This window comes from Amblyomma americanum, chromosome 11 (assembly GCF_052857255.1).
Source record: "Amblyomma americanum isolate KBUSLIRL-KWMA chromosome 11, ASM5285725v1, whole genome shotgun sequence".
Taxonomy (NCBI): Eukaryota; Metazoa; Arthropoda; class Arachnida; order Ixodida; family Ixodidae; genus Amblyomma; species Amblyomma americanum.
Window position 1 is genome coordinate 8,577,567 of NC_135507.1, and position 71,244 is coordinate 8,648,810.

The window sequence follows — 71,244 nt, forward strand, 5'->3', positions numbered from 1 at the left end:
CCACAAGCCACCTAGCCATGGCTTATGAAATTTTACTCTTGTCTTGATTTTAGCCACCAATCAGATAACCTTCGCTTGGTTACTTCTACCCGCTTAAAATCTGCTTTCCCTTTACTGTCCTTAAACCCCAATGTCTTGGATAAATCAGTCCCACTGCTGTCCACTGAAGGGTGAAGCCCTTTACAGAAAAGTATCAAGTGTTCAGCCGTTTCCTCCTCCTCTCCGCACGCAATGCACAACGTGTCTATCTCGTGGTACCTGACTCTATATGTCTTAGTCCGCAAAACTCCCGTCCTGGCCTCAAACAACAAAGAGCTTCCCCTACAATTATCATAGATATTTTCTTTGGAAATTTTCTGCTTAAAAATCCTGTACGTTTCCCGTGCTGATTTCGTCAGCATCCGTTTTCCACAGAGGTCTCTGTTTCTTTAACCTTTTTTTTAACCGATATTTGCTGATTTGGCCCCCTACTGCTGTCCAGATATTTGTTTGTCAATTTTCTAGTTCGCTTTCTCCATTTCGGGTCAACATTCCTTATATACAGGTATCTGAAAACTCCTAGCCCACTGCTTTTCTCCCATTTTTCTCAATCGCTATGACTGCCGCCAGCTCCGCGAAACGACAGTCATCGGGGAAGAGATAATGCTGTCGGTACGTATGCGGCTGCTCACGAGAGCTGGTGCGCTGCTCGCTCTGACTGCTTTTTACCTATGCCCGGTCGCCTCGCAGCCAGCGCGCTCGTTACGGGGGCGTTTCTCTGCGTTTTGCTCTCCGATGCGGCCTCGCACGCCGAAGCAACACGTTGCAGTTTTCTTATCACGGGAACCCGAAATTGCGGGCTAATGACAGCTCGCGCGCCTTGCGCGTTTGGTCCCAAGCAGCGTGGTGCGCTGCATGAAGTTTCGGCATATACGGGTGAACTTGGAAACGCACTGCACTGCTCAAAACCTTTATTTTGTTAGATCGGCAGCCTTAGGGGCGAGCTGAGGCAGCTTAGTACGCAGTTTCGGGTTCCCGTGATAAGAAAACTGCAACGCGTTGCCCGGGCGTGCGAGGCCGCAACGGAGAGCAAAACGCGGAGAAACGCCCACGTAACCAGCGCGCTGTCTACGCGGCGACCATGCACGGGAGAAAAAGCAGTCAGAGCGAGCTGTGCACCAGCTATCGTTAGCCGCCGTTAACATACCGAGAGCATTATCTCGCATCCGATGACTATCGCTTCGCGGCGCTGGCAGCAGTCCGAGCCACGCTTTCCGTCATTCGTACGAAGTCTCTGGGTGCCTGTACTGTCGAGAGCAAAATTTAGAGACCACTGTCGCGCAGCGCTTGCTTCTTTGCGTTGGTCAGCCCACCGACGTTCAGCACAGCCAAGTCGGGCAGGTGCGGTAATTTTTTTCTTTTCTTTTTTTTTTTTTGGGGGGGGGGGACGCATGGGGCAGCGACGGAAGAACGAGCCAATGATTGAGTGAAAGAAAAAGAATAACCACAAAACTCAAGCCGAGAATTACTGCTTTGTTGTCATTGAGCTGAGCTTTTACCTGTGTTCCAGGTTCAAATCTAGCGCTAAAATAGGCCGCTTAGCGAAGAGTCAGCTCGTGGTGTCTTGAAGTAGGGCACTAGATCGGCAAACGGTGCGGGCCAACGTACTTGCATAGCAGCCATTGTTTTTCTACTTATATATCGTACCCAGTGACCCAAAGTATAAGGACCTGTATAAAGGACCTTCTACACATAACGGAATTAACGCATTACGCTATCGAAGCCGCCGTGGTGGCTGAGTGGTTATGGCGCCCGGCTGCCGGCCCTAAAGACGCGGGTTCGATCCCTGCCGCGGCGGTCGAATTTCGATGGAGGCGACATTCTAGAGCGCCGTGTACTGTGCGATGGCAGTGCATGTTAAAGAACCCCAGGTGGTCTAAATCTCCTGAGCCCTTCACTACGGCGTCCCTCATGGCCTGAGTCGCTTTGGGACGTTAAACCCCCATAAACCAAGCATACGCTATCGCGTCATACCTTTAAGGCGGAGCATAAGTGTCCCGTAATGCAGACGAATTTCTTGCTGGGCGAGTTGGTGCGTAGCTTTCTTGGGATGGCGTTGCGCACACGACCAGACGTACACAGGAAAGAGCAGATGACAGGTAGAGCGTAAATGTGTCCCCTCCAATTTTTTTCTGTTAAGTGTCCGCTTCAATTTTTTTTTCAAGTTGCTGTGGTTACGATCAGAAACGGAAGACTCATCGTCGTCTTGCTAAGGAGCTTGCAGGACATTCGTTCACATTGTAAGCCCGCTAAAGATCTCGCTCTGTTCCGCATGCGGGTCAGTGGGGTCATCAACGCCGGCAGCGTGAAAGGCATCAGCTCACGTATTCATTTCGCTTACAGGTGCAACGCTACAACAGTTGGTTCTCAAGAGGTGCCTGCACCCCGGCCGGACAAAGCGCTAGGTAAGACCCGGCCGTAGGGGCCGCCTTTCGATGGAGACGAAACGCAGAAAGATACCCGTGTGCTGTGCTACGTATGTGCGGCTTAAACAACCCAAGGTGGCCGAAATTTACCCGCAGTTCTCCGCTGCACCGTTTCTTTCTCTCTTTCTTCTTTCATTTCTTCCTTCCTCGCTTCTCTCAAGGCTCAGATTGGGGTGTACACCGAAAGCTTGATGTTGACAGTCACAACTAAACTACGCATGTGCAGGGAACTTTCTCCATAGGATCCAGCAACCTAAAATAGAGACTGTGAGCCTTAACATAATAAAAAAGGGGTTAACGGGGCAGAGTATTGGATCATCGCTGATGTGCACCTCATTATCACCTCTGTGTTGACATCGTAGACCTTGCATGTGTGTAGATGATTACACTAGGGAACATGAGGCGTTCTTCGAACGGAGCAGCACTCATACTTATTGTGCATTGACAGCGCCGAAAAAGCGTTTGCACGTGTCCGTCGAAGTTTTCTCAAAGCGTCAAAAACCAGAGTGGGTTGCAAAGAGGCAGAAAAACAATGAAGAAACAATAAGAGAAAGAGAAATATCAAGCTCCGGAGAAAACAAGGAAGCATGGCTGTGAGTTTCTAAATCCACCTTTATTCTGCAGGTATACAGGCACAGTCTGCAACAGGTGTATTAGTTCGCGATGCGCTAGTCTGGCTGAAAAAAAAACAACCTTTTTTTCACTAGATTGCTGACGATAGTCGCACCAGATCTATAGAATCACGTTGGGTATTTCATTTTATAAAAGTTGATTGTGGAAAAACAATGCTGTGTAGTCCGCACAGTATACATAGTCCGGGAAGCACAAAATTTGAACTCTTAAACATATGCCCCGCGGATTGTATACCTGAATTTTTTGGCAGCTTTTTTCTCTCTCATTACGTTTGTCCTACAAAAAGTGCTTTCAGAATTTCTTTGAACTGTACCGAATACGTCTTGCTTTCATATGTTCAGGCAGGAACATCAATATTGACAGGTCTATCTATTAATGCAATGAATGCGGGGTAGTAATAAATTTATTAACTTCTTCAGCGTAGTACGTGACCGTTAATTGCCGGATCTCTTGCTCATTTATAGCACGCGTTAAAAGCGGGTTAAAATGGCAAGTGAGGCAAGTTCGTAAAAATTATCATCGACAGAACGCAGCTAACGCGACGACAAACGGAAAGGAGGAGGTAACGTAACTAGCACACGGTAGGGTCGTTCGAGTTAGCGGCAGAAAACGAACACAGAATGTACGCCAAACGTTCAGAGGTAATCTTGGCGGAGTGTCGCTTGCAAGATGCGCCGCTAGTAAAGCGCCATCTTGAGGCGCCACTGCTGCTTCTGCAACCGCGTTTGCGAAGAAAAATGCACGCCAACAGGGCGGAGATGGTGGATGCATGCATAGGCATTCAACACAAGAGAGAGAGAGAGAGAGAGTGGTATCGGGCAGTACGGGTAACGTAGGAGCAGCGTGACCATGGGGACTCTTTTCTCAGTGTATTAAATTTCTCCTTGGGAACACCTGAAAGCCGGACAAGAACTGACACAACGTCTCATCGCTCCTCGGATACTCCACAGACGTGTCGGTCTAAGCTCACTGTAGCACCTACCGATGGTTTGCTACCAGCGGGCGAGATGACAACCTTTCTCCGCGCCTCACAGTCGTCGGAAGAAAAAAAACATTTGTGGTCACAAATATTTTGTGCAGAACACATCGGCGCTCCAGCTTCTATTCGTGCACTCCGCGTTCCTCCCAATGGGCTGAGTAAACGGGAACTCATTTGTTGTTGTCGCCATACTTTTAAGCTGGAAGAATTCCACATGGTGTGGAAATGCTGGCGGTTTCAGATGAACGGTTGTCGACAAAAATTGGTCACACACTCGCCATTAGAACCACCGCTACCTCGGTAGTTCGGCAGGTGCGAGAAAAAACGGAAGCACAGGACAAATAACGAATACCTAATAACGGCTACAACCCTGCTGCGAATACGGTCTCTGTATGCAGCGTTCGACTTTCGGGTCTGGCCCAGCTAACGTACATGTCGTTAAGGCTACAGGAACGAAAACACAATATCTTTAGGAGTTTTTCAGACGACTCCGAGACATCAGCGGTTCTTCAAAATCACGGGCTCTCCTCTTGTTTTCTGTGTTTCATCCGTGCTCGCTGTGGCGTGCACACTAAAGTAAACGATGACGAACAGCAAAAAAGCCGCGGGAAAAACGATTCGCGCGACAAAGTCCATCCTTTCCGGCGTGGTTCTTGAACGTTGCGCCCAAGACCACAGGGCGTGGTGCCACGCCGATGTCTTGGACGATGCGGAGGTGTGTTTACTTGATTCCGTCTCAACCTAGTACAAATGAAAAGAAACACATGTAAGTTTCGTTTTGTTTTGTTTTCCGCCCAATTGTTTCTGACATTCGTGCTCGACAACTCTTGAAGGACTACCCCAGAGTACTGTTGGTGACACGGTTGATCATACCCGCATTGCATGCACTTATTGCCGGTTCAAGACAGGGGCTGCCGTGCGTGCAAGTAGCAAATGTTTAAGCTCTTCCGTCTAGGACATTGAGCATGACCTGTACATAATTACTTGTCAAATACAAGTGAACGGTGAACCTTTGTTTGCAACTGCCCGTGGCAAGAAAGTTTCAATTTGAGAATTTGCAAAAAATACGATTAGCAACCGCCTCACGTGCGCAAAGAAATAAGCGAGCACAACACTGCATTCATTACTTAACAGTGCAAAAGAATCACAAATAGAATATCTCCCGGGAAAACTGCCGCTCTGATTAACCAGGAACAGATTACCTACGTGCGCGAGTCCGGTTGTCTCCCTGATGGACTCAAAGGGGCTTTGAAGCACCTTCTGAGGAGTACATAAACTCGCTTAATCACTATATTGTGCTGTCATGAACATCTGAGCTAAATAACAGACTCCTACACGCCGCCGAGAACCCAAAACCGCGCGCAAAAGTTGGCAAGCCTTTTCTGGCGACTTTTTATACTCTCACCTTCCTCCGTTTCACGATCTTGCGTGTGTCAGTTAAGAGATAGCTATTAGTTAGATTCTTTCAGATGTCACGAAGCTGCTATGCATGGTCACGGCCAATCAACCGCGTCGCTTCGGATGGTTAGGAAGCTCTGCCGTCCGGGGAATTCCCGCGCGCGTCGGCAGCCGGCGGTGGTGCCGAGTGGATGGCGCCGGCGGAGTAGCGCCGACTTTTCATTGTGCAAAAACTGACGAGGCTAGAGCTAAAGGCGCGGAAACGCTGAAATTCAAACTTTGACTGCAAGATAACTCAGCCTCTAGCAAACGCATTAAAAAAAAATCTTGCTAGCGTGTATTCATGAAGCGGCGTCCTTTAACATCCCAGGCATTCGGCAACTGTATATTCAGGGCCTCTTTAAACTGATCTGGGCGCACCTGGGAAGAAACTGGGTTAGGCACCTTTTCGGCGCTCTGCGTGACGCGGAAGACGTAGTCGGTGACTGTAACGTAGAGCAGCAGGAGCAAGACGAAAATGAGGCACAGCGCTGTCCACGCGTCCGCAGCCTTGGCGTACGAGGTACGCGGGATGTCATCTTGATTCATCTTGCCCACCAGGTTGTCCATGACCAGAAGGACGACCGTGGGCACCAGGATGCGCACCTCCGTGCTCCTGGTGTTGATCCAGAGGGCAACCCAGGACAGCAGCACGAGCACAACGCACGGTAGGTATGCTCTGATCATGACCTCGTGGACATGGCGCTCGAACGTGAAGTCCACCTTGAGGCAGGAGTACTCGCCTGCGCAGAACACAGGAACATGCAGTGCGCAAGTGTCCAGCAAGGTGACTCTCTTCCTCTAGTGAATAAGGAAACAGACAGTGTCCAAAGAAGACGCATTGGTAACCCCAATGAGAACTGAATGCAATAGCGACAATGGTGATGGCGTGAGGCCGTTCTCTTTGTATCGGGCGGACGCGACGCACGCATCCCAGCCGGTTAGCAGGCTAACACATACGTGCACGCCGCACAAAATAACCGCTCGCCACCCTATCAGGGTAATTTTCACTCACCTGAAAAAAAAAACTGCAATCATAGTGCTTGACTCTTGAACCAATGCCTGAATTCGCGCATTAAAACAACAGCAGTACAGAGTTGTTGTTGCACAGAGCCCCAACTTTTGCACAGAGTCCCAATTTGCACAGAGTCCCAATTTTTGCCATCTTCAGTGCTAAGCTTCAAGCGAAGCAGAGGACGCCGATGAGCATGCTGGCGCTGACTAAATGACAAGAAGAAATGACTAAATGACAAAGATCAGCGGTATAAGCAGTGCAACGACTGAGACTTGGATTTTGAAATTCTGCTCATGGGATTCGTGAAAACTTCACTAAAGTTAAGAAAGCACGCTAGCAAACGACGCACCTGCTCGAGTAGGGCTCCATCGAACCAATATGGGAACTGGAAGCTACAGCCGCGTTGCTGCCAGACCTCTAAGCAGTTTTGCATAACGCCTAATGCTGTTAATTCCTCAGAGGCACTACGTAACGGTGGTGGAATGACGTGACGACAGTAGACCAGTGAGGAAATTTTATATTGACATCATCACTAGTGTACTTTGTGATCGTCGTAGGGTGTTTGAATTACCCACCCAGGTCATGTGGTTGTGGCGTCCTATCGTCAAGTACCAGTGGGAATTTCGTTCCAGCACCAACGGGGGTTGTCTCCGAACGTGCGCTATAACGCTATTGCGTTAAATGTTTGGAGACCACCGCGATCGTAGTCAGAACGGAAGCGCTGCTATCGATGGCACTCGCAGGTACCGGAGTGCTCCCGGCGAGTACCTGGTATTATGGTTTATGGCGGGTTTTAACGTCCCAAAGCGATTCAAGCTATGAGGGACGCCGTGGTGAAGGGCTCCGGAAATTTCGATCACCCGGGGTTTAACTTGCACTGATATCGCACAGTACACAGACTTCAGAATTTCGCCTCCATCGAAATTAAGCCGCCGCGGCCGGGATGGAACCCGCGTCTTTCGGGTCAGCAGCCGAGCGCCATAACCACTGAGCTACCGCAGCGGCCCTACGACATATTATGAGAGCGAGAAGCACATACCCCTGGCACTCCTTCGGTTTTTGGAAGTACGCCAATGACCGCGCTGGTCACGTTCATGGTGGGCTGCAATCTTTACAGAGACTACACTTGAATCTGCCGCAACATAGTTACAAAGACAGCGTTGCCTAGTTGGAGCTGAAGGGAACCACGTATAGACCTTTCCATCCCGGGAGGAGGATGCTGAAACGTCTCCTCTCTGGGCTGTTGCGAACCCGTTCCGCTGCCGCTTCCACTGTGCTAAGTCAGGTTGTTGAACACCACAGCCCTGCCAGCAATATGGCGACGCTCAGGCAGCCCTTATTGGAAAGGTGCGTAGTATCATGACCATCACCAATCTTGTCGCCCTCTTACCCGACGCAGAAGGATCCGGGTAAGATGGTCAGAACTGATAAGATAGTGCTTAGGAAAACGATGAAGGCATAGAAGTTGGTCGCAGTATCTCATCTCCACAAGGTTCGCTCAGTTTGTCAGAAATAGCTTACCTGTGGTGGTTTTAGTGGTGCAGTAACCGGTTAAAAACTTTGTCGCTGTGAATTGTTGTATGTGGATGTCCCTTGCCACTTGTACGTTGTCTCCTTGTCGCCAAACAAACACAATGTCTTCAGCCGTATGGCCATCTGGTAAAACAAACCGACCTTGCAGAAAGATGTTTCAAGAACTTCTGAATTTTTCTTTCAGAATATAAGGTGCTTTCGAGATACGTCGCGCAGAGTAAACACACCAGTCTGGAACAATGTAGAATCAGCTCCGTATTGATACGGTCAATCGAGATCAATCTGGTCGCGTCTTGTATCACAAACAAAACGCTACAGCCGCGTGCCGGCGGCTTTGCACGTGAACAGACAAACATTACGAAGATTCGCACAATATAAGGCACTGGAATAATTGCACACTGTTTAATAAGAATTATGTGGTGTAAGAAATCTGCAGAGTAATCGGCTGAAGAGCTCATTTCCCAAAAGAAAAGAATCTAGTATTGTGCTGTCCTTTGTGGTATTTGTGCTCAAAATCTAAAACACGCAAAACAATACCCACAGCTCTCTATCTTGAGTCCACAGGTCTGCCGATCGAACGGAAAGTCGCTAAAGTCCATGGGGCACGAGAGCCTCAGCGTCACTCTGCAGTAAAGCAACAGCGGCTGCTTAAAGCCTCAACACCGGGATACAATGAAATTCGTCGCTTTTCTTTCCATAACACTATAAGTAATTACTTGGAGAAGGGCATTTTCAATGATAGGGCTGTCATGGAAGGGAAGCTTGGCTGCCCCTACTTTGTTAAAAATAAGTGTCCATAAATATGCGGTTGTCTTAGCTGTGCTAAAAGCAGTTTTCGTGTTAGATGCCAGATAGCGATAAATACAGGCTTTTATTCAAAACCGGTTCATTCAGTGCTCCCGATCTGCGCACTATCTTCGAAACACAGCGTCTTCAGTGTCGCCATGGTCACGTCTTGATTGAGCATTCAGTGGAGTTCGTGAGACATGGTACGGTGGAAAACACTGGGTGCTAAATGAGAAAAAAGGACTAATTGACAGCTGAAGGATGACTATTCGCACGTGCAGTCATATCTCAAATGGCGAGACTGAACAGCGGTGCTGCGCATTTAGTGGTTCGAACGGAACAGAAGAATATATGTCAGTATTTCGTTGCCAAACACATAGGAACTATTGAGCAAACGGCACGATTTGAAATAGAGACGAAGGAAGACGAGAACGAGCGCTGACTTACAACTGAAGTTTATTGCTTGGACCCGGAAGTATATGGCGAGCTGAACCAACAAGAGAAAACTTATCAACGATCACCAGAGACGATTCGTACTACAGCTGTTGATGGGGACAGCAGCGGCGTCATTTAGTTGTTGCTGAAAACCTCAGTTCATTTTCTGTGATTGCCACAGATGGGCTGCTGACACATGCTTCCCTTACCCTTGCGATTTCTGCAGCTTCAAAAATTTCACGATTTAGCTGAATGTTGTGCCTGCTTATAATTTTCGTTGCTGTGAAGTATGGCAATCCTTGCAGTGTATCACCGCTTCGTGAAAATTATGGGTTTGTTCGGGTTTTACGTCCCAAAGCGACTAAGGCTATTAGAGACGCCGTAGTGGAGGGCTCCGTAAATTGCGACCACTTGGGGTTCCTTAAGGGGCACTGACATCACGCAGCACACGGGCCTCTAGAATTTCGCCTCCTTCGAAATTCAACCACCACAGCCGGGATCGAGCCCGCGACATTATTGTGATGCTCCTTAAGGCGTTCATTGAGGAATCTCTCAGTTTTGCCCTACATATAATTTACCGCACCATAGTGGGATCGAGTACACAACACCTTCCGGACATGGCACCAATCGTTTTTTGTCTTTCACGCAATATTTTTGTGCAACAATTTTCGAGCCGTTCACTTTTCTGCAAATCTTCCTCTGCTTATCGGGGGCCGAGGATTTCCTTGCGGAGCATTTGTTGCCGCGATTTTATGCGAGCAGGAAGTGCCCGCTTAAAAAAAGTGCCCACAAGCGTCTCCTGCCGAAATGCATGACGCATGGTGCAGGAGCGTATACCTGACGCTGTAGAGGACTGTGCCGTCAGGGTGTATGCGTGCCAGAGCGTTGGGTTTCAACAGCAGGTGGAAGCGCCCGCTGACTTCGTTTACGAAAAACGGGTCCGGCAGCCACAGCCTGGATGGGTCGCCAACGTTGATGCGCTTCAGCTGACCGGACATGTCGTTGAACTCCAGCCGCTCGTCTTTCCACCGCTGGCGGAGCGTCAGCTGAACGCTGTACTCCTGCGCACACACATGGCAAGGCTGTTTTAGGGCCTATCACGCGGTTGTTAACAAGTTTCGCTCGCTAATGTACTGTCATCTTACGTCTTTCTTTTTCAGCTTCAGTATCCATTAGTATTTTCCGGCAGCTTACGCGCGGCAAATACGCGCGAGCGGATTTCGTTCCTGTAGCCTTAACGACATGTACGTTAGCTGGGCCAGACCCGAAAGTCGAACGCTGGATACAGAGACCGTATTCGCAGCAGGGCTTGTAGCCGTTATTAGGTATTCGTTATTTGTTCTGTGCTTCCGTTTTTTCTCGCACCTGCCGAACTACCGAGGTAGCAGCGGTTCTAATGGCGAGTGTGTGACCAAAGGCAGCGAGCGGATCACTCGAACTGTTAGAATAAATCTGTCGTCAGAGTACAACAGGCTGCATCGCTTTATTTATTTATTTGCTTGTAAATACTGTGCTCTTGAAAACAAGATCATGGCAGGTAGACATACACAGTAACACTAAGTGAACTACTGTTCTATATAGGTGCCGAACAGTGCATGGCAGATCTCTGCTGCTGACACGAGGCAACAAACGCACGGCCAGTGAAAGATATTCTTGACTGTACTATCGGGGACAAGAATTACAGCGGACACTTAAGAAAACTTACGTGTTTTTAAAAAGAAAACAATAATTTTTAATTCATTTCTTTCCTTCCATTCTAACGACTCACCTACGTATTAGCATACAGTCGTGCTTATTAGCATACACATACCGTAGGTTCACATTTATTCGCCAAAAAGCTATGCGAATTTTTGGCCTACATAATAAGGGAAAAAAAGAGAATTTCAGGCCTATGGGGTATGTGCTCGCCTCGCAATCTAAGCATCCTTCATTCAATTCCCCGCAATTTCATAAGAAATTTTTTCTTTGCTGATGCCGCCATTGGGGGTATTCTTAACCGATTTTCCTGGACGCCGACAGAAATGCCGGGTTTGGTTGCAAATGGGCCGTATAAGGCTTTCGTCTTAAATGTACCCAGGACACGCCAAAAGCTGCCTAAGAGCATAGGCGTTATGTGCGCCACCGATTACCACGTTGCACCAGTGCCTCTCGAAACAGTGTCCAGCCACCAATCGGCATCAGCAAAGAAATCTCGCTCAGTTTCCGCCCAGGTGTCCGTGCTGGGCACTTTTGTGCCAGATAGTGCGGTTCCCAGTGCCGTGTTCTCTTCACAGGCTGGCTTGTGGCAAAATGAACTTCGCGCATTGCCTGGTACTTGCCATTTTCTTATCGTCGATGTCGCTTATGGAGCGGAAGTACACGTCGGTGGTGACTACCACAGGGCCTGGAACATGAAAGACGAGAGCCGAGCTTGTCAGATTTGGCGCAGGATTCAAGAGTCGCCGCATACATTGGTCACGCAGAAAAAAAAAACAACATTTATTTTTGTGTACGATCATTCGTAACCTGTGCAATTGTCCAGAAGATTTTGTAGCCTTAGTCTTTAGCTTTTCTTTAAAAAAAAATTGGCTGGCGGTTTAGCATTGCTAAGCTGCAAATATTCTGCGAAAGCAGTTTCTTACAGGTGGACGCTACCGCCACGTACCTGAAAGCACGAGTGAGGTGTCCACTGACCCAGGGAGAAAGATATACGCGTCTTCAACTTTTTCACCGTCAGTACCCAGTGTGTACCGGCGGCCTATATGCTCCAGTGCGGCGTTTCTGCAGCGATGCTGTTAACGCCATAGCGTGTTGCTCTAGTGCTGTGTTTCTGCCACAACACTGTCCACGCCAACGCACGCAGAGCACATATCTCTGTCACTACTGCCACACAGCTCAAAGCGCGAATAATAGTTTGATAATAATATTAGCGGATAAAAAAGATGATGTGCAATGCACAGCGCGAAAGCGTGTTGCAGTTTAACACGAGACGTGTTCGGCTGCGGCGGTAGGCTAGTGTTCCCCGCTGGCCAGCGAAGCTAATCTGTTCGCGGCGCCGCTGGTCCGAGTCGTGGGCATTTATCTGACTGAATTTTATTTATTTATTTCACTTGGCACAAACCCACAAATATAGCAGTATCTTGCTTGAGTGTTTACCCATCGGAATAGTGCTTTCGAACAAAAAAAAATATATTATACTGGCCGAAATGTAATCTTTCTGAGACCACTTTGCACACAGTTATCAACGTATATGCAAAAAAATTAACACTGTTTGTTTCTCCTTGCAAACCACATTAACTGGCTTCGTTGAATTCGAACAGACTGTTGGTGAGAATTTTTTTTCTTAGATATGGGAACCGGCGCGTGAAAAGGTTCAGTATTGGCCTTGCCCTATTATATCGCAAATGAAATACATTCTTTTTCGTCGAGTATTTTTTTTCTGCTAAGCCTCACCATAATTTTATTGCGTTGGTATCACCACCATCATGCAGTTGATCAAAATTAAAATTAAAAGTGCCAAAAAAAGACAGGGGTGCAGAAGTTAGGTACAAAAAAAAAAACGACGCAGACAGCGCGCGGCGTAGTCGCTTCTGTGTGTCTCGCCTGGGTTCTCGTCTGTTTTTTCGTCGTTTCGCGTTGATTCATCATGATCATTTTGCGAGGCCGAAGCGCGTGAGCCCACCTGTAGACTCGTTTGTCCCAGCTGGCCGTAGCCTTTTGTCGTACTTCTCAGGTTTGAGCAAATCATTCAACGTCCGGGCAGCGTAGCTTGCAGCATTGTTCCTGTTACGAGACAATGTCGTGGGTCAGCCACCTAGGCTCAAGCATGGTAGCTAAGGCATAAGGGGCAAACTCGTAAGCAAAGCGGGACGATAAGAAGGCAGCGTACTAACGTAGCAAGAGTTTTAAGTGATTAGCGTGCTGTTTTTTATTATATTGCAAATTAAAACGTTTGTGGCTGCTTTTCATGCAGAGCTGCCATTAAATAATCTGAATGACACCGCGTGGCTCGGTTCACAAGCATGCGCTTGTTGAGTAAGAGCATAAAAACAGGATGCTGTCATGATGCAGGCATTGCAACACCTTCGGATAGTTCAGAAAAAAAATATATGTGCGCACACGTCCTACACTTAAGTATCATGCAAAGAAAGAGCCATGTGGATTTTCAGAAGCCGGAAGCGAGACTTGTTTCATTGGAAAAGTCCTCACTGGGCGTGGCAGACTTCCCAGAAGACGAAACATGTGGCAATACAAATAACTCGCTTGAAAAGTGACTTGCTGTTTTGAGGGTTCATGATTACACGATGTAGCCTGAAAAAGGTGAAATAAAACTTAAGAAAATTGGCGATCGCTCTTTCCAAGAGAAGCGGCTCCGTTCAGCAAACCTTCAATCAGTTTCAGTGTTAAGTATTATGAAGGTAAGAGAACGCCCGCAGTTCTCACGTCACAGTGGGTTTCTTATTAGAAAAACAGAAATTAATTACACATGTACATGCACTGTTCACTATCACGTGCACTGGGCCTACCATCACCATCGGTGCGTGTCGACCTGCGGACAGATGATGGCACACCGAAGAGGCACTTCGTTCATCAGCTCTTTTGGCTTGTTCGCCGATTTCATCGCGTAAGACTCATTTTCCCCAGTTCCACGGATATTGAGCCGAGCACGCCGATGTCTTGACCTATTTTAATGTTTAATTCAGTGGAGCAGGGTTCATACAGTGGCAGCCGCATTCTTCAATCAGCTCGAGAATACTATACTGCACGCGAGAGCTGTAAAATGATCGCTCCTTGGAAAACAAGAACGGATAGAGCTCACCAGTTGCGTTGGCGGGTGACTCCAAGCCGTCAGCAAAGTGGACGCAGATGTGGTTCTCTTTGCGAGGCGGGGCCCGCCGCTTCACGGCCGCAACCCGTTCCCCTTTGCTTCTACCAGGGCTTCTTACATCCTGACAACGTGCTCCTCCTTCCATCTTTGCCTCTGCGCCAAGGCTTCCTCAGAGGCGAACGTTTCTTCATTGCGACATTTTATTAACATTTTTGTACTATTCTCTCTTTCTAACGGAGGGGGTGACAATCTTTGTTGCTCCCCTTGGAAGAAGGGTGATGCTCTTTTCCTTCTTTCGTAGGCAACTCTGAAAAGAGCGCAGCCGAGTTCAGGGCCTCTGCTGCCTTCCCTCAACGACTGCCTCCTCTTTGTGCTGCCTCCTTAGAGTCGATTGGGCCACCGCCGTGCTTTGACATATGACGACGTGTTTACTTCTCTCCCGTCGGAGCGATTCGACACGGTGACGCGCAAGATCGACCAGCAGCTTTAGTAGAAAATGGTCGGGGTAATTGCGCAGAAGCAGCTGCTCGCAAACTTGCTGCTATTCTGAGTGCCTGCCAGTAACGATAGAACTTACTCTTATGCCTGTAATGGCGTCTCGTTCTGTGTCAGCATGTATATCCATGAACAAGTAACAGCGATTACAAAAATCGACAACTGCTGCGTATAGTCTTGTGGAGCAAAGAAAAATGTCTTTGTGTTTATCTGCATGTCGAGAGCATTTTGGCGTGACCACATCAGTCCGAAAGTATGCAGCCGCCGATTCTAAGCATGAAACCTGGACGCACTTCGATGCTGAGCTCCCCAGCTGCATATTAAAGTAGACGGGCGCAGAAAATCGTGTTTAGAGGTTAACTGAGCACCATTAATTGAGTTCATTTTTTTTCGCTTTCACATAAATTAAGATATAGGAACCGGAGAAGGTAATTATTTTGGAAATTTTTTAAGGTGGTAGGAATATAAATTGAGCAAACGAAGATATGAAGGAGAGAGGACGTTTTTTTTCTCTTTACACCAGCCCAAAATAACTTGTCTCGGTTCAAGCCCAAAACGAATGCATCTGCGTCATTAGAGTTGGGTACTATTGCCTACGTCCGTCGGTGTAAGGTGTAAGGCAAGTTAGTTCTCACGCATTCACTGTATGCACGGTTTTAGCGGCAGAAGGTAAAAAAAAATTACATTACAGAGCACAAAATATTGTGCGAAAGCGCAGTTTTTTGCAGGGGGACGCCACCGCCACGTACCTCAAAGCGCGTTTGAAGTGTCCACCGACCCAGGAAGCCAGTTGTGCGCGTCTACAACTTTTTCATCGACAGTGTCAATTTACTCAACGCACGCCGGTGGCCTATGCTCCAGTGCCTCATTTCTTCAGTAATGTTGTCAACGCCAACGCGTATTGCTCTAGTGCAGTGTTCCTGCCACAGAGTTTTCTACGCCAGCGCATGCAGCGCACATCTCTGTCACTACCGCCACATAGCTCAAAGAGCGAGTATTAGTTTGACATTAGCATTAGTTGCTGAAGAAGACGATTTGCAATACACAGCGCGAGAGTGCGTTGCAGTTTAAGACGTATGTACGTCCTACGTAATAGCGTACGTAACGTGAGCGCTCGGTAAGGCACGATTTGAAATAGTGTTTTTCACACGTGCACTACGAAGCACGCTATTTTTTGAACATACGCTATTCTTTATGCCCATTTTATACTGGTACTACATTCTGCAGCGTCAGACCGTCGCTTCTGTACTCGTCGCAGCTTTAGCAGCGCTGTATGGAACTTGAAATGGAGTATAGTCGCCATACGGGCCTTGTATGCTCTTCTTAAACTGTAGAAATCTTAAAGCCCGTCACGAAATCGTCAGTAATATTTCGTAGTAAGAGGGTAGCTGTAAAGGGCTTCCGCTAGCCTTGAGGATACAAGCATGCATGTCATTTTGCCCCGTACGAAGCGTGCAGGTTTTCGCCAGCAACATGAAAATTATGATCGAGGATAACTGAAACGTGGCGGTGACCGCAGGAATATACGCGGGCAGTTTCATAGCAGGCGACATAGTGCACGAATTATCTATGACGAATGCACCTTCTGTCTGAGTTGGAAGCAGCAAAAAATAGTGTAAGCCTGTTAGAAGCAGCGGTGCAAAAAATAGTTGAACATGTAAACTAAATGACTGGTGAATACTTAATTTAGTGCGATGTAAATGACTACAATAATTTTGTAAATTATATATCGCGCTTCAAGCTGCTCGGAAATAGGACACGAGCGCCATTAACTCTGTGCCAGTGCCCCTGTCGGCAGTCAGCAGTTCCGGCTTCACGCCTCGGCACCCGCGTTTTGCACTACCTCTGAACTTCTGGTTCACTGTACTGTGACGGAGGCGTTACGCCCTTCTAGCCAGGAGAGATAAAGAGGAAGAAGGAAGGCAGGCATGTTAACCAGAAGGGTGTCCCGGTTGGCTACCCTGGACTGGGAAGGAGGGATGAGGGGCCATGACTCTCTCATTATTCCAGTTTGGTGGTGGCGATGGTGATAAATTTTAATCAAAGAGATTTGCGCCCCCTGAACTGAGAAGGCCTTTAGAACTGGCCTCCTACGGCCTTAGCTGTTTGCTGCGCCCGCTGAACCAGCTGTCTTTGGTCTTTTAGGCTTGACCTGGACAGCTAGCACGGCCTCCCACTGCTCAAGTTGACGGTTCGGGATTTTCGGCGCGGCCTCTCCGCTTCAAAAAGTGAGTAGTCCTACTAGCCGCTTTTCCGGTGCTGGCGGATGGCGGCGTCATCCGGAAGCCGCAAATGAAAGCTGTCGCCATATGTCGCCATTATCATATGAAAAATGTTTACATATTTGCTTCTTTTACCTCTTAATTTATCTGATATACTGTTAATTATGTCCATGGTTAATGCATTCGTTTCGTTGATTTTGTTGCCTGCAGGTTGTGCGTTCATCAACAATCTCGACGTTTGTAACTCAAACACAGCGTTATTGACACCGAGCGTCGCATCAGTTTTTTTTTTTTGACAACGGAGAATAGCTGCAGAGCTTCAGAGCTTGTAGACATAAAGACCTCTGGTCATACAACAGAAACAGAGAAGTAAAGTACGAGTTACGCGTAAAACGAGTTGTCGAATCCTGACGAATATACTGTGACGGGGACCGCCTGAGCAGTGGAGAGGAACGCATCACGCAATCATCAGTTTTTTTTTTCCTGTCACGTATAAACGACACCAGGAAGCCTTCGTTGCCCACAGAACGCGGTGTACATGTATTCAATTCGTGCGCAGTTGCACATGCACGCGGTGCACACGCCATGACAAAGCCCTTCTACAGTAGGTCTAGAAGTAGCGTGCAGTGTTTGAATGGTTATGAGTTTTAAAATGTACCTTAATGAGATTTCAAGAATGAAATTCTGTACATCTGTTTTATAGTGAGGTTTGCCTGTTTTCGCTGTTATGGGAATGACTAATGGGCCTTTTAACTCTGCACATCAAGTGGTACTATGCTTGTTGGCGTGTCGGTGTTTGTTTCACTGGGCCCATTGGTAGAATTAGCGTCACTGAGTCAGCGTCCCGAAGGAAGTCACGGACGCCTCGGTCTATAGTTCTTGCTGTTGGTAGCGGGGCCTAAGCGAGAGTACAGGCCTCCATATAACACCATTTTATATTAGTGGCATTACAGTAACATCCCCGTCAGTGCCATTTTCAACGAGTTACACTCGGTTTTAGTGTCATTCACGCAGTGTGACACGATGAACTTTATTGAGCACACAAGGGAAGGGAAAAGACGGGCTCGTTACGACATACATGACGGAAGCGAGCAGTCTCCGAAACCAAGAAGCATAGGGGATGTTAGTCTTTTAACTTGTGATATTGACGAATGGGAGATCAATAGTGTAATTACTTTATCTCAGTTCTGGCAGTCTTGATGCCATAGGTAGCATAAGAGGATTCTTGCACAGCTTCCGCCCTCACCGTTCGATAACGTTCCTACGTGGCACTAGCTGTAATACAGGACATGCTACGTCCGCCGCTATGGACGGGGGTGGCGCTGGTGAACACTCTCAAGGTTCAGTTACAATACACATAATTACCCCCGAAAGCAGAATATTGGACAGCCGCCGCCGTAGCTCAGTTGGTACAGCGTCGGACGCGAAATTCGGAGGTTGTGGATTCGGATCACAGCGGCTGCGTGAAGTTGTTATTTCTTCTACTTTCTAATCAGCTATCTTTAAGCGAGAAATAACTACACTATTAATCTCCACTACACTGATATCCCATTGATGGGCTCCAAAAATAATAACAAAATGAGTTACATTCCTTATGCTCCTTGGTTTCGCTGACTGCTGCCTTCTGTCATGTACGATGAACTTTAGTGACACTGACTGCAAAACACACTCGCCTGGGTGTGTGAACTGACTTCATTTGGCTTGAATGCGCTTCACACTGTACACGTGAGCACTCAGCTTGGTTTGGTTTGGTTTATGGGGGTTTAACGTCCCAAAGCAACTCAGGCTATGAGAGACGCCGTAGTGAAGGGCTCCGGAAATTTCGACCACCTGGGGTTCTTTAACGTGCACTGACATCGCACAGTACACGGGCCTCTAGAATTTCGCCTCCATCGAAATTCGCCCGCCGTGGCCGGGATCGAATCCGCGTCTTTCGGGCCGGCAGCCGAGAGCCGTAACCACTCAGCCACCGCGGCGGCTCCCGCACTCAGCTTCCTTGTGCGGGAAAAATTCATATTACAATGCCGACGTAACCCTATTTTGGGGTAATAGGCCGGTGCAGAATCGACGTCGCCTAGCCCGAGCAGATGTGCGCTCGCCGTCTTATAACGCTAGCGCTGCACTTAATCCGCTTAATACCGCCAGACCGCGCCTTCATTTTTGCGGCACATCACTAAGGAGGCTGCACCTGCGCATCTGCGTCGTTGGTTAGAGGGTGCTAGCCTAGCACCTAATACCCCGTCCCGAAGTTCATCATGTTGCCTAAACCCCTGTCGTGGACCAACAGGTGGAGCACCTTAGCGTTGCGAAAATAACGGAACTGAACGGAGACGCAAGAGCGACACCTCACTAGGCGCTAAAAATGACCGCCAGTCTTACACCCGTATAACATTGTTTTTAGGCACACGCAGGGCAGACACGTACAAAACAGATATACATATACGGCAACTTGGGGCAATTAACAACGCGTACTTCCATGACCCGTCTTCAAATGCCTAGATGGCGGCAAGATGAAATGTACGCGCTATGGAAAACTGCTACTTGCCGCCCCCGCACACGTTTTCCCATACGCACACTTCATACTGATTTCGAGTCGCCCGATTACTGAAGCTTAACACCTAAACTAGAACACATACACTTCAGGCAAAACAACCCAGATGAGCCATTTAAAGCCTCGCAGAGTGGTTGCTTCTTAGTAGAAGCGGACAGAGGGAATAGAAAGTTGATGACGTCAACAAGCACGTGCACTTCCTCGGGTTTGGGCCTTTGGGCAAGATGTGACATGATGCCGGCATTTGAAGAAGTAGCATGCCACTGTTGAAGGTACTGCGCAAAAAGGTCCAGGTTTTGCATTAGGTGGCTGTGGTTCTTGAAGACTAGACTTTTGCAATAGCTTTCTTCCGCGAAATTTTCGCTAGTGCTGATGTCTCGGTACGAACCGTAACCGACCTGAGTACCTTAAGGCCTTGCGCTCGTGCTGACTTTTCACTTTTATACCTTCACAGGCTTACAGACGGCAGAACATGATGCGGCCTTAATAGTTCACCATTAATGTCACCTCTTGCAGGACATGCTACATACTGCTACACAACAATGTCGTGGAGGATGCATGTATAGCGTGCTGTTGTGCGCGGGCTATAATCTCTATGACGAGCTATCGGCTGCTGACATTGCCCTGCGTCGCAGCATGACTTGTATCGGCGACTTGGGGCTAACCAGCACCGTCTGCACGATGAGTTCAATGGGATCTTCCATTCGCGAGCACGCAAGGACTTGGTACCTCCTGAGCAATCTGCACAGTGCAGCCTTTAGCTCCAGCAAGGCGAACCTGTTGCCGATGCACGATTTGGGCCCAATGCCAAACGGCATGTATGCCCCTGGGTGAATGTTTTTCGACTCTTCGGGAGCAAATCGTTCAGGTTTGAAGTGGAACGGGTCGGGCCACAATTGAGGGTCGTGATGAAGGTGCCAGACCGGTGCGAGCACTTCGCAGCCGGCCGGGATGGGCTGTCCAAGGATGGTGGTGTCGACACGACAGTGGCGCGACACCAGCAGCACCACGGGAGGGTAGAGACGCAGGGCTTCTTTGACGAACATGTCGAGACATTCGAGCTCTTGCAGCTGGCCGTAATCGAGGTCCTCGTCTTCCGGGTACCTCTTGATCAGCTCCTCGTAAACCTCCAGAGAAAAAAGGAAAAAGGCAAGAAAAGCATAAAACAGTAGAAAATGTAAGGTCATGCAAAAAAAGCGTTAGTAAAACGCCTTGCAACAGTACCCTTCTTCATGTCCTCGAATTGTACTAATAAGAATCCTAGAGCAAACTTGACCAGCCTTTACATTGTGCGCTTAAAATTCATGCACTAAATGAACGAACTAAAAACCCTCGGATCTGCTTTCCTCTTTTGAGAAGAGATCACATGCGAAGCGCCGCCTGCATTTTTTGCAGAGATATAATCCAACGCACAGAACATGTACCCTCCTTGACGGTGTAAATCTCAGAACTGGAACTAAGTGGCGACGAGAGGAGTATAGTAACCAGTTAATGTGTACGGGGCAAATTATTGATATCGGTTCTCATCTAGACGTAAACTATGACCTATAGGTCAAGCAGGAGAGCCTGCAGATGACGCACCTTGGCAGAAAAAATAGCGGCGTAGCGATCCTCTAGTTGATTATGCTCTATTTATGATAGTCCTTCATAATATTTAAATTGGTATATATTCGACTGCTATAGAAAAATTAACGAAGGCTAGCCAAAAGGGTTCAAGCTAAGTTGAGGACAACGTAGGGAGCTATGGAAAGAAAAATAGTAGGAGTAACGTTAAGAGACAGAAAAAGAGTGAAGTGGGTCAGGGAACAAACGTGGGTTAACGATGTCCTAATCATAATTGAAACCAAGTAGAAGAAATAAGCATGGGAAGTACATGTAAAGCGAGGCCGAGATAGCGAAGGTCATTGAGTGTGACGAACAGGATTCCACGAGAAGGCAAGCGAGGCAGTGCGGCAGAAAATTAATTTAAATTGGCGGATCAGATTAAGAACTCTGCAGAGATAATGTACAGGACAGCTGGCACAGGACAGTGCTAATCGGAGAGATATGGGCGAGGCGCTTCTCCTCCAACAAGCGTAGTCAGGCTAGTGATGACGATGGGCTTCCCTCCCTGCGTTACCTTATCCTGCTCCAGCTGGTGCTGCGCCATCAGGTGAAGGATGAAGGACAGCGTGCTCGCGGTGGTCTCAAAGCCAGCTAGCAGGAAGAGCAGGCTGTTGGCCAGCAGCGTGTCGTCATCGATGGGCGCCAACGCGGCTGCATTCGGCTCCGCGCTGGCCTCGTGGTCTTGCTCCTTTCGTCATGCAGTAAAAGGAAGGGTGGACATTCACGTTGCACTCTCCACAGATAAGGCTGGTAATGAACATTTTGTTTGGTTTCGAACTGTGCCTACAGCACAGAACATACAAAAAAAGAGAGGCTATGTAGGTCCGTATCGGGCATTGGCCGTCCGCGGAAACCAGCGTGCGTGCAGTAAAGACCCTTTCCTTTTTTTTGCGATCGAATTCGTCGTGCCGGAAGCCCTGTCATAGAATCAAATCACGTGATTCTCAGAAGAGCAAGCGCCGATGCAGCTCGCCTGCGGTCGCTTGAAGTGACGGCCTATTCAACGGGCGACGCCGAAGCGCCTCCTGTCTGGACTGCTGTAAACCGGTTCAGCTGCTGCCACGCCTTGCTAGCGCTGATAGCACAGCGATCACTGTGGCGATGCCCAAAGGGGTGCGCATATTGGAAAGGTCTATAAGAGCAATGATAAAGCAGCCGGGGATTTAAGCCGAGTACCGCTAACATACAAGAAATTTATTTCCTTTTGAACGCGAAATATGAAAAATAATCATGAAGCCAACACTGCAGAACAAATTTACAATTTTTCTCCACCTTCCCCTAAAGATTTGACCAACACTGTTCCCACTACGAGTTATCGACCAGTTCTCTCTCGCCCTACCATATGCTAGCCGTCCCGGTTAGCTCAGTTGGTAAAACAACTGCTCCGGCCGGTGAAGCAGTGGCCCCGGTTTCGAACCCCGGACCACGGTTGCTGTGGAAGCGACTCGCCATAATCCATAATTGACGCTTTGAGCTCCAATTGAGAATTGGCGAACTACCTGTGCGTCCAAGAGCAGCTGCAGGATGTCGACCCTGCGGCCACCGCCTCCAGTCCCCGTTGCGCTGGCAGCCTTCTGCGAGCGTCGGCGAGCCTGGACCACGCTACGGACATTGTCGATGATCTCCCAGGTGCGCCTGCGCGAACATAAGTACTTTGAAGGGACAATGCCGTAATTTTACCTGCCGGAACTTTGCGTACAAAAGGGTACGGTGTTGCGCTAATTTGGCGATCACGCTGTTACCAACTGGCACTCGTGAATGGTTAGGTAGCATATTGATAATTGCAATTTATAGATGGTGGCTTAAAAGATGCTACACCTGATATGGAATATTCGTAAACAGATGTAATTGGGTGTGATCGAATAGCAGCGAAATTGTGCATGCCCGTAAAGTTCATGTGTTTATCGCACCCGTTCGTTGAAAGGATGGTCTGAAGCTGAATTGATGCATGCTTTGCCGCCAGTTCTGGACAACTCAAGTGCTTTTAGAGGTTAATTTTGTCAGCAGTGTTCACAAGTAAAATGATGGTAACTCAGCGGCCTTCATACGCGATAGACAAGAAACGCTGATATAGCGCCGCTGTCAACGCCGGGAGAGCCGCAGTTGGCAACGACTGCCACACCCGCGTAGTACCACTTCTAGGATCGATTTCAGGCTGCAAAATTTTGTCCTTTTGAGATTATTGCAGATTTTAGACACTCGTGAGTTTGAAGACAAGAGCTTTCTCTGCGTAATACATACCGCGTTGTGAGCAACCTTGTTTCTGGACAGCAGCCTAGATAGAGAATCAAAATTGAAAAGCATAAAAAGTGATATACGCAAATGTAGGTACCGTAGGAGCATACAAGATGCCTGCTGCTGCAGATAGCAGTCCGAATATGGCGGGTGATGAACCGGCCATTGCAAAGAAAGTGACGCAAGCACACACACAGAAGTTGGAACAGAAGCTGCGACAGTTGTGAAATCTAATGCTATCGCATTCTGCTATGGCGTCTTCATTGTTTTAGTTTTCTTTGAGCGTGTGAAAATAACATTCACAAGCCTCACGTATGAACGTCTGCTCTTGTGCCCGGCCGTCGTGATACAGAACGACGTAGCAAAATCTCACCGGACACGTATCGTGTTTGGTGCCGGTGATGTCCGGCTAGATAGATTATCACATTCTCTCTTCGCTACATAAGCGACGGCCTAGCCTGACGAAGCAGGAGTTCTTCCCGAATTCGCTTGCCCACCGGCGCGCTCAACACAGCCGAAATGCGTTGAAACGCATGACAGGAAGGGAATTCTGCCACTCAAACGGCTCCTGAAATTACCTAAGCCCAGCTATGAGCTGCGCTAGACTGGGTCAACAGAGAGTAATGTTCCTGGACTCGTAACCAGAGACTTCCGGCCTCATAATGACGAATTTTGGGAAATGGAAGGTTATCCGGGGGACGCCGTAGGTTGTACAAAGCTATACGAAGCTGCGCCTCATTATTTTATAACTGCACCAGAATGTACATCTCTGGAAGCTACCCTCTCGGATTCCACAGCAGTTTTCCGGCGGACGTCAGTCGCAATGTTTTACACGCGCTGAATGGGTGCTGGTAGGAAAGTACCAGTATACCTGTAGTGCAGCGTTGCTCTGTACAGCCAGGAGGCGCACTTCCCCAGGAAAGGGAAGGCCACGAAGCTTGTGGTAAATGCGGTCTCGGCTTCGTACAGGATGCCCCTCAGCAGCTGTGCCAGCGGGTTGTCCGGCTTCTTTTGGCCGTCCAGCTGCGCAAGGGTGGACGAACTATATGAAATGAGAATTTGAACTGTAGGCGTACTTAGAACTAGCGTTGCACATCTGCGGAAAGCCTTCATGGACCCTGCGGGCACCTTTCACAAGTGTGCGTAGCCAGCACAAGACGCGGGTGTCTACCATCTGCTCTCGACTTATTCCTTCACGAGACACATGTAGCAACATTTTCTTCTTCTGAACAGGGGTCTGAAAACTATGTCCCGTCGTCCACACTCGGCTCACGGAGTTGTTAAGACTGGCCCGCGATGGGACACAACCCCCAGAACGACGTTCGGCCCCCGGCCCGCTGCGACCTCGTGACCTGATCCCGCGCACGCGTCGTGTCGGAGCTCGTGGATAATCCTTTCCGATTGTTACGCAGCCAATCAGCCAAGCTGCGTCGGTTTTCCGTCCGCTTATTCGCATGGACCCCATCGGCAACCTTAATTCGAGAGGCGCGTTTCTCAAAGGCTTTCAGTGTGAACGAGAAAGAATGCGGTCTTCGCTCAATAAGCCTGGGATCCAAACAAATGGGTATGTGCCATTAAGCCTGAGGTCATCATCATCATTATCATCATCCTGGGAAGGGGTCCAATATCGTTCGCGAAGACATTCTCGACCTCAATAACTCGCAGCACGACAAAATGCAAGAGCTCGTGTTCGCCAACCCTAAAATGTAAAATGTATATATAACACGATAAAAGCGGCGAAAACGAACACAGCAGTAGCAGCGCCAGATAAAGCATGACTCGCATGGACGCGTTTTTCCGAGCGATTGGTGGGCGCCGACACGCAGTCATTTTCGCCGAAAACGCGGTTTTTGCGCACGAAAACGCACCGCGCGCCCTATGACTGGTCTCATGCCGCCGAACTACCAGGCGCAAGAAGAGAGGCGGCGAGCGCCGCTCTCTTGTCACCTTCCCCGTTGGCTTTTTAGCGTCACGTTATAGTTGTCTTTTTTCTTTTTTCGTGCCCCGCGTTTGGCACCCTTCAAGAAGACACAAGAGCACGGCCCATCGATGGGCCGCCGCAGCAGCTTCGACTAATGGAATCCTGAAAATGATTCCATTAGTCATATTAGGGGTTCATTTTCAATTTGGTCAATAAACGTTTTCAACAGTAGCTGCGTGAGTACTGTAGCCGAGGTGGACCGGCCAGTGGGCGCTCTTGAAAATGCGCTTCCATGGGCTTTCAAGAGGTGCTAGGGCTGTACTGCTGTGGTTCCCACTTTCGCGCTCAGGCAGACACTTCTTTGACACCGTGCAGCACCTATAGCTACAGAGACCCATACATGAGGTGCAGATAGCGCTTACTTGGTGAGGCCGTAGTACAAGCGAAGAGAGCGAGAAAAAAAGACGATCCTTTTTACAACTGCACTTGTGTTGACCGTGGTAGTCACGGCTACTAATTCGGTGTAGTGCGAGGATGAATCTGGCAAATTGAAAACATTCGGGAAATGTTTCAGCTGCGCTTTAAATCATGCGTTAGACATTAGTATAAATGAATCACCCCGCGGTAATCGCCTACGATCGCTAAATAATTTACAACTGAATTTCTTCTTGACGCTGTTTCGGTTTCATCAACTGAATGATAGCTGTCACTAGTAGTTGGTGTCTAGGTCAAGTGACCCGGGCCGAAACAGCTGCTGATACGTCATGATGTAACTGCTGCCATAATGCCATTTTTTTTTGTCATTCCAGCTCTTTGAAGTGGGCTCTCTTAAATGTTGTAGTGAACTAAAGCGACTTATAGGCGACTACGTTGGACTTTTCTTTTCCTCACATGACTTAAACACTAACTGAAGGTCACAGCCGACGTTCAATTGCTCAAAGCGAAACCGAAAGAGCATGAGAGAAGAAACTGAGTTATAAATTATTTAGCAGCCCTAGGCGAAAACCACGCTGTGATCAATGCATTCTAATGTATGTCTAAAACACCATTGAAAATAGATGTTTAAAGCCCTTTAAAGCTCTGACGCGATAGCGTTTATCGGCCCGTTTAGTTGCCTGGAGTCTTTTTGCATATCACTTTGCAGACACGGACACTGTCGGACAAGACACACAAGGCCTCCCTTTAAGCAAGTTGAACGAACTTGCCTCGATGGACTATGGGTAGCGTGTCTGACTCATGATCGAAGTGTCACAGTTTAGATTCGCATATTATTATCCCAATTTTCATTCCAGTGAAATTAATTAACGTTATATCCTTACATGTTATAATGAGGTTTGAGTCATGTTGCGAACTTATAATCACAATTTATCTAATGTTGTAATCACTTTTCAAATCCGCAGCTCCACTTGTGACGTCACAATCCTCGCGACCAATCCGAATCTTCTCGACACGCCCTCTCTCACGTTCCTCTGAACGGGACGCTTAACGCTGTAGCATTAAAACGAAAACGCTCAGTTTCGAAGCAGATTAGTCGCTCAGACAGGCTAAAAAAGGGAGTTTCCAGAAGGCTGTGGTGCCTAAGCTCTGTTATGAACGCGAATGGTTAGGTCCCCTTTTCGAAATGCTGGTTCAATATTGTAATTCCATGACTGCTGTTCACTTCTATTTCCGATTTTTGTATGTTCACGTATGAGTAAACCGTTCGTTACGTCATTGATTAGTCGCGCGTACTGTGCGCCTCACCTGCCACGCCAACGCGCAGTTTGCGATCACGTCCAGCGACAGTCCCTGCGAGGCCTGCATGACGTCGACCGCTTCGCCCCTGTCCGCCTTCCGGTCCAGCACGTCCATGAAGTCACCCACGCATCGGCTGATAATGGGCGTCATCAGCTTCATTTTAGCGGCGCTGAAGCTCGGGTTCAGCACACTTCTCACGTGCTTCCATTCCTGCCCTAGAAAAGATAGAGAGAAACGAGGGATGCCTTCACAAAACTGCACCAATCTGCGCATCATCCTTGGCGGCGCATGCTCGAGAACTGTATCTTATACGTTTAAGTTTGGTTTGGTTTTTGGGGGCTTAACGTCCTAAAACGACTCTCAGGCTATGAGGGGAGCCGTAGTGAAGGGTGCCGGAAACTTCGACCACCTGGGGTTCTTTGACGTGCACTGGCATCGTACAGTATACATGGGCCTCAAGAATTTCGCCTCCATCGAAATTCGACCGCCGCGGCCGGGATTGAACCCGCGTCTTTCGGGTCAGCAGCCGACCGCCATAACCACTGAGCCACCGCGGCGGCCTTTATACGTTTAGGGTGCACCTCGAAAGACAAAGGGAGACGGAAGCTAGCAAAGAGCGGCTAGAAAGGGTGGATGGCAGTGACAGCTTTGGAGCCGAGTGCGGATGGTGCCCCCTAGTGGAAACATATAGTAGCTGCCTCTTGGCACCGTTTCAGATGACCCTTAAGTAATCAGTACTTGTAGCTTTAAATGATCGTACATGTACTGTTTTCATACCACAGATTGAATGATATTAAAATACCAACATTTGCACTAATGTGGCATGGCTATCAACAGTATTCTGTACATGGCAGGCCGTTTTGTTTGTTCGTTTTTTATTTATGTATACATACTGTGAGCCAAACTTTTGGCCCTAGCAGGAGGGGCTCCGAACAAAAATACAAGAGAGTAATCGACACTGTAAGACAAATGAAACACCAGAGAACATAACAGGAGGAACAACAGATACCTACAAAATGTTATGATCACATAAAGGCATGCTACAGTTCGTTTGAAAAATTACCGGAGTGAACGATGTTGTCCGCGAGAAAATTCTCCTCTTCTGCTCGTCTCAGAAAAAAAAGCAACTATTGGTACGTGGTAGTCCTGGAAATCATTGCTGTTAACGAATGTTGCTTAGTATTTCCTTTTCTTCGGCTGCTATTCGGCTTGACCACATAAACAGGTTTAGTTACGTCGAGTTTTCCAGGAATATGCTCATGAAGCAGCGTTAAGCGGCTGAATTTTCGGCATGTTTCTAATGTTTGAATATTGTTTTCCAGCATTATGTAGCCAGCAAACCCTGCTTTTTATACTTTCCATTCATTAACTGCACAACTTTCCTCTGAACGCGCTCTGATCGTACATCTATACTAAAATGTACATCCCATACTACCCCGGTATATTCAAGCCTCTACCTTATACATGCGTTTTAGGCTGTGACCTTTGTACTGATCGGTGCATATTTCAGTTTTTTTTTAAATGGCCTACAGCTTTCTTGAAGCCATTGTAGTGGAATCAAGAATATGGGTAGAACTTGAAAATTTTTTACGGATCGTAACGCCTAGATACTCGTAATTTTCGACTTCCACAATAGGACTGTTCGCTAGTCTATACTTAAAAACATTAGGTTTCTTTTTGTTATAAACATGAGTATTGTTTTCTTCTCATTTAACTCCATTCACAATGAACAAATTTGCTCACAATAACGTGTCCCTTTTCAGATGTGTTTCTTTAAAAACTGTGCAGCCATCTGCGAACAGTCTTAAAGACACATCTCGATGAGGTATATCAACAAAATAATTCACATTAGATTAGAAGCAACTGAGGGCTCAGCACACTGTTCTGAGAACGCTTGAATAGGAAGCACATCCGAAGAACAATTTTTAATTTCAACATACTGGCGCCTGTTCTAAGGTGCACGCGGGTTCACTGAGTAATACTGAACACAATCTCAACGCATTCTAATTTATGCAACTTGTCATGAGGCACCTTGTCGAATGCCTTAAAAAATCTAAAAATAACACATCCATTTGATCAGCGGCCTCAATCAGTGGCGAGAACTAATGCACAGCCGACACAAGCTGATTGACAGTGGACATACATTTACTAAAATGTTATCGTTTGTCAAAAACACGCAACGACATGTTCCAAAAATTTACAGCAAGTGCTCGAAATAGAAACCGGTCGATAGCTGGCTACCGGATTGTACAGGATGAGTGACAGTGGACATACCCTCCCTAAAATGTTATGGTTTGTCAAAAACACGCAACGACATGTTCCAAAAATTTACAGTAGGTGCTCGCAATAGAAACCGGTCAATAACTGAGTACGGTATTGTGAGCAGCCTGCTCACCATGCAGGTGGAAATTAAATTATTTATTGGTCGAAAGAGGTCACGTAATTTTGTGACGTCATCGTAACTTGTTCATGGGTGTGTGACCAACCTAGATAGCATCAGAAAAAGAGAAAGTGTGACGCATTCGAATGGCGGTACCGTCTCTGCATAGCGGATATCTGCTGCTGTAGCTAGCAGTGCGAATATGGCGTTTGATGGACTGACAGTCGCAAAGAAACTGACGCAAACACACCGAAGCTGCATGGGAAGCTGCAACGAATGGGAAATGTAATGCTATCGCACTCCACTCTTCAGGTGACTTAACCGTCCCCGTAGTGTTTTTTTTTTCTCAAAACCTTTGTTTTCAAAACTAGCATCGAACAAGTCTTCCTCTTTCTCACTTCGCACATGAGCAAGTTCTGCGTGATTTCCTGTTTGTAAGAGGGGCTTCCTGGCGCCCAAGGAAAGATTGACGATCTTGTGACTCGTTATAGACCGCATGTTGGCAGTGAATATTCGTACCTCTTAAAAAGATCAGCGTCTTGTTGTAGGGCTTGATGACGAGGGCCGCTCGGGGCCGATCGTAGAAGACACTGGACTCCTTGATGAAGCACTCCTTTATCATGGCCACGTCACTGATGACCAGGTGTGGAACAGTGCCCTTGTAGTAGCCGAACACTTTGCCGTACTTGGCGATCCATTCTTCCATCACCTGCGTTCGTGTTTTTCGCAGCCATTTAATGGCCACAAAATTCCAGCCACGTTCTTTTCACTATTCGCAAATGACCAAAGCACAGCCACACCTTGGCTGTCATGCGGTTATTCATCTCTGGTTTCTGTGTGTGGTGAGTTGTATGAAAAAACTGGAATGTAATGGGTACCACTGTGACAGCTGTTTCCCCATGAAATATTTCTCGCTTCCAAGGGGGGGGGGGGGGGGGGGGGGGGAGGAGAACCAAGGGGAGACTCTAATCCATCCTTGGTGGCGTAACAAAAAATTGGTTCGATATAAATTTTCCTCGCCTTGATCAGCATACGGCTGCCATTTGAGAAGCGTTAGTTGTGTTCAGGGTGGCGACGATGTCATTTAAAGGAAATATTTTTTTTTCTCAAGCGCAGCATGAGATGAATGTGTGGCGACCCCGCATACTGCGCATACATGGGACGGAGAGGCAAAGGACACCGCTTGACTCAAAATTACACTTCTTCTGAAGATGCGGGAAATTGAATCCAGGACTTAAAGGCTGCCAGATGAGCGCGCAACACTTAGGCCACTAAACCGCGTTAATTCTAGATGTACAAATGTGAACCTATAGTTTATGCGTTGCCTTATGACTCTACGCTAATGAGTAGATGTGCCATTAGAAAGATGGAGAGAAAATAAACAAAAATAAAAGGAAATAAATAATTTCGTATTCAAAGCACGTGTGTAATCTTAATTGCTTTCCGTAATTATTTGCTCACGGACGACGATACACGGTCGAACTCAGATTACCTTTGCACGCATCTATACACACGGGTAATGATTATCCTGCCGCGAAGCGCCAAGCGTTATAATTATTCAAATTTCCAGCAGAATGCCAGCTGTAAAGCACTTAGTGGCAATACACGTATTTCGCGAAGCGAGCTCAGAATACCAGGAGAAAGCGCAAATTTAATCACATTTTAAACGACAAAAAAAATGCGTGTGCATCCGTACGTACTACCAAGCTCCAAGTAACACCAGTGGTGGCTACCAACATTCAAAAATTCTCGATGGTGAGAATATAGCCGCTATTGCTTGCTGTAAACTAGGGTTCGCTGATCGGCTAATATGGCCGAGCGCTTGCGCGGCTTAGCGGTTGCATATCGCTCTCACCTGCAAACAACTTCTTGCGGACCTTTACAGTGCTCAGTGTCACCTCTTTTTTTTTTTTCCGCAAAAGACGACGAGCCCGAAGGAAGAAGCAACACGACAAGTGTTTGTGGCGCAGTTTCTTCTTGTCCAGTCGTTTTCGTTTGTGGCAAAAAGTAAAAAAATGAAAACTTGTACAGCTCTCTTTTGCTGCATGTGCCGTTGCCAGGTAGCCTGACGTCGTCAACCGACTGCTTAGCTCGTTATGCACAGTCCTGAGCAATATGAGATCGAACAAATTTTGAGCATTAATTTATTGATTACTCTGTTTTCTGCCGCAAACAGTTTTTTTTTTCCGAGTAGTTTTCGCCATGGCGTACGGCACCGAAACGACATTATGAAATTTAGAACCTGAAATATCCTGATAGCCCGAAATAATGACCTGAAAGTTTGCAGTTTTATGCAAAAAGTTTATTCCCTATATATATATATATATATATATATATATATATATATATATATATATATATATATATATATATATATATATATATATATAATATATATATATATATATATATACACTGTACAGCTGCAGGGCATTGTAGTCAGAGAACGAGTCCGTGAAGCTCGATGATGCGGTGGGCTTTCGTACACTGAGTTCTTGATCAGCGGCTCTGAGAAACGGGTTGGCTTATGCGGCAGCACGCTGGTTGCCTCCCTTTCGCCTCGGCATGAGACAAAACGAAGATTGCTACACACTGCATAGTTAGTGTTGTCGTCGGAAAAACATCGTGCAGGCTCCTCGTGTACGGTCCATCAGTCAATTTCATAAGAATTGGCACTCATTTTTGCTTACTAATGAGCTTTCAGTGGCCCCGTGGCTCTCATTTGCACCGACAACTATGGGCGTCTACACTTACACGCATTGGAGCTCTCATCCATTCCAACTGAGCTGAGCACTGAGGTTTAGCGAGCGATCAGAAGCGCACTCACCGCTATCCTGTCCTTTTTGAGCTGCATCCAGTTTCCCCAGATGAGGTCGGGCTGCGGGCCATCAATGCCGAGCCTCCGAAAGAAACCATGCGCCCGGCGACGACCGCTGACCCACAGAAGGAACCAGGTTGCAAGCAGCACGGCCAAGGTACCCAGCAGGATGGCGGCCGTGGTACCCTCCATCTGTGACGGCAGTGACATCCGCGATCGGGAAATGAATGTTCAGCGCCTAAGTTTCGCCTGTGGGGATGGTGCCGCTCTTGAGACTACAGCGTCCACGCTTGACCATCAACCCGCCGCGGTGGCTTAGTGGTTATGGCGCTCGGCTACTGACCCGAAAGACGCGGGCTCGATCCCGGCCGCGGCGGTCGAGTTTGGATGAAGCCGAAATTTCAGAGGCCCGTGTACTGTGCGATGTCAGTGCACGTTAAAGAACCCAAAGTGGTCGAAATTTCCGGAGCCCTTCACTATAGCGTCCCTAATTGCGTGGGTCGTTTTGGGACGTTAAACCCCCATAGACCAAAAAAAAAAAAGCTTGGCCATCAAAAAAACATCCGCCGATACAAACAAGAAGGGAAGATGGCGCATGCCTCGATATCGGTTTCCGCTGGAAACGCCCTGTGCGTGCTGCACGGGAAAGTCGCTGTTCACAGCACGGCGTTACACAACGGAATAACTTCCACATATATGACATATTGGTCGTACGTTAACTAAAGCACAAATTACTACAAACGCAGTAACTGCAGATAACAAACATGTCCAAGTCACTGCTCCCCATTCGGCCCATTCTTGCTCTTAGAGAGCCGCTGTTAAGCCCGTTCCTTGGGTTGAGCGTCGGTGTTGACGGCGTAGGCCGTCGTCCTAACCGGCCGAGCGAGCGCAGGAGAATGGTTACTCTTACCAAGGAAGGTAGTTACCGTGGTTAACGAGTTTGGAAGCTGGAAGGTGGTTAGGGCGAGCTTAGAGCTGCGGACTGGAGAGGAGCGCTAGGCGGAAAGCGAGCGTGCGTTGAAAATAAAAATAGTGGTCTAAAACTGTGCATGTATGTATGTATGTGGCTATCAAATTATTCATTTCTATACATAGAGTTTCTCAATATTATGCAGAGGGAAAGGAGGCGCCACTGCGCTTCATCCTCCATGAGGAGGCGCAGGTATGCCGGGAAGATAAGGTTTCGTATTTGGCTTGGCTATCCTTTGACTCAGACATAACAAATTGCGACTCTTTTCACGACAAGCTTCGAAGAAATGTAATGTAGTAGAACGTTCTTGCGGGCTAGTTGGTTCATTCTAGAAAAGAGGTCAGGACTGCGCGAATGGGACAGGACTGGAGAACGAGGAACGAAAACGCTCAGTACAAAGGTGGTTCCTCTACAATGCAAATTTCCTATCACTGTAAATACGTGGAAATACAAGCCAATAGACACAAAATTATGTAGATGTAAATGGGTACAAACACAAAGACTTGTAATGTGTATAGCAGGAGGTGCATGAAAAGTAGTGTACATGCTATTACTGTGAAGTGTTTGCGAATATACGTAAATAAATGCATGTAAAGGTCCGCTTCTTTTCTACAGTCCGTGCAGCGAAGTTCCTTAGCTCTACATAAACGAGCTTAAACTCTCCGATAGTTCGTACTAAACTGAAAGCAGCAGCCGAAGAAAACATAACCGGTGCCATTTTACTGCTTCTGCGAGGACAGCTCGCCAGCGCAGCGGACCGCACCATTTACCCGCTCAAAACAATTTTCTTTAACCATCGTGCAATGAATGGAACGAACGAACTTAAACTCTCTATTTGTCTGGCACGGAACAGCAATTAGCGGCGCGAACATCTGGAGCAGCACCTCAGGTATGCCAGCCGCCATCCTCAAGTAATAGGCGGAGCCAACGTATAAGCCCACTTCTGCAAACGGCGAGCAAAGCTGCCACTCAATCCGGTGGATGTATGCATAGATACGGCTGAACCCTTTAAATCAAGCGGTGGCTCAAGCCACCTAGCCATGACTAATGAAATTTTACTCTTGTCTTGATTTTAGCCACCAATCAGATAACCTTCGCTTGGCTACTTCTACCCGCTTAAAATCTACTTTCCCTTTACTGTCCTTAAACCTCAATGCCTTGGATAAATCAGCCCCGCTGCTTTCCACTGTGGGGTGAAGCCCTTTACAGAAAAGTATCAAGTGTTCAGCCGTTTCCTCCTCCTCTCCGCACGCAATGCACAACGTGTGTATCTCGTGGTACCTGACTCTATATATCTTAGTCCGCAAAACTCCCGTCCTGGCCTCAAACAACAAAGAGCTTCCCCTAGAATTATCATAGATATTTTCTTTGGCAATTTCCTGCTCAAAAATCCTGCATGTTCCCAGTGCTGATTTGGTCAGCATCCCTGTTTTCGACAAAGCTCTCTGTTTCTTTAACCTTTTCTTAACTGATAACTGCTGATTTGCCTCCCTACTGCTGTCCAGATATTTGCTTGTCAAGAAAAGTCGTTGGAAAAAGCGCCGCGCTGCGGACGAAGCGAGAGCTATACAAGAAGGGGTAGGAAGCAACAATCTGACAGACGTTACTGTAGGAGTGGGACAGGGCTATCACCAGAACGCCAGCACGCGCACCCACGCGCAAGCATGACGCAAGCCGTCCTACCATCTGGGTAGCGCTGCAGCTGCAGCGCAGCAACTGCAATGAGGCGTACCGACGGCTCCTATTGCGAAGCGGGGGATGCTGTGCTCATCGCAGGCGCTATCACCCAGTGGTCCGCTCCACTCTTTTCTTTTTTTTTCGGTGGTCGCTTTCAACCTTGTCAGCGCCAGCCTTGCGCGAAACCTTGCTTGCCTCCCGCGGCCACGGCAAAGCGCCATGTCATGTCATGCTACCAGTAAACGCCGTCACCTACGGCGTCTTGGAATGCACAGGCTGGTTCAAATTTTTTCGGAGGGGGTTGAAGGCTGATAAGTGCGCGTATCAGAAGCAGCGGTGCCCTGCCTGGCGGCTGTCTGGCCGCTAAGGGGAGCATGACTTAATGCATCACAGAGTGAGATATCAGTTCTAGAAGAAACCGTCGTGGTGATAGCCTATTGAACTGCGCAGCGAAACGATTGTCTAGCCACGCGACTCTATGCCGCTCGGTCCCCGGTCGCTCCGTTCCCGCACATACTGCTTGTATGCCGGTGTTCGATTAGTGCGCATCAAATAGTACGGCAGAGCGGAGAAGCATACGCCATTAGTGACGAGTTCGAGATCGGCGACGTCGCGTGCCTGGCATCCGAGCGCGAAACGAGCTTCCGTGAAATTGCGACGTGTGCCAGTGCCCAGCCCACGTCAGTGCGGACAATGCTTGTAGCTATTCCACGTTAGACTGCATCAAGAACTCCATGGCAGTGATTTCGAACGACATCCGGAATTCTGCAATTGGCTTTAAACTCAGACCTTGGTCCTGCATTACCAAAGAAAATTATTTGGACTGATGAGGCTCACTTGTGGAGAAATTTAACCGTCAACCTACGGCATGCCAGTTACTGGCCCAGCACCAGCTCCCATTGGATTCATCAGCACAGACACACAGTAAGATGGTATGCCAACGTTTTCTCGGAATGTTTAATGACACGATCATTGCAGCATACTTCTTTGAAGAAGCACTGTCAGGGAAGCTCTGCACGAAAGCAATACTTCAGGAAATGTAGACGAATTTACTGCTAGCCGGCCGCTTTGCGTGCCGAGTGATATATGCATGGTTTGAGCCCTAGACGCCTGAGCGCATTCTTCGTCACGCGTTGCACGATTTCTTGATCGCAGTTTTCCAGGGAAGTGGATAGGATGCTCTGTCGCCGTCGCGATCGGATGGCTTGACTACGTTTTGATATTTCTTTGTAGAGTTACGTGATAAATGAAGTCTACACAACGGAACCTACCAGCGTATACTATCTTTGCCGCTAGTGCTACCGTGCAGCCAGGTATGAGAAAACGGGTAGTACTGTGCTTAATCCACTTATCATGCGTATGGCCTTGGCAATTAACAAAACAGCCAAGCGTCTGCGTGAAGCATTGGCATTCCAAAACTTGTGTTAACGTACCAAATTCAGTTACTTTTACAAAATCTTGCTAAAGTGAAGGCGAGGTGCGTTGCTCAAGTCGTGATACTTCATTCAAATGAAAACATGCTCTGAACGCGAGATGCCATTTAGGCGTGCTCCTTCCAGTGGCCGGACTGCAGGGTTCAATCGCTTCTGCTATGCGCACTTATCGGACTTCAGTGGGAATAGATTCGTACGACCTACGCATTCCAAGAAAGACGCCATAGAAGACAGCTTTTACTGCCAGCAGGACGCTGCAGTTTGCCCTCAGCAAAGTCTCGCGCATGGCTGGCGCTGACAGCAGCTGCCAGCGACAGAAGAAAAGTGAAGGAGAGTACACTCTGATAACGTCGGCGATGATCGCTGAATCACGGGTGGCGCCGTGCTGCGTCCCAAGTGATAGCGGAGACATCGTTATCACCGTGTTTCTTTTGCCGATCGGTTACGGTGTAGAAGCTGCTGTAATTTCCCGTCTGGAACCCGCGACGATATTCCTTTCCTCTAGCAGCGTAGCTGGTGCATGCCAAGGCTGCTCTTCAATTTCGCTATTGCGACATACATTGCAAAATAAATAATGTAATTAAAATTACTTGTTAGTCAGTCGCCTCTGTGAACAAGAAGCTGTGCTTCAGTGACAGCAGTCCTCTCTTTGTAGGTAAAAATTGTTGTAGCTAAAGAAAAGGAAAACGCGCCGTATAACGCAAAATCAGAATATCTGAACATCTGCGCTAAAAATTGGCATTACCGAGTATCGGAATCGTCCCGTGAGCGCAGAGGCGACTCTGAGAGAGGGTTTGGTGTGATAGCAATTGTTCTATGTTACGTAGTTCTTTATTAAAGGAGTCCACGGGTATTGCATTAGCCCTTGGGTCTTCCGCTAGTCTTTACAGCCGAAAGGGTGCGCTGCGAAGCTTCTTTTACGTGCCGCATGCCATGATTTACATGATAAATTGTGAAGAAGGCTACAAGCATGTAGTTCAGGATATAGTCTCTCTTGCAGTCTAGGCAGAATGGTGGTGGAGCCGCGGCTCGCGGGTTTAATGTACACAGATGATATTGTGCTTTTGGATCACAGACAGAGAGATCTACAGTCCCTGCAGAATATTTGTGGAAGTAAAGGTGGTGTTCCATACTGTAAACTTGTTATTATTATTATTTATCGGTAAGAGAACTGAACACATTCTGCTGAAATCTCGCAGTTTCACTCCCGATGTGGAAGCCAGCCATTTCAGCATCTCCGAGGCACTGGGATTCATGGACAACGACGGTAATGTGAGTGTGTCCATGCTAGAGGTAATAATAATAATAATAGTAATAATAATAATAATAATTGGTTTTTGCGGAAGGGAAATGGCGCAGTATCTCTCTCATATATCTTTGGACACCTGAACCGCGCCGTAAGGGAAGGGATAAAGGAGGGAGTGAAAGAAGAAAGGAAGAAAGAACTGCCGTAGTGGAGGGCTCCAGAATAATTTCGACCACCCGGGGATCTTTAAAGTGCACTGACATCGCACAGCACACGGGCGCCTTAGCGTTTTTCCTCCATAAAAACGCAGCCGCCGCGGTCGGGTTCGAAGCCTGGAACTCCGGATCAGTAGGCGAGCGCCCTAACCACTGAGCCACCGCAGCGGGTCAGCACAGAGGTTGAAAATTGGTTTTTGGGGAAAGCAAATGGCGCAGTATCTGTCTCGCATATCGGCTGACACCTGAACCGCGCCGTAAGGGAAGGGATAAAGGAGGGAGGTTAAACGTCTCAAAGCGACTCGGGCTATGAGGGACGCCGTAGTGAAGGGCTCCGGAAATTTCGGCCACCTGGGGTTTATTAACGTGCACTAAAATCGCACAGTACACGGGCCTCTAGAATTTCGCTTCCATCGAAATTCCACCGCCGCGGCCGGGATCGAATCCGCGTATTACTGGTCAGCAGCCGAGCGCCATAAGCACTCAGCCACCGCAGCGGCTCAGGAGTGAAAGAAGAAAGGAATAAAGAGGTGTCGTAATGGAGGGCTCCGGAATGATTTCGACCACCTGGGGATCTTTAACGTGCACTGACATCGCACAGCACGCGGCACAGCACAGAGGTTGAAAATTGGTTTTTGGGGAAAGGAAATGGCGCATATTACTCAGGTATTCTCCATTAACTCTTATCCCCAACTATTCCCAATTCAGGCCTCGGAATACCGCATGTAAAGAGGCGGTGTATAGTATTGGCGAGATCGTATCTCCCTGCCTGACACCGTTCCTTATTGGTATTTTATTGATGACTTTATGTAGGACTATGGTAGCTGTGCAGTGGTTATATTTCCAGTATTTTCACATAAGGCTCTTCTACACCCTGATTCCGCAATGCCTGCATGACTGCTGAGGTTTCCACTGAGTCGAATGCTTTCTCGTAATCAATGAAGTCTATATATAGAGGTTGGTTATATTCTGTGCATTTCTCTATTGCCTGATTGATAGTGTGAGTATGGTCTATTGTGGAATATCCTTTACGAAAGCTTTCCTGACCTTTTGGTTGATTGAAGTCTAAGGTTGCCCTGACTTTATTAGCGATTACCTTAGTAAATACCTCATGGCAACGGGCAGTAAGACGATAGTTCTGTAATTTTTCTAGTCCGTGGCGTTTCCTTTCTTTTGATTTAAAATAATGTTAGCGTTCTTCCAAGCTTCCAAGAATGGCGAAACACAGCCGCGGTGTATATAGGGACAATGCAGTTCCAAACAACTTTGAAACCGCCTGTCTTAGGAGAGGGTGTTATCTGCCCTCTTCTAACCAACTAAGTGGCTTGCAGGGAACTTTGGCGCGTTGCGACCGGCGCGTGCTCTTCAATTGAGAAGCGGCAGACAAGTAACTGCTTAAACTACGTTCTTTTCTGATTGGGAGCGGAGTACACGAACACAAGCGCATACGTCACAAAAATGCTGCATACTCGTGAAAGCTGTGTATAAGAGAGGGAGCACATGTAAAAGGCACAACCACTTCGAAAGATGCGAATCGCATAAAGGGGCACATTCCGTTTCGTGTAAGCTGGGAAAGAACACGACCCCAGCACATCGAGCCGCGGTAAGAAAGCAGAACAGCGGGCAAGTGGTTTTCGACGGTCGCCGTTAATAAGTGGACAGCTTATGTTATGACCGGCGATTAGGCGAGGGGCTGTTCTTCGTGACGTCAATACACAAAAAGAAGGGGATTCTGTTTTCAGCACTTACCTAGAGACAGCAGTACTGCTAACGACGCGGCGGCGGCCGCTTGTGCTGCGCAGGCTCGATATCGTTGTCGCAAATCAGACGAAGGCCAGATTGGGAGAAGGAGGCGTTGAACCGGAGGAGGAGGAAGGGAGGTGTGGAAGGAAGATTACTCAACAACGCGGGCGCCCTCCGCCAAGGTCCCTTCCTTGTTGCCTTCCGAGGCCGGAAATTACGTCACCTTTGCGTGCAGCCTTGCGGCGAACGTTTTGAAGGCAATCCAATCGGTGCCTCTCTCCCGCGTCTGCTGGACGCGTTTCACGTGATGTGACCGCTATCCGCGCGCTCGAATGCATGACAGCTTTGAACAGGAACTGTCAGCGCGCATCTCCATGTAAACACTTAATTTCGGACACAGAGGTGCTCTTAACTGTTCTCACAGAAAAACATGACAATATACGGACACAGAGGAGCCATCCACCGGATGCAGCGCATTGTTCGTCGGTATCCGTATAATGCTGTATACTTAGCGCATTACAAAAATAACTGCAGCGGTGGCCTAGTGGTTTCAGCAATCCGCCTTGCATGCGGAAGGTGCGGGGTTCGATTCCCAGTGCTCTTGGCAACCCACCGGTGACACAATAGGTGCGAACTTTCCCTTGGCTTGGCTGTCTGCTTCTTTGGGGTGAAATGCTTCGGAAATGGGGCTTCGACTCCACATTGAGTAGTTGGATAACACACTGTACACTGGCGTTCTTTGGCCGCAGATGCCCTTGCGCCATAAAAATTCATCATCATCATCACCATCGCAAAAGTGGTATCACTTAATATGCAACAGCGATTCAACTCTTTCGTTCACTTTGTTAAATCTTCTTTTGGCTGGCGGCTGCTTAGGCAAATGAAAGAGGTAAGCGAAAGGTCGTCGTTGCGCATGCTTATACGTATAACAATGCTGATTCTTGGGCTAGTTGGTACTGTTCACTCATAATGGCAAAGCCTTTAGCGCAAAAAACGAGGACGTGAGAGGAGCGCTGTCCCGTCTTCCTCTCATGTCCTCGTTTTTTGCGCTAAAGGCTTTGCCATTATGAGTTATACGTATGGTTAGGACATGCACGACGCACTGAAATTCGCGCATGAATCCGTCTATGAGCTGTTTTTCCTCTGCAGCTTGCAGGGATTATTTGCTGCGACACAATCAGAGAGAAAGAAGCTTTCGAAATCACTTCGGCATGTAAAGAATAGAAAGTGCCAGAAACGCCACTTGCTTTCGTCTTATCGATTCATAGGGCACGCCGGAACTTCGCATGCGACTGACCCATTTCTCTCAAATACCAAAAGAAAAGATATTTGTTCTGTATACACTTTTGCAAGCGCCCTTAGCCTCTGTGAAATGCAGTAAAAAAAATGTGAAACACTCAGTTCTGTGCAGAAAAGTTATACGCAGTTAACCACCAAACGAAAAATCCCTATTTGAGAAAATGGAAACAGCCACTGTTGCGAAAAAACTGTTTAATACTAAGCTAAAATTTCAGTTTGCAACACCTGTATTTCGATAAGCGACGCAGAGCGAAGGCAATGTTTCAGACTTTCCTTACTTTATCTATGTTTGCATTTTCCTCTTCTTGTACACATATTCTGCGGTTTGAACGAAAGACAAAGGAGGTAAGCATAATGCTCGTGTTAAATGATCTCTGGTGAGAAAACAAGCAAAGCGATGGAAGTGAAAGAAAACTGAGAGAAAAGATTCGCAGTGCGCATTCGTGCGAAAAAGTGGGGCCTCCATTTTCATTGCCAGAGAAGCACGCGACGCTTTTATAGTGCTCAATCGCCCCGAGAGGAAGCGCACCAGAACAGGAAAAAGCACTGCACGTGAAAGCGTTGCACACTGCGCCAACAGAAAAAAAAAAAATTTGATGACGCTTAACCGACGCTTGAGAACACAATGCGATCGCATCAGAGATTCCTCGAGCGCAACTACTTCTTTTTCAGATTCAGAGATGGGTGGGAGTCCTCATACCACTACTGGAGCAGTGGTGCAGCGGTTAAGCGATGCGCCATTTCCCCGGCAGGCGGCTGTTTCAAACGCTGCCACCATGGTGGTATAGGCTTGTGAGAGTCAGGTTGCTCTTGCCGTGCTCCCGTAAGGCTTGTTTTCGCCAAGATATGTCTTCTGGAGGCTTTGTTTCTACTAATGAGCTGATGCGTGGTGCCATGGTGGGCGTGGCTGTATGTAGGCGCGGTCCGCTGACAGCGGTGCACGCCAAGGGCGATGGCCACGCGCTCCCGTGTTCCGTCTCATATTCCGTCTACCTGTGCGGCAGCTCCAACGATGGTGTTGACCACTAAATGCTTTAAGCCCGAATAATATTGTATTTTGTTCAACTAAATACGGGAATAAAATGCGTAACATCAACTTTTCAGTTATTGCATTGCCGGCGAAAATTTCAGTGTCAAATTGTTAAAAAAACGTAGTTGCCGTACCTGGAACCTGAAGCTGGCTACGTTTAATACCTGAGCCTTATCCAGTAAGGCTAGTCTAGCAGGGCTGCTCCAGGAACTAGCGGATATTAAATGGGATGCCATAGAGCTTAGTGAGGTTAGGAAGAGAGATCAGGTGTATACAGTGCTAAAGAGCGGCCACGAACTATGCTACCGTGGATCAGCAGGCAGACGAGAACTAGTTTCAGCGGTAAGAGAAGTAGGTGGTACGATGTTTAGGCAGGATACCAGCAAGCTCTCTCAGGAGGCGAAAGATGTGATTAAGGAACGCCAAAGCACGAAAGTCTCTAGCCCTGCAGACAGAACAGAACTGGCAGAGCTATCAGAACTAATCAATAAGCGCAAAGTACCCGTCGCAAAGAAGTATAATATGGGAGAATCTAGCATGCTCTAAAAAACGGAGGAAGCCTAGTAGCAGTGAAAAGGAAGCTAGGTAGAAAAACAAGATAATACACAAAGAGGGTAATGTAATTAGCAATATGGAAAAGATAGGTAAAGTAGCCGAAGTGTTTTACACAAATCTGCAAAGTACACAAAGTAATCAGAACCTTAATGAGTGGTAGTAGAGCACAGCAATTGGACATCCCGCCAATAAAGATAGAGATAGCAATTAAAACCCTAGGAGCAATGCAAAGGGGGAAAGCAGCTGGTGAAGATCCGGTAACAGCAGACATGTTGAAGGACAGTGGGGAGATAGTGCTAGAAAAACTAGCCACCCTTCATACGCAATGTCTTATGAGCTCGAGCATACCGGAATCTTGGAAGAGCGCTAGCATCATGTTAATACGCGAGAAAGGAGAAGTCAAGGGCTTTAAAAATTAGATACTAGTCAGCTTACTGCCCGTTGCCTACAAATTTATGACTAAGGTAATCGCTAATAGAGTTAGGACAACCTTAGACTTCAATCAACCAAATGAACAGGCAGGCTTTCGTAAAGACAACTGGACAATAGATTATACTCACACTGTCAGTTAGGTGATAGAGTAATTTGCAGAATTTAACCGACCCCTATATATATAGCCTTCATAACTTAAGAGAATCCAGTCGGTTCAGTCGAAACCTCAGTAGTCACACAAGCATTACTTAACCAGGGTGTAGAAGAGGCTTATGTCAAAATACTGGAATATATCTATAATGGCTTCACAGCCAACACAGTTCCGCATAAAGACAGCAATAAAATTGCAATAAAGAAAGGTGTCAGTCAGAGAGACACTGTCTTCTGTGCTATTGACCACCTATTTGTGTGTGGTATTCAGAGGCCTGTATTGGGAACAGTTGGGATAAGAGTTAAAGAAAACTACCTTAATCATCTGCAGTTCACTGATGACATTGCCTTGCTAATTCACTCATGAGATGAACTGCAATGCATGATCGGTAACTTAGAGAGGCAAAACAGAACGGCGGGTGCAAAACTTAATATGCAGAAATCTACACTAATGTTCTACAGTCTCGGAAGGGAACAGCAGTACACGAATGCAGTTCATACACTGCAGTGGGCGTAGTCAGGCTGATGACCGAGGTGAGTTCCCGTAGCTAACAATTGAGGAAGTAACTATTTGTCACATATGTTGCTACCCGGGCATTAACTGCAATTTGGAAGTGCTAGGTAGTAAAATTTCCATCTGTGCAAGGTAGTAACAGTAACTGCATTTAGCATCATTTACCAGTAGAAAAAAGCGCACAAACGCGTGGTCGCATGGAATTTTTCATATTTGGCCTACTGTTATCAACGCAAACGCAAAACTAATTGCATAGCTACATCAAAATAAAAATTGAGGAATTAGGCGTTTTTCTGGAAGGCTCTACAATTAGGCAGCGAAATTGTCACCGCACATGCAACAGCTGTAAGTAGTGGATTTTTCAGTTCAATGAAATATTCAATTCAATCAAATAGAAAAAAAAACTCTGACTTACTACTACACACAGCGGTCAACAACAGGGTTGAAGTTGTGTGCACCTATTATGCTACGTTGTGTTTTTTAAACCGTGGCTAAAGTTAGCTGGTACATGTTTATATGTAGTCGGGCGATGCAGCCGTAGCACCGATTAGCAACACAGCCGTTTCCGATAGAAATGTGAGGACGGATAACGCCAGCAACAATGCAGGCGAAAACAAAACCTCTGCTGCAGTCCAGGACCTAGTGCTAACTTCGAATGCGGCTGAACAGATGAATTACGGATACGGACACTTAGAACAATTATAGCGTTCAAATCAGGAATCCAGGAAGCAGCATACGTGCACTTCTAAAGCAGAAGTAGAAACAGATGTGCGCACTCTAACGACTTACGCTTTTCGTCAGCAGTTGGGGATCTCACCGGCACGCACTCCACTCTGTGTTTGAGCTGCGCAAACCAGCTGTGCCCTCGCCTGTTGATCCAACCTACGCACTCTCTTGAGTGCTCCTTATCACCGGTTCTCTGCTGTGGACTCATCTATATCGTTGCCGTTGTCGGCTGACCACACAGGAAGCACGCGGTGGAGCAGCCATCCTGAACCCACTTGTCGTGGGCATACAGACAACGGTGCCTATGGGCAACCAAGCAAGGGGCGCTCATTCAGCAGCGGCGATCCCTCTCTTATTCTCTCTCAAAACGAGGAGGAAGCAGCGACTATACTCCGTCTCACAGGTTCCTTGCAGCATAATGGAAGCTAGAGACCTCTCCAGCTAGCCTGTCTGTAGAACGCATTAATAGTGTTCCTCCGCGCATCGTCGTCTGCTTGTTGTCTGCTCGCTGAGTATATGCACGTATGGTGGCAAAAGAGTGCAAATATAGCTCAACAAAATTTGGCTACGTGGTGCCAAAATACACGCGCTTTCGAAAAGCATGCAGCCAGAGCACGCTTTCCAGTGCCCGTAACTAGTTAAAAAAGGCAAATTTTGTCGAGGCACAGCGCCGTGGGTAATCGAGCTTTAAAAATTTTTTAAGACTGATATGGCTATTACTAACGACCGGCTACGTGTCTCTAATTGCAGCCACTAGCTTAACTGTTATAGTTAGAGTTAATTATCAAAAATTAGTTAAGCGTCTAACTAGTTAACGTTATTTACTTGTTTACTGATGTTCGCCAACGCAGGTATTATTGTGCCGCAGAAGCTGCCTTCATACCTGAAAAAGCCTATTTTCAAAAATTTTTGTTCACCTTTGCCAAGGCACCTGGAATATCGAAGACAACGACAACAGCAGCAGCAACAACTGCCATTGTCCGGTGAAAAGAGCGTTTGCTCCACTGGGCCCCTTGTTCATCGGCCAAGGCCGAGTTACGTGGAATACTCGAAGTAGAATTGGGAGGGTAGATAAAATAAGGGGAGCTAACGGCGTCATTGCCTGAGTATAAAATGTGTTCTGTATCGACCTTGATTTGATGTCCGGACAGTTGAGAAAGCGAGCTGTGCCACGCCAGCCATATTTGCAGAGCATTGAATGATGGGTGCAATGCATCGAGTATTGAGTGATGGGCGTGGCTGGGGGATGATTGTGTGGTTTTTTCTGATGATGGTGTATGTGGTTGTATGGTTTTCCCCGGTGTAGTGTTAAAATATTTGCCCCTTGTATGTTATGCTCTTTTCCGCTGGAGTTCGATTTGGTCAGGAGATCGGGGGCGCCCGGTTGGTAATTTAACAGGCCAGTTTATGAACCAACTCACTTTTCTCGGCTTTTGCATGAGCAGCAGGGTGTCACTGTAATGTGGTTCTTGCGGGTAGGATATGTCGTTAGAATATCGTGTTGTTGCAAATGGTCGGTTTGCTGGAGTCGGTATAAATGTTGATGGTGTGTTTTTTGTGTTGAACGAATAGCGAAGCTTCCTGTATGCACATATTGGACACACCAGAATCGTCTTGAACTTGTTTCGTCTGCATAGCTTTTCAGCAGTAGTGGTACGTAATAGGGTTTTCTATAAAAGAAGCGATTTTGGCATCAGTGTTGGTGGGGATGTTGCTTGATACATTTTACATGTGTTCAAAGAATTTCAGTGTTATGCGCAAACGCGTAAAAAGTATCAATTTTAGCGCCCCGCGCGTGGCCACTTTGCTGTATAGTGTCAGCCCACCATCACCTTACTTTGATAATAATGACGTGTTCTGTTTATTGCTGTTCCCTGTAACTATGTCGTAACGTGCTTCTTGTACTGATGTGTGCTTACCAGTATACTATTGAACTTTTCGCGCGTTTCTATATTTGTACATGACGTGGGGTAACCGGTGCAATTGTCCTGCCCTAACCTCTTTTTAGCTATTTATATCGATAAAGACTAATGTGCCTATATTCGGAAATGGTGCCGTTTGAGGCACCTTATTGAAAATTAAAAATTGATTTTTGGGGAAAGAAAATGGCGCAGTATGTCTCGCATATCGGCGGACACCTGGACCGTGCCTTAAGGGGAGGGATAAAGGACGGGGTATGTGAAGAAAGAAGTGCCGTAGTGTAGGGCTCCGGAATAATTTCGACCACCTGGGGATCTTTAACGTGCACTGACATCGCATAGCACACGGGCGCCTTAGCGTTTCGCCTCCATCGAAACGCGGCCGCCGCGGTCGGGTTCGAACCCGGGAACTCCGGATCAGTAGCCGAGAGCCCTAACCATTGAGCCACCACGGCGGGTGCACCTTATTGCTCCAAAAATTATAATGGACACTTTGAACACATCCAGGTAGTTTACTCGAGGATTTTTCTTTCTGATCTACTTTAACAATTTTATGGTAATTGAAAGACGCCAGTTCTTGTTACTACATTTTTATATGGACTTCTCCGAAGTGCACCCATTTATTTTTGTTATTATCTTTCTGCAAAGATAGTTGTACGTGAGACGTTCCAGGCGTGAACCGTGTAACCTTTTACATCACAGTATATTGTTCCTTAATTCTCTTCCTCGCCCTTTGGCAAAATATTGCTCTTCACGTGAGCTTTGCAAGGTTGGTGGGAGGGGGGGGGGTGTATTCATTCGGCCTTACATGACATATAGACCTTAAAACGGTCTTATTCACTTGATCTTGCATAGCACGTAGGCTTTATAGAGTTATTATTCACTGGATTTTTCATGATATATACCCTGGACCCGAATTAGCATATATGGGAGTAAAAAGGGAGTAAACTGTCTTATTGCGTACTTCCTTTTAGGGGCGGATATGCTGCCCAAGTCCTGGGGTAGATTTCTATCACTTAATAATCTGAATGCTTACTCTTGGCAACGGAGGCATATTCCTATTGCAAATCATAATAACTTGATGCAGTTAGCTATGGCAGGAGGCTTTCAAACGAGGTACCGGAGGTTTTGAGGTTAGGAAATAGGGAAGACTGAAACCTCCGTTAAAATCTTTCTAACTCTTAGAACATCGCATGATTTGGAGAGGAATTTGTTTCCGCTGCCAACCTTAGGTGTTCCGCATTTTTAGTCGAAATCACTCATACGACCGCCAGAGCCGAGCAAAAATCTTGCTTGTGCATCGCTCTTTGGCATAGGAATTGTGATGCCAAGCGGGAAGAATTTCTCCCGGGCCAGCACCGAAATTTGACCTGGGTCAATTTGGACCAGAATTGATGTACAGCCATGACTGATCGTGCCCGACACAATGGTGCCCGGGCCATTGACAAAATTTGGTCCGTTTCACTCCCGAAATGTGATCTTGGCCTAGTTGGATCAAAATCAATGTCAGACCATAAATGACCATGCCCAAAACGACGGCGACCTCAAGATTTGACTCGAGACATTTTCAAAAACGAGGTCCGGGCTAGGCTCGAAAAACTAGTTTACAACTTTGAGATTTGCGCCATGTCGTTGCTATGGTGTCACTTGTGGCGTCACTATTTACGTCACTGCGCTTTCGCACGTTACACATCGGTTTAAACGGAGTCAAACGCCGACAGTTTTTTGGTTTGTGACAGAAATCTACCACAAGACTTGGGTAGAATACCCTGCCCCTAAACGGAAGTGTTCTAGAAGACAGCGGACTTCCTTTTTGCTCCCATATATGCTTTGTGGTGTACGCCTCAAATGTAGCTCCCTCAGTGGCCTCTGGCATGGCTTAGCCTTTATTCACGTGGCCTTACATGACACGTAGTTCGGGCAGTGTGCGCTCTCAAGAGATCGCGACTACCTCCATTCAAACAAAATTCCAATTAAATACATACATCGACGTTTTTTAGGCGGGCCAGACAGTGGGTGCATTTATGAGAAGGTGGGAGCATCAGACTACTGTCCGGGAGTTTTTCTTTCTTCTTGAAGGCACTCGGCTCACGTCATATGAGGCGCCTTGTACGCCGGGCGGTTTTGGTTTTAAAATTACATTAGGTGTACTCACCGTGCTTAAGGAGCCGCAGCAGCAGTTGTCTAAAGTGGGTAAGCCTGTGAATTCTTAATTGGGGCGCAACAATATACTAGCGGAAGAAGAAAAAAAAAGTACGCAGTTCCATCCTATGGGCGAGAATACACACGCAGGCTTTTATCAACGGCAGTGACTAGTATTCTTTGTTGTTGCTTCACTTTGAAGCCTCAGTACCTCATGAGGACGCGAAGTTTTCAGTACATAGGAGCTTTGCAATCACCTCCTTTATTCAGTTGCCCTCCGGGTTCCTACGGCATTCTAACCCATAACATCGTTATCTGCATGAAAACACACCCGCCACTGTGTCATCTCGCAGCGCCAGTGTCATCAGAGTTCCTAGTCCTCCTATGGGTTCGAGCCTGCGAGCCCGATTCCTGTGGACGTCCCTCTGTCATATGGCGTTATGTGCTCCTGTCTAACTCTTATTGTCCGACCTCGGCCGGGACTTTGGAGGCTGCGAGGCGCTTTTTCATACAGCATAAGCATCCTTAGAGAAGCCGCGACAGAAAGACAAGCGCGTGAGCTGAAAAATCTCCGCGAGAACAGCCCTCAAGGCTTTTTCAGAATGAATGTCGGATTTAGAGAAGAATGCGTCAACTACCGGAATAACGAGCCACTATGGCGATCGAATCTTCTCTTCGCTTCTTTCCCGAAGCGTCGTGAACATCCGCAATGCTTCAGCGAAGCCCTTTCAGCGGCGCAAGACTTTTGAAAGAGAGCGCCGGTAGTAAATTATACCATAAAGCATCGGACGTTGTGCGATCCAACGCCGAGCGTGTAAGAAACGTGAGAGGCGAACTTGATGGGCCGCGCTTGAGCTGACCGAAATATTGAGGCTTCCTACTTCGGGAGCCTCCGCCTTTTTATCTCAAGGTCGAGGATAGGACACTTATGTTCCGGCTTGCTGCATAACCCCTTCTAATTCACTACACAGTGGGCTGTGCGTAAGTGATTTCCACTGGAAAGTATCGACCTGACAAAGGGCTGGATTTATGGGTCACCTTTGAGGCGATGGTACCACTTGGTCCATGTATTTCTTCGAATTTTTTCGCAGAAAAAATGGAGTTCAGCATGGTTTTCTGGTATAAAATTTCTCACCTGGAGAAGATAGTGCCAGCCTTCACCCCCCCCCCCCCCCGCTCCCTTCCCACTCTCTCTGTTCTATAATTCCGGCCCTAACTTGACACGCACTTCCGTTAGCTTTATCTCCTTCCCCTTAGTTCAATTGCATAGGCTTCTGGCTCGAGGTACCTGGAAAGGAACAAAATAAAAAAAAATGGTCTTAGCCTCTCCTTACTGTATCGACATAGTACCGCCTTCTAATGACAACGACGCTGTGTTCACTGTAAAAGAGTGTCTGTGTAAGCTATGTATGGATTCGGTTTTCACGTCGCCTGCCCAAGCTACCGAACGTCCTCATCCCCTCTCTCTCGTGGCTAAAAAAAATGGGGCAAAAATAGCTGTGCACGTGTCCGCACTATCGCGGTATGGCCACAGAAGGCGACGACTTCCGGGATGTGTGATGGCCTCGTAATTAAAACCGGCAGGTGCAACTGTCCAGGGGGACACCGCCCCCCGAAGTGCCCTATAATGACCCTGTTCTCTCCCGCGCACTGGGCTAAATTGATAGCCGTATGCAAACTAGTCAGCTAACGGGGTGACAACGCGGTTGTTCGCGAGTGAGCAGGCATCCAAGAGCTCCGTAAGGGTGCATTCATTGGCTTTAGATTTTCCCGGATTAATGGTCAGTGTGACATGACTTTGCATGCTTTATGATTTCATTATGTCTTTTGTTTTCCGCATCGAGATTTCCAGGCACACAGACTTCTGAACACCGCCTGGTTTCGGAAATAACCGAAGAGTGTAAGCTGTCAGCAAGGCCGGCATAGGTGGCTGCAGGAGATGAGGAGCCGTGGTTGAGGCCTGTCGTGCCAATGCAACGCAAAAAAGGGCGACTAATGCAAAAAAAGAAAAAGAAAGGAAAAAATAAAGGGTTGTAAATTCCCAGATTCCTTGCCTTCCTTCTAGGGGTGGAAACGGGAATGGGGAAGAGGGGGTATTAGTGATTAAGTCGTAATCAACCTTAAACTGATTCTGTGAAAGACTTTAGATGCATATAAGGTAATGCATTCGCAAAAAGAACAGAATGCGGATAGACATGCCAAACACATTCTGTCACACATCCTATACATATATACTCTCGTTCCAGTGTTTTTTGAGGCTGCAGGCCATAGGTCACCTTTTAGGAAGACTAGCGGCATTATGTAACTACAGTGGATCGTCCCGCTTGTATGCCATGCATTTCGCTTTTGCAAGTTTCTTAAAATCAGTTGCTGGGCGAGTTGGTATTTTATGCTTACATTCACAGCGCAAAGACGAGCACGGACAAGAGGGGAGACACCACAGAGCGCCGACTTCCAACAAAGTTTATTGCTGTGCGCAACTAAGTCTAGACTACGTCTTTCGCGCACTCTGTTAGGCACTGTTAGGCACAGGCAACCATCTGTAGAGTGCGCGAAAGACGTAGTATACTTTATACCTTTGCCCTGTGGCCGAGCCTACATTGCCCAAACTGGCAGATGTCTCAACGAGAGGCTCATGGAACACATAATAGTGTGATCGTGGCATCCCGCCATCTACTCATACACTGCCGTGATTGCCAACGGTGTAAGGAACGTGGTCCCTTTTTGAAAAGAACGACAGTCCTTCATAAGTATGTCAGCAAAACAGCCAGGGAGATAGCTGAGGCTGGTGAGATTGCAGAAAAAGGAGGTTACTGTGTCAGCACCCCATCGGTGTTGTTAAGTGATAAGGAGCGTCGTGTCCTAGGAATTTCTAACTAGGGTATTATGTTTTTGTTCTTGTTTGCATCCTGACTTTTAGGTTTTAGCTTTGTTTTCTTTCTTGTACCTATGATGATGTGCTTCCCTTGCTGTTTGGCGCTGCTACCAGTCTCACATGACTTTCCTTTTCGTTGCTGCGCATGCCCGCTGTATGCTATACGTAGTCGCTGCGCGCAGCAATAAACTTTGTTGAAGTCGGCGCTTTGTGGTGTCTCCCCTCGTGTCCGTGTTCGTCTTTGCGCTGTGAATGTACGCAAGTTTCTGCTCTAATAAGCTGTCTTACGTGCCTACCTGCCCCGATAGCGCTGCACCGTCTTCTAGGCGGAGCGAGTGATCTGGTTTAGCAGCATGGAATTCATAATCCGGGCTTCAAGAGGACACAAAAAATTTGCAGCATAAATGAAACACACGCAAAAGAGCAGGAACGAACAAAACAGGATTGTGCTGCAGTTCCTGCTCTTCCTGCTCTTGTGTGTGCGTTTCATTTGCGCTGCAAATTTTTTCTACATCATAGATAACAGCCAACTGGCCCCAACCACTGTGCTATTTCAAGAGGACACCTGGCTTGTTAGGACACGACTTCTGCATTGCAAAGGGGTCTGCATTTTTATTGTTTCTTTTTCATTCCTTCTTTCATCACCATTTGCTGACACCCCCCCCCCCCCTTCTATTACAATTCGTAGCCAGCCTATTAGCATGGCTTAAACTCAGCCAGAGAAATGTAAACACTCGCATGGGCAGTGAGCTGACGTGGTCGTTTCGGTAATTTGACGTTTCGAAACTTCTAAATCTTAGGAACTTCAGTAAAATAATATTTATTTGAGCAGTGTGAATAGAACCGGAGCGGGACGAAGCGCAGCAGGCTTAGATGCAAATATCAAAAGGATAAGAGAATATAATTATGAGGCGAGTGCAAAGACTTCCAGGAGTGAATTTAGCCAGAGGCTGTTCATGCGATTAGCGGCTAAGCTTCGACCCACGCATTACGATGATATTGTGACTGCAGATCGATATGTTTAGGTCCGGACTCGCAAATGTGGAGCAGCGGCGGCGCCAGCCCACAAAGGGAGAGCTTTAAGCTTGCGTGAAAAAGTATTCTGTATGGCTCGATGAAATCTCCTTTGATAAACAACTGCCGTTCGCCTGCGGAATCCCGCGGGTTGGGAAGCTGTCTTCGTTGGCTGGGGATTTTCCAAGGCGGCTCCCTGTCATAGGTGCATAGGATTATGGGTAATCATGCTGGAAATAGGAAATCCCTTTCGTGCGTTGATGTGCTCCCTAATATCCGTTATACACGCCCCAAAACGATATCGGCGTAAGCCAGAACCTACAAAATTTCTATTCGCGCCGGCTGTAAATGCTGATGCGTTTTTCATCGATCGAGAATGTAAAAATAATTTTGGTCGCAAAAAAATCGTGCAAGCGCACTGAGGTTCTATTGGAACGTTGATATTTCTCAACGTTCGTTCTGGCCACATTAAAGGGGGGGATCTCACAATATACCCATACAAAAATGTCCTAAGGCCGGCTATAGGATTTTGGCCCAAATAGCTATAGACCTTTCCTATTTCTGTCTATAGCTGTATATACAGGCCGATATATTTTGGAGGAGAAGGATGCAAGTGGAGGAGAAGGATGCAAGGCGTCGCATTGGCGGACGGACATCTGGCGGCGCGATCGGCACCGAGGCGCTTTCTCTTCCGCGCAACATACTCGCACGCTTTTTTTTTTTTCATTTCGCGGGGATGTGGACTGTCGCAGGCCACCCCTGCCCGGGCTGCTCTCTCTTTCCCTCTTTCAAGGCCACAAGGAGAACATCATTTGCGTGCTCATCGCTACGCAGCGGGTGGTTGCATGGAAGCTGATCTGGCCGTGTGGAAGAATTCGTCACATCTGCAAATATTAACGGGCCGTTTGTGATTATAGCTGCCTATTCGTTGTGTTCCTCTCTTGACATTAAAAGGATGGTGTGTGGCACGTAGAATTGTAAGGGAAAGTCAGACCTGGCGACGCTGTCGAACCGTTGCTGTGTCGGCCGACAAAAGTCCTCAGCAGCACAGACACGCTGGTGAGTGCGTTTTTCGTGTGTTTGATTTCACTTTCAAGCACGTAGTTGCATTTTTGCCGGAGCCAAAGCGAGTACATAGAAAACTGCGTCTTGGAGTCCCAGACGCCATTTACAACGATATAGCGCTAATATTTCATAGATAGTCGCACTCAGGTTTCGTAATCTGTTGTGATAGCCAGCTGTCTGTGTGGCAACGGGAGATCATTCTGTCGCACTCGTGCCATTTTTCGGCCTCAGAGTGCACGTTTAAAACCAATAACGTCCGCATCCGCCATGTCGGTTTGTGGTGTAGTAGTATGTGCGCTCGCTTCACTGTGTGGCCCCGGGTTCGATTCTCGCAACTGTGTTCATTGATGTGTTGAGTATCGTTGATATTGTGCTGAATGTCGTTGACAGTGTTAGAATGTCAAGCTGACTTTTCCGGTTCTGACGTTAAATCCTCTAAATCATAGCAATCGGCTGCGCGGTAGTGGTTACCAGACGCGTCTGCTGACAAACCAAACAAAACACAAACTAGCAAACCTGTAGCTAATAAAAGCAACCGTGGTTGGCTACGATGTTGGAAACTTCCTGCTTTATTTCCGTTGGGCTGATTTCGGTAGCCGCAGAGCGTCGTCGTTCACAAAAGCATGGAGGCTGAGTCTATGTGGGTGCAAAAGCTAAACGAGGGGTGGACCCAGAAAGTTCCCGTCAAAACCAGCTACTCATCGAACACTCCCTGAACTCACTACGCTTCTCACACCCTCGCTTCTCTCCTTCTTTGTTCCTGAGGGTTCCTTTGTCAGCAGTTGCTGTTCGTTGGAGCATACCCAATTAGCGCGTCAGCCACGTTAGTGTCTAACAGAACGGGCGATAATTGTTTCTCGCTTTTTCCCTCGCTCTTTTAAGTTTTGCATAGCAGGGCAGTTGATTAGACGCACTTCGGGTGGGAACAGAGAGCGCTCTATCCCGGTGCAACGACAGCGACTGTCAAGGAAAGATCTAACAATCAGAAGCTTTTCGGGGGAAAAAGGAAGCGAGATAAAACTAGCAAACTAAGCAAGCGGCCACCCTGTGCAGCGTCTCCCAGCTGACAACACTTGCTGCCTGACGCAGTGCTCGCTTTCATTATCACGGCTGTGAACTGTAGGAAATAGCTCCACGATTTATTGCTTTTTGGGCAACGGCGCGGTTGGCGAAGTGCACGCAGCAACCGTGTGAGGCTCGCCATAGAAATCCCCAGGCGCAGTTGTAAATGCACGCCTCGTGGCGGATTGTCGCTCTAACTTCGGCTAGTGGTCGTCGTACCGCAACGCTCATTATACGCCAGGGTCCGGACTATGTGTTTCACAAAAACAACTCGGCACTGCTGTAGCCTCAGAACTGGGCTACATTATTACACAAGGATTTTATTCCTGCTCTGGTGGACGGTTATTCATTTCACATTTTTGCATTCACTCAAGTGGTTCCAGGGTTGCGTCAGCCACTAGGCCTGTCGCATGCCAGACAGCCTTACAGTACAGTTGGCAGCTTTATGTTCCAGTCTCACGCGAGACGAATCCTCGGGTTAACGCGAAAAACCACGCAGAAACACCACTGCCTAGTGACAGGGACAGGGTGGTTTTCAGGTGACCGGCTTTCGCTGGGCGTAAGCCAGATAATTAGGCAAGAGTCAGAGCTCAACAGAGCGTCCACAATTTTTTACACCGAACAGAATGGTGATACTGACTTGCTACGCTTCAGATATAATTACACAGAGAGTTACAAAGGAGAAAGAGATCAGAACAATCTAAAATACGTTTACAACTGTAAAGGGAGTATTGACCGGGTGCTGCGACTGTCTGCAGACGCGAGGACGCTGTGTGAGTCCTCGCGAAGGCGTTAGTTTCGAGTGGCACGTATTGCTGCGCCATGTGCAGTGGTGGTGATCCTGGAGTCGTGCGGTAGTGATTCATTTTACCGCGATAGCATTAAAGGCCCCCTTATCTAGAAAATCCGCCGTCGGCGATGTCGGCATTGTGAGCGAAAAAGCACGAGCGTGACTCTGGCAGGTGGTGCCCAGAGAGCAACCTAGGTAGCAGGTGGGCCACCTAGGCCACACGACTTTAATTGCGGCGTCATCACATCCTGCCCACTGGCTGGGAGCAAACTGCCCACCGTGACAGGCGGCATAATTTAAATTAATGATTGGTCGCTTGGAAAGAGCAACCTGAGGCGGACAAGACCCACCGGTGACAGCAGCTGCCATCGCAGAGCAGTGGCGCATACTTTAACCGCTGCAACACTGCGCCAGGAGGGGTATGATGACTTCCAGGGATCTATAAAAGCAAAGTAGAGAACTACCTTCCGCATATATGACAATTAGCCAATTATTCTATCGTGTCATATCCTTAAGGCGGAGCTTCATTGCTTAGAATTTTATTTTAAACGTTGTCCCTACGGCAGAGATTTTTAAAGCGGCGCGAAGCCCAACCCGCGGCGCACACATGCCTAGCTTTGACTGAGACACAGGGGAAGTTCGAGGAAATTTTAGACACTTCTACTCCGGCAGGGCGCCGCGGCAAGCAGCCGCAACACATACAGCGTTACGCACAGCTGCTGCAATAACTAGAGACGGGACCCTCGCCGTCACACGAGTGCGTTGAAAGGCTCGCGCGGCAAGCTTGCGTTCGCGGCGCACTGGTTCCTTTAACTGATTTTATGACTTCATATCAGTGATACTTGCGGCAACGCTATTCACAGAACGTGATACGAGTGTAGGGTGGTGGTGTGAATTTAAATTTTTTTTCTAATGGCAATTGTGGCAGTGAGATGTTTCGGAAGAAGCTGAATTGCGAGAACTATCTAGAACGGCTGCCTGCAATGGATGAAAATTCTCGGAGCCCACAAAATCAGGCACCACCCGCGCCTAGTAGCGTGCAGTCATAAACAGTGCCATCCCTATATTGCCTTCGGCCAAAGGCGCTTCCTTGAGTTATTTTTTCATTTTGTAGAATTCAGTGAAGAGCATTGTTGTAAGTGTTCTGTCTATACTATATATAGACAGCGTGGAACACCTAAGCGATGGTTTAAGGAGTGAAGCTATCAGTTTAGTATCAGTTCAACACAACACTGCAGCAGCAGTAGTAGTAAGTAGTAAGTGATTTATTAAAATAATAATAAAAAGGAAGGAAAAAACTGGTAATACCCTTACTATATTCATTAGTAATTGCAGAAAATAAGTTTCTCCAGCCCAGAGTTGACGCGCTTTGACTTACTGTCACTAGACGGCGCCACTGTGTTTGCATCCAAACATCTAAAGAAGCGACGATGCGGCAGGTGTGGTGGTAGTGGTGGTAGTGGTTTTTTTTTTATTAAAGTAATAGTAAAAAGGAAGGAAAATATTTTTGCTAGCCCCGGCATCTGCCATCGATACTGAAGCACCTGAGCTGGGGCAGCGGAAATAAAGGATAGCAGGCAGAGTGGAGAAATGAAATGAAAGAGCTGAGGGGACAGGAAGAGAGGATAGGGGGTGAGGTAATATACACAAACACTATTTAGAGAGTAATAAGTACGTACAGGTTGCGCGCGTGTTTAGTTCGTGATAAAACAATAGAAACACGCGCACAGTACTATGCCCTCTACAGCTGGAGTGGGGTCTCCAGCTGTTAATCGTCCAAGGTAGAACTCGCGGAGCGTTCGGTCACTGCGTGTAACTACCTGGCGAAGAACAGACGGGACGTCAAACCCGTGTGTTCGAGGAATGCACAGAGGCTCACCAAGGTTCGCTCACGAGTGCGCGCACTGCCCTGCGGCCACAATAGCGTCTTGAGCGAGTCTGGAAGTATGCCCAGCGCCCTGTAGGCCGCGAGCATATCACGACAAGCGTCGGCGAACGCGGCACAGCGAAGGAGCTGGTGCTCTAGTGTTTCACTGCACCGCATCCGTCACACACATCACTCGTCGCGATTCCGTGACGCACCCGTCGATCCCCGGGCCACACGCAGCCAATGCTCGCGCGGGGGATTATTGCGCGTTGCGATCGCGTAAGTGCACCGCAGCCGTTGATGCTGTCGATGCGCTCACCTCCTGCGATGCGTGGGTCGAGGCGCTGCCTTCGGAGATGGTCCTGGATGACTGCACGCACGTCCTCCAGCGCAAGGGGAAAACCGCTAGGAGGTAGTTGATGTGCGGCGGTCGCGAGGTCGTCAGCTTCTTCGTTGCCGGCGATGCCGCAGTGACCGGGCACCAACTGTGCACGCACGGCCCATCCTCTCTGCGTGAGGCGCTCGATGCGCGAGCGAATGTCGCGCACTAATGGGGTACCGCGGCTGCTGGATTGTAGGCAGCTGAGGGCGCGCGAGAGTCGCACCCTGGGCGATGGAGGGACGAGGGTGAGCAGCAGGTCCAGCTCGAGCAGGATCCCCATCAACTCCGCCGTGGTGCAGGAGCCCAGGAAGGATGCGTGTTGCTGGCTGTGCAGTCGCAGGGAGGGGATGGTAGTCGCCGCTGCTAGGGAGCAGCTGTCTCGGGCCACTGCAGCAGATCGAACGCAAAACAAAGTCACTAACAGCCAAGAGAAAAAAAAACACTGCTCCATCGCAACACTTGCCCACAAAATTTATCCTCCCATGCAATCGTAAAGGAACAGTCTTAGCGCCTTCGCGAATTGCTGATCTCTGTTCTTTACTATTGGCTCAGGCAGTTTGCGGTTATGGAATCCTGTGGCTAAAACGTCGCAAAGCAATTCCTGAAAAAGAGAAAATGAACAGATTGAATTAATGGAAGGAAGGAGACAAAGAAGGAAGCACGGGAGGAATGAAAGAAGTAAAGAACTTTAAAAATATGAATGTAAGCAAGGAAGAAAGGAAAGAGAGAAACCGGAAAAAGGCAGAGACAGGCAGAAAAAGGCTGGTAACAACCCTGACTTCTCGTCTTTTTGCACTTTGAAGTTTAGAAGCAGCGACAACTGTGTCATCTCCCCTCCAGTATGCGCTCCTGCCATTTATTTTCCGAGCGGGTCCACTGGAAGATCCACAGACTGCAGATGCGAACAAGAGCAAACTGATGAGGCGCCTGAACATCACAAATAATGTTTTTATGAGGCGTTTTTATATGTACAAACATTTAAACATTTCTTGGAAATATTTCCCACGCTGCATGGATGAATACCTAGAGGAACAGACGAGGGGTTGACAGAAGAAAGGCGAGTATATGCTGCATTGTTAGGAAAAAACTAAGCTGCTTAACATCGGGGAAATTGAGTTGACTTTATTTCATTTTTTATCGCATGCAAACATCGCAGAAGCTGTTAATTAGAGCTCAGTGTCAGGCACTTTGCACGTAATAGAATTTCCGAAAGTATAGAAATGTAAATCCCCCCCCCCCACTCACCCCCTGCTCCCTTTTACTCTCATTGATTTCTTTTAATGCGATCTGCATTGCATGCATTTGAATCAATTCATTATAAGCACCATGGGGCCAAAATGTACCGCCGGTCATAAAATTCATCCATTGGCTGGATGCAAATGACATCACCAGGCCAGAGTATTTCTATTGGCATGAGGAAAGTGAGGTCGCAATATCGGAAGAAACGTCACCAGGTAGGAAGTGAAGTCATTGTTGTGAATTTTGTTTCTATGGGACGTGCAGAGTGGAGGGTTGTATGCTGATATCGTCCTCGCCAACATGAACCTCATTCTGAGAGAGTGATGCCGAATAAGAATAAGGAAAAAATTATGCGGTAAAAGCGCCTAGCGCAGAGAATTATGAGAAAGAACAGGTTCGTGGAAATGCCTTTTCCAGAGCTTTAATTACCTTACACACAATTTCCAGTGTCCTCTTTGGCGGCAGGCTCAACGAGCCACCTGGAAGAAACGAATGTCTAATAAAGCTCTTACTTGTGCGCTATCCATTTCCTGAGTCTCTGTCCAAAAAGCTTTCTTTCGTGCTCACATGGCAAGATTGTGCCTCACCTATTCTAGGCGCAGCGAGCGATCAAATTAATTAGCGAGGAATTCATAATCCCCGACTGGATATCAGGCTTGAAAAGGATCGAGAGCTGCCTTGTTACGGCGTACATACGCTTGTGCGCTGCGAGGCACTGGTTTCATTTTTGTGTGTGTTCTCTTTCTAGTTCTTCAAAAATGTACCAACCAGCCCGCATTTTCCCTCTTGTGGAATTGTCTTCTTACGTTTCGCGCGTGGCCAGTCGATGATTTTGCCCCTTATTTCAAATCCATGGCTAATCCGTTGCAATGGCTTAAGATGAGCCTGTGACTCAATATCAACATTCAGACTGGCAGCAAAAGGACGTAGTCATGCGTTTGATGTTTCACAATTTTTTAATATCAATGACGTCATCGGAGTAGTATTTGTTTGAGCAATCTAAGCCGAACCGAAGTGGAACGAAGCTTAGCATGCTTAAATGCCAATATCGGAAAGAAAGAAAATATAATTAAGAGGCAACTGCAGAGACTCTTTAAGACATACTTATATCTAAAGGCTGTTGATGCTATTAGCGTCGAAGACCAGACCTGTGCATGTTTACCAAACCTTGAGGATGGCTTCGGATCTATGTGTCTAGGTTCCGAGCGGCAAACCTGTAAAATTGATGATGATTAAAGTGGGCTTTAATGGCGCAAGGGCATCTCAGGCCAAAGAGCGAAACCTGGAAAATTGACTGCGTTAGATGAATAAGTGATATTAACTGTTGCGAGAAACGTGTTTGGAGCTCAGAAAAGCTTATTTTGATGAATAACTGACGATAGCTCCATAGATAAGCTCTCCTATTGGTTTTGGTTATGATGCCAATGCCATAAGGCATTAAGGCATCTGATTATGGGTAGCTGTGCTACGAGAAATGGAGTGGTTTTCTGCATAGAACCACGTCTGAGTGTACGTCATCTAAACACAGCAAAACTACCATGTGGCACAAAGAAGAATACGAAATGCTTCCTCCCCGCACCAACCGACTTGAAATCACTTTTATGGTGACCGTTAGTATAGAGAGAATTTAGTTTGCAACAAAACCATCGCACCCCCGACGGTTCTCAAAGGTGGGCTTGTGGCTCACACGTAGCGGTAAATTGTGCGAGTGCCTAGTGTGGCTGTCTGTTTGTACTTACCATCCTGCTTATAATGGCAACTGATTGGAGGATTTGCGTAAATTAGCTTCACTATTGACGTTTTATCTTCTCCAGAATATTAGGTTTGCAGCATGCGCACCATGAAGTTTCTGATTACTATACATGCGTACTATTCATTCTATGGAGTGCGATATGCATATTAAACGTAGAATACCATTGACTTTGTTTATGTCATAATTATCTTTCTGTAGCGATAACTACATTACGGAAGCATTTCGAGCCTTCAGCGTGGCGGTGGCACGTGACGGTGTCGGCGCCGCCACGTAATTGGTCACGTGACCAGCCGCGTGGTGCTGAGCAGCTGCTGCTGCCGGCGGCGCGGCGCCCCGGCGAAACCGAGCTGCAACAGCTGTGCGCATGCGCTGTGTCAAATGGGACGAAGATGAAGAAGGAACGCTCAGCGAAACGGAGCGGCGAAAGACTGACTGCAATTCAACTGAGCAAGTTCCACTCGGCCATCTGTAGCTATCGCGTCACTCCAGGTTTAACCAGAGCTAAACCACCGCCAATTTTTTGTAGTGTCTTTTTGACTATCCATTTTGATGTACTGCCAACATTAAGGTAGTGTACTTTGTCGCGTTGCCTTCTGGTCATATATCGCTGTTTCTGGGCCCATAGGTGTTACATGAGGCTCACATTGACATCGTGCTTATTCATACCCTGCATGACTGGGAACCTGTGGGATATGATTTCTACTCATTTGCCTGGCTTTCCTTCTTACGATACCGTCATTGTCTCCACGCAAACATAATACAAAGGACATAGACTTGTCAAGCTGCTTAGAGATATTCTTTGCGTGGAGTTCCACTCGCAGTCATTTGTTCATAAAAAACCTGCGAAGGTTTTGATATCAACGTACGTTAGAGTGTTGTTAACTGTTTCTGTGCTCTTTTCCCATTCTTGCGATGTTTACGCCATTATAATAGCCGGCTATGAGATCTTCGTGCAAACGACTCAAAACTACATAACTGCGACGAAACAATGGCTTATCATTGTGGATGCTCTCCCTGATCCAACTAAGACATGCTTGCATACCAGTTGCGCCCTACTTTGGCGACACGCCGTTGTTTCAGAGCAGTGTGAGCATCATCGGACTATATAACGGCCAGTACCGTTTAAGGTAGTGCAACCTGAGAGCTGGATTTTGCCGAAATCACACACGTGATCAGTATTTCTTCGATACTGTGTCTTGCGAATGGGACCAAGGGTGGTTAACTGCGCATAAGCCTTATTCTCTCTAGTAAATCTTAGTGCTGGGCTAGTTGGTTAGACATTTCTTTGAAATAGGTTAGCGCCAGAACAGACGCGCACAAGGCGAGAGACCAACGACACGACACAAATGAGCACTACTAGCAACTGTTTTTATTTGTCGCTCCAGGGTACATATTTAAAGGTACTTTTTCATATGAAAAAAGCTACGATCTATCCCTAGCTAATCTTGAGTTTATGGCACCTCAAGCAACTCTCTCTGTTCCAATAAGGCGTCATTGCTGCACGTGGCTGGCGTCAATCATTTGGACGATGGAACCTGCGCAGTCCATGTTCCTATCCACCGTTTCCGCAGTAGTCACGTGGATTACATTCTAGGTCATCGATGAAGCTCTGTCGGGATTTTCCTTGCTTCTTGCTGCAAAAAAAAAAAAAACACGCTTCGTTCAGCGAATACTTTTTGCCTTGGCTGTCTGCGAGCTTCATTTAAAGGGAACCCAATTTAGTGGAGTCCTGTAACCTTGTTCCGGACCCTCAACCCAGGAAGGGGCGACAGCTGCAGCAGGAATTCGATTTCTGCAGCGCTCTCCGGGTGTAGTAATCGAAGCGTAGGTGTGTCATTAGTCAGCTTTCGCTTAGTGTAGGTCTTATTAATACACTTTAACGGACATCCTTCCTTTCATTATTGCTCTCGCACGTGGCGCCTCGACGCCATTAGTCACGGCAAACTTTCAGCTCCTCACAAATTCTCACGTGCTACGTTTTCGTGCAGTCTTATTTTCCCGCTCCGCGTAGAACAGATAACAATACGAGCTGCAGTTGCGCTCGAAGAATACGGAAGAGTGAAGGAGGGCAGAACGCTACAAATGTTTTGCTGGCTGTCATAAGCGGCAAATGTTTATAAAGCGCCCACTATAGAAAGCTTCTTTGAAGGTTAAATTGTTAACTGCAAACGCATACAAGGAGTGAAACGTGTACAGCCTCCACTGATGGCTAATTGCTTTGTGAAGTTTGGTCGGCGGGTTTCTCTCGTATCAGGCGATCAGCTGTTAATGCAACGTACTGTATGCAGGAGAAGCCTGATTAATGAAAAATGCAAGTCCATCACAGAAGACTACCTCCTTAGTGCGTGACTCTGCCCATAAGTTACATAATTAAGAGAAAAGGTGGTAGTCGCTTACATTGTTATGCATTTGCAAGTCAAACAATAGGACGACGTGAGACCAGGATGTTCAGTTATCTAACGGCTGCGGGCTTGGCGCGAGCGCTCCCTTCTGCGACCCTGCACTCTTCGGTGTCTTCTTCGTAGCATTATAATAAGCATATAATTGAAATGCCACGCTTTGCAGCCTGTTCTTGTATCACTGTCACCATCAACAACCTTAAGATGTACAGTCTTTCCTAAAGTAACCGAGCAGCTGCGTTGGCGGTCGGAGCAGGCTCGTAGCCGAGCGGCGGCATTTCGGTCTCCGGCGCTGCCCGCTGCTCCCCAGCAGCGAGTGCAAACTGGATGACGTAAGCCTGCGCAGTCGCTCAGTACGACAGCGCTTCTAAGGCGCGAATTAGCCTGTCTCAAGTACTACCAGTTTATTTATCATCAAAGTAAAGAGAGCGAGAGTGAAGGCCTACGCCAGCCAGTTACTCTCGCAGCCGGGGAGCAGCGGCCAGCTTTGGAGACTGCAGTAGTGCAGCGCCGCTGCTCGGCTGCAAGCCGGCTCCGACAGACGACGCTGCTGCTCGGTTACTTTTGGCAAAGACTGTGCACTGCAGAACAAAAGCGTTATGAAATTTTCCGATGTTCTCAGGTCAGCTTTTCTGTGGCCCCCTATGTACAATTTCATGACCTACGCAGTTCTCTCTTTTTACAGCGACAGCTGTTAGGCGCCCGTCCCTGGCTTTCTAGTCGCCGTCTGCGTAACCGGTGGGTGCGTTAATGTCACGTGACATTATTTCACGTGACCTTACTTCGCGGTCAACCTGGGTCGTAAATCCTACGGGTGGCTCTGGAACAGCCGCCTCTCTGTGCAGGGGTGCATCACTTGACCACAGCACCAGTGCGCGAGGAATATATCCCCAAAACTAAAGGCCTAAGCAGCTATCGCCGAACATTGCGTTACACAGTCGTAGCCGTCCTGTGAGTTTTTTCTCTCAATTTCTCTTTCAGCATACTGCATAGCTACTTAACTGTATTTAAGTGCTAGTGCAAGAGTGTTCCATTGTTTTAATCAGTTGAAGTGTTAACATTTTTGTAGCGAGAGCTACACTGGGCTACCAGTCGAGCATTTCTCGGTACATGGGAGAGGCCAGTTGTGCGCATGCGCCGTTACCATGGCAACCGAAGAGTAAAGTGCAGCGTGCGCTTCGCCGCGCCCGCTCCACCGTCAAAGCCGAGCGTGACGTCACGCGGATGAGCAGTTGTACGCATGCGCCGATACCATGATAACCAGATAGACCCCACAGCTGCGCCGCGTTCTTCCTCGCCGCCTTGCCGCACGCCGCTCAATCACCCGAACCCCGCGTCGCATGCACAGGATAGCGCATAAAAGGCGGAGATGTAGTGGGTGTCTGTATCACAACGTTTGACATGCATGCAGAGAAGGAGAGTCCAACCGCTGCTAAACGGTGGTATGGACAAGAGATCAACTCTTTCGATCCTGAGGTTGTCGCCTGGCAGTTGGCTTGAAATAAATAAAAACGCTGTAGTCTGTGTGTACGTGAAACAAAGTGTCACAGCTGCCAGACACCTCCCTACGATCGTGGTGAATAACAGTGAAGCCTGCTGTGTTCGGCTTCTGGAAAGCGGCATTATCATCCAAGGCGTCTACGAGGAACTGGGAACATCTGCCAAGCAGACGATTGATTTGGTTGCCACGTGTAAACCAGCCTACGGCACGGTTTCACAGCTGTGGGTGACTCTGGGTGATGTCAACAGCACTCTCTTAGTCAGTGTATGAAAGAAAAGTTTGACTTTAATTTAGCTTTGGACCCCCACGTCCAGAATACACCATAGGGAACTACTAAAGAGCTTACACTAAAGAGGTTCTACCAAATCGAAATACTGTGTCGACAAAATTGAGACAAAATTGAGACCACAGATCATCGGGCAGTCTCACGTCTCTGTCAAGCGAAATGAATGAAAGATGTTATACCCAGTGCCTCTCATTGCTAGACATACAGTGCTCACAACAAGCTCAGCCAGAGAAATAGGTAATGGGTAACAGGTAGCAAGGGATGCCATCCGCTGGCTTTGGTATAACAAGAGCGGCTAGTCAATGACAAAGGCATGACAGAATAAATCAAAAATAGAAATCCTGTCGAAATATAGCAGCCAGGCTTGAATTTACACGCAGCACAAATATCGCTCACGATAGAAACAGAGGAGCTTCCAGCACATGCCACAGCGTCCGCAATCAGATGTAAGTTTGAAGGCGAGAACTGATCTGCGTTAATTACACCGAATCAGTACCAGACGCAGAATTAAAACCGCTACCTGTAACGAGGCTCATGTTCGTTCACCACACTTTTCCCCCTGTAGAATGATGGTGAGTGTTCCTAGTTTTTACAAGAGGAGTACGGAATTGCTCAACATAACTCAGTAGGCTGATGTAGTGACAGATAATTCTGCGAACAATCTCACAGCCATGCTATATATCCCGCTAGCACCAAGGAGAAGAAACACGCAAAAGCAGTCGGCGTTCAGCTCGAAGCCCTTCAGTGCTATCGAGCGAAGTAAACCACGAAGCGAGGCTGCGCTTCTATCTGCCACCTATTTCGGAAAGGCCCGCTTTGCAGAACCTTTGGATGTTGAAGACGAGTAGAAAGGTCACTTCGGTGGCACTTTCCATGCTAATCTCTCGACGTCACGACACCAAGATTGGTTCCAGATCGGCTTCTAGACGGGCTCCTAGACGGGCTCTTCGGAGCCTCTTTAGGCGGATGAGAAATAGGGTTTTCTCGTCGCCTCGTTCTAAAACGCACGGCGTATATTCACTGCCTACCCGCCGTGGTGGCTCTTCCTTTCTTCTTTCCTTTCTTCTTTCACTCCACCCTTCTTTTTCCCTTCCCTTACGGCTCAATTCAGGTGTCCAACGATATACGAGACAGATACTGCGCAATTTCCTTTCCCCAAAGACCAAATTTCATTTCAATTCACTGCCTCGCCGGGTGCTTCGTCGCTTTCATTCATAAAGGTTTTGCGCATGCATCGGCGTATGATCTCGGAGCAATTTTTCTCGCCCCGAATCAGTTTGTCTTCCATTGGTTCTGCACAGACATCTGCGCCGATATGCAAAGAGTGCCCACAAAAGCGTGCGCTCGTCGCCATGGCAGTGACCGTAATGAATACTTTTCTTCGTGTATATGTCGTCTTCACACCGAATCTATTCCCCAAAGACGTGTTTCGTTATAAATGTGCCTGGTCACGTGCATTCCCTCGTTCGGCTGTTGTAAGAACTTTCGTTGTGAAGCGCTCTGAATTAAGCTTGGTACAAAGCCCACGATTGTTTTCTTCAGAATGCTGCTCCTAAAGGCAGGTCCCGTCACACTCAGCTTATTTAGACAAACATCCGTGCTTTAGAGGAGAGAAAGGCGAAAGTAGGAGGCTGACGTTCCAGAGTGAGATCAAGTTTTCGATGTTATTTTCTGAAAAAAAAAAAAAACTCGCAGGACGCTTATAACTGTGTAACGCGAGATTAAGCGACAGCTACTGATCTATTACTCCCCCTTCTCCTGCCATGCTTACCACCCTCGTAGTTCTTCCCGTGGCAACCACCCTTGATTTGCGCATTCCTTCGCTGTCGCCATACCCTCTTCCTTCCACATTAACCACCCTCCGGATATACTGAGGAAGAAATCATAATGACGAAAGAATCTCATATTGCGAACAATTTAAGGGAGTGTGTTGTATCCAAATATGAACAAAATGTATACAAACGGCGGGCATAATTGACCTTTCATCGTCTAAAAGAAGCTATACACATAAGCTGGCATCGGTACCTACGCGTCAAGATATAGTATTGAAATTAAGGGTTTGACGAAAACTGGTCGGGGTGAATAATAAAATGTGACATTGCAGATTTTTTCTGTGTTGTAGTCGGCGTCTGCAATGTCACATTTTGAGATTTATAATTCGGCTATAGTCAAATAACTTACATAAAAGTAACAGCAATAAAACAGAGCACAGTGTGAATAAAGTGATGGGAGGCAGACCGGTCGCTCATTTTACATTTTATGTTTCTTTGGGTTTGGAAGTAAACTGAAACGATTTTAGGGCATTTAATATTATTCGTGTGTTTCAGCGCCATAGCCTAGGAACTACTTCCGCTTCCTTGAAATCATCTAATGGAATCTCTGAGTCTTGTGATTTGGTAGCCATGCTTGTTCGTTTGTTTAATTTTATTTGTGTTTTTCAATGAATTGGTTACTTGATGGTTGTGTGTGTGTCTTTTGTACTCTCTGTCGGGTGACCGTATAACGTACACAGTTTTATGGTCAACACTGGCGCAAGTGAATATTGCCGCATAGATATGATGGTGAACAGGTTGGTTGGAATTGTGACAGCTGGAAGACACGTTAGCATTAGAAAGTAAAGTAACTATGTTTCCGCTCAACATTACAGTACTTCTTACAGTCTGCTGCGAACGATATATAAAAACGTTCCTGCTATTTAACAACGGCCCCAGCAAAATATTCAGTTCAATTTCGACGGAAAGTAGAGAGTTTTTTCTCCTTTCTTTTTTTTTTAAGTAATGTTCTCAGTTCATCCATTCCATTCTGCGAGTTTCGTGACCACTTTTCCGCGAGCTGCGCCTTTTGTTCGCGGAGTTCGCTCCGCCACTTCCCGCACGCAAACTTCGCGCGATGAAGTGGCTGGGGTGACACAAGTCAGGCAGGCCGTAAGCAGATCCCAGAGTAGAAAAGGTTGAGCACTTCTGTGCAGTGCAGCACGGTAGTGTATGAGCACTCTCAGAGCGATAGATAGCATGAGGAGAAAGAGTACGGGTAGAAAGAGAGAGTGTGTGTCTGTATGAGTTATAGCGATCGGTCACCCTAGTTTGTGTAGAGAAGCGTCCATCAGTCGTGCGCTTTTAGCGGCGGCAGCAGCAAGCAGCAACGCATACAGTGGCCCGCCCCTGCCTCTGCGCTCCATCAGCTGCTATGCGGTAAACTGATCGGCATGCTACCGAGAAAACACTGTGACTTGCTCCGACCGCGAATGACGAGGCTGCTTGCTGAAAAGCTTCTTTCCCGCAAGCACACGGCCCTCCATTCCGGGGAGTGCGCCTAAAACGTGCGGCCTGCATATCGTTGCGCCGGCTCTAAGCCAGTTAGGTGCAGGGGTGAATGCGCGCGGCAACGGGCGAAAACTGAGAGAACCGACGCAGTTTGACTTATTCTAACACGTTGTACTCCAGTGCATACTTTTGTTTTCTAGGGATGATATCATAAGCATGTTTTTTCTTCAACTCATTGTTTGTTCACCGTGCTTGTGAAACGACGGATGTTCAACGGAATAAGATTTTTATGGAGGCGTGTTTTCTTGGAACACGCTATGAAACAATACCGACGACGTGATAATGCTTTTAATCAGCACATTACTGGCTACCGACTGCTTATGAACACCGAATTTTCGTGGCAAGGTTTTCTTTAACTGGTGCGTAAGATATCACTACACATAGATGAACACATGGAATTTCCTCTCTCGTGTTGTTTGTTTCAGTCTCAACTATCGAACGGAGGCTATGCCTTCAAAGTTTAGTTCACTGAAAGCATGAAAAGCCTGCTATATATTCACTTTTTCGTCGTTTCAATATGTTGCAGCGCTCAGAACAGCCTGCCAGAAGAGCGGGAATGGCAGCATATGAAGAAGCAGTTACAATATGGCTGCTCAGGCAACTGCTGGGATGCGCCGCGCCCCGTAACTGAGCACGGGGAACCCGGGAGGAGCGAAGAAGGGTCCATAAGTGGTACGTGCTGCTGAGGAAAGAAGGCAGGGGGTCACAGGAAATTGGCTCCCTCTCTGTCGTTGTATTTGCTTCCGTCGTTGCAAGAGGCGCGCGCTAGAGGCCGTCGTTTCCTCGGGGCTTGAGGAGCAAATATGCGGGAGCTGTAGTGAATTGTCGAGATCGACGGCTGTAGGGAGGAAAAAGGCTCTTCGTATGGAAACGCTGGCGTGCCTATCATCACAGACAGTGAGCGTGCGTGTGTATTTTAGTCTGTGTGAGCACAAGAAGAGTGTGATGCAAGCACTTAGTTACGGACGCTCTAGAGTGGTGCAGCTATGCGTCGCTTTGGCGTCTGTCGATATCCACTCTCCTAGTCGTCGTCGTTCGAGGCGGTATTACGAGTAGCAGACGAACAATCCGGATGAGTACAGGAAGAGACAGATCGAGAGCGATACTCGTAGCGCGGAAGTATGCCTGTATATTGAGGCATCTGTTGGCTGGCAGGTTTAGAAAGCAGGCGGGCTACCAGCCGCTGTACGTTCTCTCATATGGCGGTATCTTTTGCTATTGTCCCTATCACTGGTACCGCGCGCATCGTGCATTTGACGGTTGCAACCTGTGTGCATTAGAAATGGGACCCTGTTGAGAGGTAATAGTGACGGGTAGTAAGTAGTAGTAGGAGGCGCGCACTTCGGGCCATGCTTAAATAAAGACATTGGGCGCAAATAACACATGCATACATGCATGCTTACTTGACTGTGGCATACATGCATGCTTACTTGAGTACTTTCGCTTCGAAAAAAATTTATGAACATATGTACACATGCTTATATTCCTTCCTTTCCTTATTTTTACTAATTCTTTTATTGCTTGTCGTTGATTCTCAAATGTGGTAGTGAAGGAAAGGCTAGAGTTTGAGTCTTGCGGAACTCTCCACTACAGGAAGACACCTAAGGAGCGTATTATGGTAAGCTTTGTGAAAGGGGACATGAGAGCGCGTGGCAGATAGTCTTGAACTCTACTTGTGGCGACACGCGGCTCCCGCGTTTCGCAACGCGGTGGAAAGGGTTCTGCTGCCTTGCCTACTTCTGGCAATGGAGGGTCGGACCTCCCTTTCCACTTCGTTTCCAAAAGCGGCCAACGCGTATGGCCACAATTAACGCTCCATGCTTTCTGCCACGCGCTCGCGTGTCCCCTTTTGATAAAGCTCACGACAGTCGGGGACAAAAGTCTCTGGATAGCGTACGCCGTAAACAAAGTCGATAGCTCTATTAGCCGCCAGCTGGAGAACATAGGTGTGGAGGCGAATGAAAAAATCTTGTTCTTTCGCCTCCACATGTGTGGTCTCCAGCCGGTGGCTAATAACGGAGCTGTCGGCTTCCTTTACGTCGCCCACGGTCCAGAGATTTTTGTCCTGAAGTATTTATAGAGAATACTTTAGTAATCTACGATTCGCTGATAACATTACCTTGCTAAGTCACTCAGGGGATGAATTGCAAAGCATGAAGACTTAGACTGGCAGAGAAGAGCGGTAGGTCTATAAATTAAATGCAGAAATTCAAAGTAATGTTCAACAGTCTCGCAAGGGAACAGCAGTTTACAATTGGTAACGAGGTGCTGGAAGTTGTAAACGAATACGTCTACTTATGGCAAGTATTGACAGCAAATGCGGATCACGAGGGGGAATAACTGGAGGAATAAGAATGGGCTGGAGCGCATTTGGCCGGTTCTCTGAGATTTCAGAATGGCAGTTTACCAATATCCCTCAAGAGAAAAGTGTACGACAGCTGTACCTTGCAGGTATCTGTGTGGCAGAAACGTGGAGGCTAACGAAAAGGGTTCAGCTCAAGTTAAGGACAACGCAGCGAGCTAAGGAAAGGAAATTTATAGATGTAACGCTAATGGACAGGAAGATGTCAGAGTGAGTCAAAAAAACAAGCGCGGGTTAATAACATCCCCGTCGAAATCAAGGAGAAGAAATGGGCTTGAGCAGAGCAGGTAATATGAAGACAAGATAACTGATGGTCGTTAAGGGTAACGGAATGGATACCAAGAGAAGGCAAGAATAGCAGGGTGCGGCAGAAAATTAGGTGGGCGCATGAGATTAGGAGGTTTGCAGGGATCAGTTGGCCGCGGCTTACACAGGTCAGGGTTAATTGGAGAGGAAAAGGAGAGGCTTTTGTCCTGCAGTGCTCGTAGTCAGGCTGATGATGCTGATGATACCATTGTAGTAACGCGGATGGCCTCCAAAAGAAATGAAAACTGACAGCCCCGTTACCACTCTGTAACGCGACAGCTGTGTTTGCTGTGACCTCCATATTAAACAGCAAACCGTTCCAACATTTATTCGTACGACCAATCACCAAACTATGTTGTCATAAACAACTGTGGCTTTGTGATCGGCGAGATGCACAGTAAAATATGAAATGTTCTGTGCAAGGAGTCTCTCTCGGTACACAAGGTTAGCACATGTCTTGAGGTTGGTGGTCACTCTTTAACGGCGATGACAAGGTCCAGCATTAACTCTTCACGAAGGCCGGGGATGAATACCCCGTACGGGCGCCGTTGTTTCACAGGGCTCATTTGGTGAAGATTGCAGAAAAAAAGGCAAACATTGTGTCCTTCAGCGGCGGCAAATCATCCTGAGAGCGTTTCCACTTTGGGACAGCCTTGGAATCGACAACTGCAGAGCAGCGCACAAAGCTCGAGATACCGAGTAGGGAAGTGTGACAGGGAGAAGGCGAGAAGGAAAAGAGGAAGAAAGGAAGGAAAAAAAGGACGGAGGGAACAAATAAATAACTAAAGACAGAAAAGCACGAAGAAAGAAAAAGGAAGGGAGGAGGATAGAAAGAAAGTAAAGAAGAAAGAAAGAAGTGAATACACAACGTAAGAAAGAAGGAAGGAAAGAAAGGAGGCAGAGCGTGATGGTAAG

The 71,244-nt window shown here is 47.5% G+C and overlaps 2 protein-coding genes across 6 annotated transcripts; both read right to left on the bottom strand.

The window, feature by feature from the left end:
- Positions 1-3,058: 3,058 nt before the first annotated feature.
- On the bottom strand, positions 3,059-14,239 carry LOC144110141 (glutamate-gated chloride channel-like). 4 transcript variants are annotated; one of them, XM_077642972.1, is made up of 9 exons: positions 14,082-14,239; positions 13,472-13,573; positions 12,945-13,045; positions 11,602-11,666; positions 10,121-10,344; positions 8,604-8,686; positions 8,051-8,185; positions 5,920-6,257; positions 3,059-4,818 (listed from the first exon to the last, which is right to left on the bottom strand). In XM_077642972.1, the coding sequence occupies exons 2-9, from the start codon at positions 13,555-13,557 to the stop codon at positions 4,576-4,578; spliced, it is 1,275 nt and encodes a 424-aa protein (XP_077499098.1). In that variant the 5' UTR covers positions 13,558-13,573; positions 14,082-14,239; the 3' UTR covers positions 3,059-4,575. The 4 variants fall into 4 exon arrangements, with proteins under 4 accessions (XP_077499098.1, XP_077499095.1, XP_077499099.1 ...); XM_077642969.1 differs by having other exon boundaries at positions 5,896-6,257; XM_077642973.1 differs by having other exon boundaries at positions 3,060-4,818; positions 13,789-14,122.
- A 3,486-nt stretch (positions 14,240-17,725) lies between these two features.
- LOC144111312 (cytochrome P450 3A24-like) lies at positions 17,726-44,228 on the bottom strand. 2 transcript variants are annotated; one of them, XM_077644572.1, is made up of 8 exons: positions 39,345-39,428; positions 32,064-32,246; positions 29,756-29,945; positions 26,863-27,071; positions 24,070-24,221; positions 22,463-22,598; positions 21,478-21,651; positions 17,726-20,485 (listed from the first exon to the last, which is right to left on the bottom strand). In XM_077644572.1, exons 2-8 carry the CDS (start codon positions 32,244-32,246, stop codon positions 19,952-19,954), a joined length of 1,578 nt encoding a protein of 525 aa, XP_077500698.1. In that variant the 5' UTR covers positions 39,345-39,428; the 3' UTR covers positions 17,726-19,951. The 2 variants fall into 2 exon arrangements, with proteins under 2 accessions (XP_077500698.1, XP_077500699.1); XM_077644573.1 differs by lacking the exon at positions 39,345-39,428 and adding an exon at positions 44,108-44,228 and having other exon boundaries at positions 19,803-20,485.
- Between the last annotated feature and the right edge of the window lie 27,016 nt (positions 44,229-71,244).

Bases quoted from the DNA above. Each gene is read 5' to 3' on its own strand.
- LOC144110141 (XM_077642969.1), bottom strand. From the start codon at position 13,557: ATGAACCCTCAAAACAGCAAGTCACTTTTCAAGCGAGTTATTTGTATT. The intron at 8,186-8,603 runs GTGGGTATTGTT...TTGTTTTACCAG, and splicing joins TGGACTCAAGATAGAGAGCT to ATGGCCATACGGCTGAAGAC. The intron at 4,819-5,895 runs GTGCGCCCAGAT...CATTTGTACTAG, and splicing joins CTAACCCAGTTTCTTCCCAG to GTTGAGACGGAATCAAGTAA.
- LOC144111312 (XM_077644572.1), bottom strand. From the start codon at position 32,246: ATGGAGGGTACCACGGCCGCCATCCTGCTGGGTACCTTGGCCGTGCTG. The intron at 22,599-24,069 runs GTATACTGGTAC...ATGTTCGCGCAG, and splicing joins AGAGCAACGCTGCACTACAG to GCGCACCTGGGAGATCATCG. The intron at 20,486-21,477 runs GTAACGCAGGGA...TTTTCTCTGGAG, and splicing joins ACCAGCTGGAGCAGGATAAG to GTTTACGAGGAGCTGATCAA.